At 47.0% G+C, this 71630-nt stretch overlaps 1 protein-coding gene and 1 long non-coding RNA gene across 3 annotated transcripts; both read right to left on the minus strand.

Annotated features, from left to right (window-relative positions):
- Positions 1 to 17807: 17807 nt before the first annotated feature.
- Positions 17808 to 20999, minus strand: LOC121071978. Its single transcript, XR_005820909.1, has 2 exons — positions 20831 to 20999; positions 17808 to 18594 (listed from the first exon to the last, which is right to left on the minus strand). It is a non-coding gene; the product is annotated as an uncharacterized LOC121071978 (long non-coding RNA).
- Positions 21000 to 61160: 40161 nt separating this feature from the next.
- ACKR3 (atypical chemokine receptor 3) lies at positions 61161 to 67447 on the minus strand. 2 transcript variants are annotated; one of them, XM_040560937.1, is made up of 2 exons: positions 67193 to 67447; positions 61161 to 63110 (listed from the first exon to the last, which is right to left on the minus strand). In XM_040560937.1, exons 1-2 carry the CDS (start codon positions 67430 to 67432, stop codon positions 61989 to 61991), a joined length of 1362 nt encoding a protein of 453 aa, XP_040416871.1. In that variant the 5' UTR covers positions 67433 to 67447; the 3' UTR covers positions 61161 to 61988. The 2 variants fall into 2 exon arrangements, with proteins under 2 accessions (XP_040416871.1, XP_040416872.1); XM_040560938.1 differs by lacking the exon at positions 67193 to 67447 and adding an exon at positions 65332 to 65586.
- Positions 67448 to 71630: the final 4183 nt, after the last annotated feature.

Here is a 71630-nt window from a genome sequence, read left to right on the forward strand (position 1 = left end):
CATCTCTGTTTTGCTTTAAAATCTGGCCTCAGGAATGGAGTGGCTAAGCGCCAGGGATGCAGTCACTCAGGTGTGATGTGTACAAAGCTCCTTGAAGAGAAGCTAATAATTTTAAGAAAGAAAAAGTCGGCTTGGGGTGGCCTATCTTCAGTCTGGCACATTACTAGGGACATTTGATGGTGCCTGGGGACTTGGACCACCTCTGCAGCATCCCCTTGTGCTCTTGGTGTAGGGTATGCTCTTCTGTATATTTTATGCAAGAACCGTTTCACCTTTTGGAGAGTGAAAATCCATCTTGTGCGCATGCCTTTTCATTTACAGCCAAAAAGAAAGAGTCAAAAAAAGCTGCATTTCTATTGTTCATCTCGCCATTTGATTTCTCTCCATTTTCCTTGCCTTTGTGTGTGTGGGAATGTGCATTTTGTGGGAACGCATAATGCATTTTAATGTTTTCTGCAGTTGTTTAGTGGGTCCCCCTCTGAAACCTTATGGACCACCATGGGCTGAGAAACCGGGGTGGAAGATCCAGAGAGACAGTCTCGTGCAAATCCAGTGTCATCTCTTTGAAGTCCTTGGGGCTTCCATGGCAGCCAGAAGTAATTAGTGAGAGAAAGGGATTGTGAGAGCTGTGCTGGCTCGCAGTCAGCAGTTCCCACTGACTTTGAATAAAACAGAGCCGAGCCAATACCGAGCACTGTTGGAATTACGACACCAAATGCCCAACCTATTTATCCAGCGGCTACAGGGCTCAGGGACAGCTCTCTGCAGCAGGACTTGTGCTGTAGATCAAAATTAAAGACTCTTATCTATGTCTTAATTAGGTGCATAGCCCACTGTCCTGTGCCTTTCTGGGAGCTGGGGCTGCCACGTTCCCAAAGGGGTGGTCAGATCCATATTTCTTCCACCATTTGCTTTTTCTCCCCTCTTCAGTTCCTCTTCCTCCTCCATTAGTTGTTGGCAAAGTTTCTGTTTACCATGCCAAAAAATGTTGGCATCACTGAGGTCAGAAGGTGTTGGTCAGAAGGGACCTGGGGAGGTCTTCAGCCCAACCTCTTGCTCCAAGCATGGCCAGCCTCAAAGCAGGATCCCAAGTTTGGCATGTAGAAGGCAAAGAGGTGCACAGATGTGATGGATGTGACAGCAAATTGTGTTTAGGGCAGACTGCTAAAGTTCCCAGAACAGCTTTCCAACACTAAATTCCAATTCAGCCAAAATCATTCGATTTGTGGAAGAATTTTGATTTTGACAGAGTTGGACAGCAAAACCTCAGTTTGAAACCCAAAGCTTCATCCCAGCTTTTTCAAGTTGGTTAGACTAGCCTTGCCTTTCATTCTGACACCCATGTTTAATATAACTTTTTATGGTGTTTAGACTATAACGTGAAACAGTCCATTTCAATCAGGTCGCTTCCATGTTTCCGACTCCAAATTTCAGCAGAACTTCCACTCAGTGAAAAATTTGTCATTTCTTCCTGATCTGGGACAAAAGCAAATAGCGAAATGACAGAAAGTTTCATTCCATGTGGTGGGAATTCGTCTTTCTGGATGGCTTTCACTGCTGTCAAGAAGAAGGGTGGCTGGCTGAGGCAGCTCATGAAAGCTTTGAAAGTTAATCCAAAGTCTCTAAGCTGGCAACGCATCCCCCCAGTCCTTGCATCAACTGCCAATATCATGCGGATGGGATTTTTCAGGGTCCCCTCAAAGAATTGAATATATGGCTCCCAAGACGCCTGAGGCCTCCAGTTCTGCTGGGCTCCTTTTGAAGAGTCCTAGCCTTTATTTTGTTCTGCTTTAGATAACCAGAGTGGGCCCCTCGCTCATGGGAAGCACTGTTAATGTGTCACCTCCCACCAAGAGGAGCTAAGAGTGGGAGAAAAAAGGCGCACGAAGATATTAAAACAAGGAACTGGAATGTCTACAAACCATTTGGAGAGTTCATTCTGAATTCACATATCCCCATTTACTATTGAAAATGGCTATTTAGCTATTTATGGCATTGTAAGCAATCACTCTTGGTTTCCACTTAGCCTCAGATGGAAGGTTGGCCCATATGTCTCATGCTGTACTTAAGCAGGAGGGGGAAAAAAGAGGGAGCATAGAAATGAACAGATCTTTTTGGATGGCCACATCTGGTCCCCATGTGTAAGCCCAGCTTGGGGGAAAGCCTGCTGACAGAGAAAAGTTGCATGCTGCGGTTCCAGACAAGCTTCCTCATATATATAATATTTATACATACACATTTTTTATGTGTGTGTATATATGCCCAGAGATAGATATTGAGTTGGACAGATCTGTCATTTTTTTTTCTGTTCTGAAGTGTGCAGAGCCCGCCAGATGCAGACCACTGGGCAGCCCCTATTCCTTGTGGAAAATGATGCTATTCCTTATGCTTTCAGACACGAGAGGCTGGGGAGTGGGGCACAGAGAGGAGATCTGAACACCCTCGGGTTTGCAGTAAGGGTGCAGGATAGAAAGCAGAGGGACTGACGTGAAGCTTTGCACGTGTTTGATAGGTTTAAATGAACTTCTGTGCAGTTCTCCGGGTGCTGAAGGTCACTTCTTCAGTGATTTCATACATAACAACACGTCTCAAGCTCATCCTTTCTCACCCACGTCTCTCCCAAGGGCACGGCACCTCCTTCTTGGACTCAAGGCCTCCAATTCACATATAATTTTCCCCTCCATATGTTTTCTACCTGTTACAGTTTTTCAGCCATCTCTCCCTTAATAGATGGGGAAACCCAGGCCACCAGTCCATTTTTAAAGCCACTTCATCTTGCCATCCCTTTTCTTAAGACTAGAAGCCTCTCCTCATGGCAAAGCTGGTGTCCTCTTTCCTTAGCACCCCAGAACCCTGATATCTACTGTGACAGAACAAATAGAGCTGCCGGGATGTTATGGCTAATCAGTGGGACATCTTTAACCTATTATTGATTTGGACAGCAAGCAAAGCAAACAGGAACAAAACCAACTCAGCTCCTTGCTCCAAACAGCCATCTCCCAAGGGCCCAAGTGTCCAATAAGATATAAGGAGGGAGCGAGTTATGAATGCGTGAGCACGGCGATGACCTGGTGCTTTGCTGAGTTGGAGCCTACAGACTCCTAATATTAAATCTGTGTTGGAGGAGAGGTTGCTGCTGGGTCTGAAGAATACTCTAGGAGAATGAAACGGGCACTTGAAGGAGTATTTTCGCTTGGCGAGATCCTAGATTTGCACGTTGCAAGGCCAAAAGGGAGCCACGTGTTTCTGAACACTGGAATTTATGTGGCAGTCCAGGGGGGAGCAGGATAAGGCACTCATTTACCTTCTTGCTTTCATGTTGGAGCTGGGGGTCTGGTGTCCCTGCACCTTTCTTAACCCGCTGTCCTAGTGAGACCCTCTGCATGGCCTCATCCAGTGACCCCTGCAGCAGGGAGAATTAATCTTCCCTACCGCACAAATGCACGCAGAGAAACCCAATAAGCAGCCCCTGTACTAACAATTACGTTTCGAAGAGCACATCAAGAACCGAGCAAAGTGATCTCAACTGATGGAGCAGCCTCCAGCCCCCAGGACAGCTGACTCAGGAGCTGTTTACGCTCATGCTATAAAGCAGGTTTCATCTCAGCCCCCATTCTTGATGTGCCACGGCTTGGGGAGGCTCTCAGCCAGATGTCATGGACCCCCAGCCCAGCACTAGGGGATAGCAAAAATATTAGTGTCCCCCCAGTCTCCCATTTTCCATACCCAAAATGGGATGGATGGAAGGACGTGCCAGCTCCTTGCAAACCCAGGGGACGAATTGGTGCTGCCCAAGAACCTCACGTGGGAGAAAGGATGGGCAGAGGGTAGAAGGGGGTGGTGGAGACACAGAGTTTGTCGTGAGCCTTCATGTCCTGGTCTGCCTGCAGAGCCTTTTCTCCAAACTCGGCAGCACTTTCATGCTCCTTAGCCAGTCTGCTGCGGAAACTGGGTCAGGGATTCTCATCAGTGAGGCTTATCCATCATCTGCTTTCCGGAGAACCCTGCTCACAGTACCTCTTTGTGCCGTATCGGAGGGCCCAGGACTGATAACTGCCCTGATTTTCTCTGTTGGAGGAAGGTTTTCACATTTTCCTGTGAAAAGCTGCCACTTTGAGACCCCAGTTTAAACTAGAAAGCTGAGGTCCCGTGTCTGGAAAACATAGCCCTTTTTTTTTCTTCTTTTTTAAAGGCTCTGAAGACAATCCCACAATATGGCAAACATAAATACATCACTGAGTTTTGAATATTGGCAAAACAAGGAAAAAAAATCAAAATGTGTCCAAAGCCTTTGTTTCCCCCTGTGAACACCAGAATGGTTTTCGATGTTTTGTGGCTGTTTTATAAGTCAAATCACTCTATTATGAAATGCCATATTTCTGCAGCATCCACCAATACTGAACATTCTGTTTAAATAAGCCTGTTTGTACTTATACATGAGCAACATACATTAATTGTTGCTGGCTTTTTCCAGGGATGGGAGTGCGGTTCCACAAGGGCATTAAAATAAACACTTCTTCAGTGTTTGCTCTTTTTCGTACAACAACAGCAAGAAACTGACCAAAACCCATGTTGTTGAGAAGTTATGTAAGTATTACATTTTCTTTTCTTTAGATCCCGCCACGACTCGGGGGAAATTTCTGAGGCTAGAAATGATAATGAGAAGCAGGGTTTGAATAAGGGGTGCTGGAGGGGTGTTTGCAGTAGGCTGTGGGCCCTCTGCTTGTGAGTGTGGGGCTTCTTTGCCAAGTCAATAGGAGACGGGCTTTGTTCACGTTCGGGTTGCTTTGACTTTCCAAAGAACACGTGCAACCTTTTCTGCTTTCCCCTAGCAGTGAGTTTGACTTAGCTGAAAGCAGAAGGAATTGGATTATGCAGGCCAAACCTAGGAGCTGATATGCCAGGATTCCCCCCTGCTCTATGCTATGCACAATCCTTCAAAGGAGCAGCCTGGAAGATAGAGAAAATCCTGGGGGTCATCCAAAGTAAAAGTCATTTTCCTATCGTAAGTGGCCTGAAACTAGAGCTACAAATCCAATCTTCTTAAAAAACTGAACTGTGGTTTGGATGAGATGCCCTGAAACTGGATCAGTTGACTCCTTTTTTAATGTGGGAACCCGGATCAGATGAGTTTCATAATACCACTTCAGATGTGGCTGAGAACTTAAGCAAGCAACAGATCTTCCAACGTTTTTCTGCCGCAGTCCTGGTCTGAGCCAAGAAGCACAAGTACCACTAGCAAAAGCTGTCATCGTCCAGTCTAAGACCATTTTTCAACAATGTTACAAGGCTGAGCCCAAATCCTTTCTGAAACCTAATTTCCGACCAAACTAAACCACAGCAGCTCTCTATAGATGTCTCGAGGCCAAAGTTTTGCATCCTTTTGGAAGGATGGCCCAGAGAACAGCAGTTTTGGGGGTAAGCATTTCCTTCTTTTGCTTGGCTCTCCTTCCAGTAACTGCTGTTGATGTTTCAGCCCGTTTTGCAAGCTGCAATCCCTTTTCCCTTTGCAAACTGAGCAAGTTTTAATTACTCCCATAATTTTGCCTTTAAGGGAAGAGCCAGCCATATTAATCAGATAAGAAGAGCAATTGCTCTGAGCATCATACTCCCAAACATACAAGCCAGGGTATGATGTGAAAAATAAAAAACTACTTGGATTATATCAATGTGCAGTCAAACAAAGGAAAGATTGCACCAGGGCTTTCTCTCCCTAGCTAGTCTCCAGGTTTGGGTCTTATATACCCTTATGTATGTCTGCATATAACCCCATATAACCCCATTATTTCTCTTTCCTCCATTCCCATCCCTCTCTCTGGAACAAGAACCTTTGCAAAATAGTACTTCTTCCTATTTTGGAGGGACATCAATAAGGCACACAGAGCTATAGTGCATTCAAATAAAGCTTGGAAATCATTTCCTTACAGGAAGGAGCTATCCCAGTTTGTCTTTCCCTTTTGATTATTCTGCTCAGATTAGAGGTAGTCAGGAAATTACATCGGCTTCAGAAAAAATAAAGTAAAATATAAAAGAAAGAGAAAAATATCAAGGAAAAGGAACTTTTTTCATTTCCTGCCAAAAACAATCCCACAACTTTTTTGAGGTTTCAGAGGCTCAGTTACATTTCTTTCTTCCTTTTTCCCTTTTTTAAAAAAATATTTATTTTTAAAGTTTTGCCATAACAAATACCACTTGTCAAATGCTTCTTGTTTTTAAATGAAACAAGGGTCATTATAAAAATGTGCATCCATCTTCTCCCAATACATTTTTTTTAATACTGAAGATGGAAGGATACTGATGGTTGAGCCATTCAAATCCAACATTTGCCGCAAAGAGTAGGTACCAGGCACGTTGAGAAGACAAAACTTGGCCCCATAAATTTATGACTGGGGGAAAGAATTTTTGGTTTTATAGCACGAGATTTTCCCTGGTGTTTGCTGGTGAACAACTGACCTAGTGAAGAGAACATTTGTCCACAGACAGACCTGTCACCTCACTTCTGCCCCTGACAAAACTAGGTCAAAACTTTCCAAAGGTGAGATAAAACACAGCCGAGTTAGTTACTTCCAGAACTCGATTAAACACAGTGTTGGAACAACAGGCCCAGGTGGTTAAAAATACTTCCATCAAAATGATTTATGCTTAGCTTCTGTAAGAAGATATTATATGACAGGCTATACCACGCTTAGTTTAACTCCACCTGAATGGTCTTAGCAGTGCCAATTTCCTGCAGTTTGTAGATAGAAAAATAGACATAGATGTAGATTATAGATTAGATATAGATATAGACACAGATATAGATGATATAGATACAGACAGATGACAGATTAGGTATAGGTATAGGTATAGGTATAGGTATAGGTATAGGTATAGGTATAGATATAGATATAGATAAAGATATAGATAAAGATATAGATATAGAATAGATATAGATACAGGTATAGGTACAGGTATAGATCCAGATATAGATCCAGATATAGACTAGATATAGATACCCAATTTGGCACAATACAGCTCAGCATGGCACTGTGGCCCCTCTGCCCTGTCTCCCCGTCCCATTCCCACAGCTGTGCTCTGCTCCCAGACCTGCTGCCCCAACCCACTACTCAAACAACTGCTTTCGAGAAGCTCTTGTTCATTTGTTTTAAATATCCCTCCCCAGGGAGCCCTCATTAGGCAGATGCCACGATACGAATCTTAGAGCAACAAGCAGCAAAGCCTTCATTTGGGATGAGGTGGAGAAACCCATCTCTCATCCCCAATTCAGCAAGCAGCTTCAGCAGATGAGAGGCACAAGTTTATTTTCTTTTCTTATTGGAGAAGATCAAAACACAGTTGAGAGTGTAGCAGAGGGTCCCCAGAGTCAGCAGGGGAATAAGCAGGGATTGAGGCAGCATCATTAGCAGGGCGAAGCACACACGCCAGCTCCTGCACCCCAAGGGCGGAGACCCAGCAGGAGCAGCTGGAGCACTGGCATGTACTTGCAAAACAGATTTATTTCCCACCTTACACATTTTATTTCATATTTCCCCCTCCCTTCAAGTAGCACAGGCTTTCAGTAAAATGTACGAGCTGGTCAGTAGGAATGGTTGCCTGACCTCTGCTCACCATTTCATAAACCCCATCAGGGTACCTCTTACTCTGCTCCTCACTAAATGAAACAGCCTAAATCTGCTTAACCCAGTCCTCCCCCACCTGCAGAAGCCTTTCCAAGCTCTTCATCCTTCCTGGATCTGGGGCGTTTTCCACTTTTTTTATTATTTTTTCCCTCTCACGCTGTTCCAGCCAGGCCCACACAAGCTCCCCAAACCTCCCTGCTCACTTTCGTGCTTAGCAAGGTGCTGAATGACTAAGAAATGTTTATGCTATGCCGGCCAGGCAAAATGTATTGGCAGGAGAGAGGTTGTTAAATTCTTCATCTCAACACAAGTGAGACATCAGGGAGGAAAGGCCTTGAGCTCAGCTCCTAGCCGCTCTCCTCCCGGGACAGAGCAAGGCACCCAGTGCTAGGTCTGGTCTGTGGATCTCTTGTTAACTTGCCATATTTCTGCTTAAAAACTGTAGGCCAGTCATTTCTCTCACTAGAGGAAGCAGTGAAAGAGTTAACGTTGCCTCTGGGATTGTCATTTTTTGGGTGTAGAGTTAAAGGTTGACCAAAAATCCCTGTTTCCTCCACTGCTGGGAGATCTTAACTGTGCCCATCACAGCTGAGATGGATGTGGAAGGCATCAAATCCCCTTTCCCCCTCCTCTTTTTCAATTTCTGGTGGGGAGATGGAAAATTATATGGAAGGAAAAGAAGGAAAAAAATGCTATAAATAGCAAGGCAACATCCCCAGCACGACGGGTTGGTGCTGCCAGTGGTGCTGGGCCAGGCTAGAGAGAGCTGCCACATCCCCCCAAGGAGCCACTGAACACCTGGGGTGATTTTTCCTACCTGCCACTAATACATCTCCCAGTGCGTGGGGACTTCTATGACCATAACTTTTCACGCAGATGGAGATTTTATTTTTTTCCCTTCTTTTTCAATTACATGTTTCATTAACCCATCTGCTCCTCCTGGTTTGCTGCTAACTATTTGAGGTTTTTCAGACTGAAGAAACGAAGAAGGAAATCGAGCAGTGATCTATTACCGTTTACAGCTGCCATGGGATGCTGCAAAACTGAATCAGTTGTCGGTAAAATGCTTTCGGGGGGGGGGGGGGGGGTCGGGAAGAAAGAAAAAAAGGCAGGGCAGGGCAGGGCAGAGCAGAGCAGAGCAGAGAAGTTGGAAAAAAATAGCAGTCCCTTGCTGAAGATAATTTCCAGCCTCAATTCTCCTTTAAAGAAGGAGATGGGGGGCTTTCAATGAGACGTGGGGCTGGTGGCACCTCTCCTTGGTCAGAGGTGGGTTCAGAAAGTGAGGGCTCAGCTCTGCCCATGGCAGGTGGGTTTGCTCAGCACTCCTGTTTGCCAAAGCCCTCCAAATTTTGTTTGGAAGAGCTTGCTTCTGTAAAGCAGGCTGGAGGGAGCGATGCCCATAGTGGTGTTCCCCAGTGGAGCGTAAATACCTTCATATCCAGCCCTAAATCCCTGGGTCATCACATTGGCTTCTCAGATGGGGGCTTTGAGGTCAAAACCATCACATCTACTTCTGACAAGACCAGCCCAATAAGACTGTTGACCCAAGGCCCTCCTGGCAGGACTGACAGCCCCACATCTCACTTTCTCGGGATGAAAGACCACGGGTCGGCAAATGTGGGCCTCTGAACAAGACGTCCCCTTCCAGTTCACCTCTGTCGAGCCATGTGAGGACACATGGGGAGGCTTCAGCTCCCTCATTGCTGCCGTAGCAGCTTCAGAGGAATTTGGCTGGCCCCGCACTCACAAGTTCCTCCCCGAAAATACCTCTCCTCCTCCCGGGACAGCCCACGTTAATTGCATGCAACATCTTAAGGACCACCCAGCTTGCACTGCAGAGCATTCGGCGATGGATAAAACTAACAATTGCATCGAGAGAGGCCAAGTTCCATGCCAAAAAGATTAGTAGTGGGAAAATTCCTTCTTTAGGAAGCTTTGCAGCCAAGGCCCGGCCCTTAGGGTTCATGACCAGCAGCATGCCCCACGTGCGTTTAACAGCTATTGGTAAAACCTGGGAAGAAGCGTGAGTCTGGTGACTTCCACTAAATCTTCTCTTTGTCCTCATTCATAAAAAGGAATGTGCTCAGGTCAGTCATCCCGGCAGGACCATAAGCACCCAGCACCGAGTTTCATTTATCGGCAATGTTGTAGGGGGAGCTGGTGATGGGGTGGGAAGGCTGTGCCCACTGGAGAGTCAGCTTTCTCTCCCATCCACAAGCTGTTAAAAAATCCAAACCAAACTAAAAAACAAACAAACAAACAAACAAAAAGTGAGGATGTTAGAGAAGAAGGAAGAATCACCTCATTTGTTAGCCAAATAGATTTCCACTGCACATTTCTAAGGGCAGGGATTATAGATGACCAAGCCAACGCGCCAGTGAAGACACCACTGTGTGATGAAGAGCCATGAAATGAGCAGGAGCCAAACTATCAATTCCAGAGAAAAATATTCCTCGGGGGTGAAAGATGAGCACTGGCCCCCCTCGGGCTGACTTTAGAATTGCAGAAAAGCAAGAATGAAAAAATAGGGCCTGAGATGTTGGCTAGACACAAGCGACTTAACCTGTCACTGTGCAGACAACAAGACCCTGTTGTAGTACCTAGAAAGTCTATCACGATCTTGCCCATCACCTGCAAAGGTAAATTAGAGATCTCTGCTAGTTTGGGACATTTGGAAATCTTTTAAAAATATTTTTCTCCCTTGGGTATCTCAAAGTCAAGGACTGTTGAGTGCAGTCTCTTTTGCGAAGACGTATCTGAGACAGTTGTGCTACTCTGCGTGCCTTTAACAATCCCGTTAGTACAGAAGTGACAAATGTGAATTTGTGCAACCAGCAAGAATTAACAGTGCATGAATCAGCTTGGTTACAGAAACAGTAAGTCAATAAAGCCCAAAAAGCTTGATTAACATCTTTTCCAGCCAGAATAGCCCCATTCATAAGCACTGAGTTGTCTCATCCAGGCACGCCAGGGGAATCACAAGCATGAAATGAAACATTTCATTTTGCAGAAGTGGCTTGGTGGTGTTTGTTTGTTTGTTTTTTGGGTGGGAGGGAAGGGAAGCCTTAAATTTACTTCTCAATTTGTGTGGGAAAGCTGAGATTTTTGTAAAAGATTTAGAGTGGTTAGCCATAGTCCAACATAGGAAAAATGAAATTTAAACATAAACAGGGCCTTAGGTCGTCAGTAAGTCAAATTACATGTGGCCTTGTGCCAGAGGCACACTCTGTCCATTGGAAGGATTTGGGGTGGACACAGAGAAGTTTGTCCTCTGCACATCCAGTTGCTGACTTATAAATTCCCAGTGGAGTTGAAGTGATACACACTTTCTTCAGCCTTTTCCATCCTTTTGCACACAGCTGCCCTCAAAATAATTCAGGAAAGTCTATTTTATGGTCTTACACCTATTTTTGCTAGAAAGAACACTTTAACACTTGACCACAGAGGTCTTTGGTCTTTATGCACATAATTGGATTTGGTTTATGGCCTTTCATCCTTTCAATTTAATCAGAGATACATGGAAAATTTGGAGCATTGTGGACAATCAAGAGCAGCATGGACATCATCATTATGTTATGTGCAAAAAGATAAACCACGTCAGAAAGATGGGAGGGTCTTGCAGACTGGCTAGCCCAAGATGCAGAAGCCCCTATTTAGTCTCCATGCATACATGAACTATTTTTGTCTGTTTTCTCCCCATTGTAGATAATAGGTTTCCCTTTCCCCATCTCCAGTCTGTTTCTAACCACTGTTAAGACGATGCCTTTTTATAACAGGCAGCACTGAGACAGCTTTGACTCCTAGTGAAGGAAGGGGAAATGCTGGAACAGGAGAGCAGATAACAGTAATATTTAAAAGATTAAAATCATTTATTTGAACCTCACCCTATTAGGAACCTGCCAAAAATTCTTCCAGGTGAATTAGGAATTGCACGGGATGACAACCATGTATAGATAACCATGACAAATCAAGAATGCTGAACGCCTTCCAATTTAATTAATAAGTTCCACCCATCCAAGGTCTTTTTCTGAGAGCCCCCAACACATATTTTCCTGGTTTTGATTAATTTTATTTAATCAGGGAGCTTGTTAGTCCCTAGCAAACACCCCAAAAATTAATGGGGCTGCTGTATCGAGCTTGACCTCCTTTGGATTCCACATATGGGATTTAGTGGTGGTGCCACCCAGCCAGATGTTTCCAGTGCTTTTTGAAAAGAAATGCATTTCTTCTTTTATTGGACACCATGGCAAGGGAGCCCACGTGGAATGTAAACTCTGTGTGCAGAGATATATATTTTCTCTCACTGTTTATAAACACAGAGAGCCCGGTTCTTCCCCCGCAGGGGTTATATGAACCCAGAATTTGTCAATGCTGGGGAACTCACTCCTGATTTATACCGAAGTAAGTGAGTGAATTGCTTGTAGGAGGAAAAAAATAGAACAGGCAAACAATCATCACTTTTGCATATAGATTTGAATACACACGCAGCACAATATTTAGATTAGCTGCAGTAAACAAACTTGCCTCAAAACCCACAAAAGCAAACCTCAGACCCAGAGGGAAAGTCGGGGGAAAATCGCCTCGTCTTTCCCTGTGAGAAGGGAGCTTGCTCAGACGTGAAAAATGCCCTTGGCAACACCTCTTCTTGGCATCTGCTTTGACATCCCTGGGCCAGGCCTTGGGTTTTCTTTCCTGAAGGAGCCAGGCCAGGCTGTCACGAGCCCTACAGAGGTGCTGTTGAATGCTCATCAGCTTCTTGCTCACCTGTGGGTTGGAGATCCTTTTCCTTGCTGCTTCTCCTGCCTCCCTGCCTGGCTTTGCCCTGCTCCAGCCCTCCTTTGTGCCCTGCAGCACAGTCCTGTGAGCTGGGGCAAGTCTATTTTCTCCCACCCAAATGTTGTCCCAGCCTTCAGCCCCTCCAAAATCACCCCGTGTTGCCACACTGCTTCCCAACACCTATCGGTGTTGTCAGGTGCTGGCTCTTGACTCATCTCTAGCTGTCCTGCCCTCCACATCATTGAAGAAATTATCTGTTTTTTATCAGAGAAGGAACATTTAGGCAGCTCAAAAGAGCTTATTCACAGGTAGACATGAGATACAAATGATCAATTTAGCAAAGATACAGAAGAAACATCCTCTGAGACCACCTGCACACCTGCACTGAGTTTCATGCAGGCTTTTGAAGAACTGATAATCTGATCTAGCATAACACACGTGAAGGCAAATGCACACCCCTTCAGCCTCCTTTTTATTGCATTTGAATGAGACAGATATACTAAAATAAGGAAAATATTGCAACTGGATTTTGTCCTCTCAGGGTTTCTTGCGTTAGTGATAGCATACAGCAAAACAACACTGGATCCCCATCAAGACTGATGCAAACCTTTTGGGGAATGGTATGGTTGTGTAACCCCATTTTTTTTCTGAATCTGCAATTTTGCTTTGAGCAAGGTTCCAGTAAAGAAAACAGCACTGATCTGCAGTAAATACAGTCATTAGTTATTGTTGTTGTTGTTGTTTTGTTTGTTTGTTTGTTTGTTTGTTTTCTTTGGGGCTCCTGTAAGAGGCAGTGGCTCAAACATTTACATCCTCAGTAAGAAGTAGCGTGGGTAGCCCCGTATCCTGCCCCAGCCAGGACTGGATGCCCAGGAGTACAGGAAAAACATCTGTAAAATCATTTCTCTAATCTAAGTAGGCATGTGGTTTCTGCTAATGGGCTAATAAAAGGCATGAAAATCAAAGTAGATTAATTTGATAGCTGGAGTGCATATGGATGAGATAATACGAATGGTTAGCATCAAGTGTCCTTACAAGACATTAAAGAAGCCACCAATATTCTGACATCAAAAAAAAAAAATCACGATATTTGCAAGGCTGAGCTCTGACAATAAAGCTTTTTCTGCCAACGGTCCTGCTGCTATTGCTGAAGTGACAGGAATGCACTCGTAGCAGAATAAAACATTGTATGTATACACATGCTTACACACATAAATATCTATATATTTATAGATACACACATACACATGCACGACGGGATACATAAATATCTGTAGCTCACAAATGAGCAGTTTCAGGAAACTGCAGGACATGAGGGAGGATTTTGTTTAGAAAACGCTTTCCCCCTTCCTCCCTGCACGAGGAGATCCCCACCATCTGCCGCCCGGCTCTTTCCAGCCAAGCCAAGGGGCTGGTGAGCACAGAGGGGTCATGTTTTGGGAGGGTTTAGCTTGGTTTTGGATGGATGAGGAGCATTCACTGCTGTTATCCACTGCAGCTTCTGTCTGCTGGGGCTGCAAAGGTGTGGGGGGGTGATGTTCTCTAGGGCTTTGCCACATTAACCGAAAGAGCCAAGGAGAACTCTCACAGCCAAAACAGGCCAGAGAGCATCAGTTCTCAGCACTGGATGTCTCTCCTCCATCCTCAAGCATCATTTCATGGCTGTGTTTGAGTGTAGACAGAGGCGTCTCACTCCTGTATTTTTAATACTCTGGCAGAGGAAACCTGGGAGCATCAAGCTTAATAAAACTCAACATGTTGAGAAAACAGAGGAGTGCAGAAAGAGGGCAAATAAATATACATAGAGATAGATATGTGCAGATATGTATTTAGATAAATATACATAGAGACAGATATGTATGTGTATAAATATACACACAGATAGATGTAGATATGTATTTATATAAATATGCACACATGCAGATATCTATGTATATAAATATGCATACAGATAGGTACAGATATGTATTTATATAAATATACAGATAATGCAGATATATAAGTATATAAATATCCATACAGATATTTAGATATACACAAATAAAATCCCAGAAGAGGGAGGAAGGTAAAAGATGTGTTAGAGGGAGGAAGCTCTGTTAGAACAAAACTCAGGTGCCCAAGAGTCAGGGTGCCCATGTGCCACGACAGCATTCCTCCAGGAGCAGGCAGAAGGGAAAAAACCTGCTTTAATGGTGGAATTGGACCAGACTGGGGGAACACCTTGGCATTTGGAGCATCTCAGCATCTGATGGTTTGTGGTGCCGCATGACAAGAGGAGCAGGTGGCCATCAGCCAGAGGGAGAGGGCCACCACCATTAGCAGAGATTAAATTAAATTAGCAAAGGTGGGCTCGCATTGCACCCCAAGAAGCGCAGAGCTCTTGGAGCTTGACTTCCAGCCCGACCACTCCCTTGGGAGATTAGATCCTCATGGCCATGGGAGAAGATTGATATCACACATCTTTCCCCACTCCGGGATTTTCTTTGAGGAAGGTAGTGCCAAGCCACAGGGAAGCACACCCTTCCTTTGCATCAAGCCATGCGTGACAGCCTCCAGCACGGCAACGGCTGCTCCGAAATCCCTGCTGGGGCGAAGCAGCAGTCTGAACCGTGAATCACACACGCCTAGCAAATTCCTCTTGTAAAAGTCTGGCAGCTGAGCTTATGCTGGGCTTCTGCAGAATGAGAAACGTGTGCCATTTCCATAGGAATCAAACCCAACGAGGCCCCCTTCTTTCCATTATCCCAAAGAGGGGAGTTTGGCAAAGTGTCGAGGGGGACTTGGCTTTCTCTGTCTGGCTGGAGGTGTAGGATGGGGCAAAGAGGCAGGGATAAAAACAGTATCTGTAATTATGATACTCCCCTGCAGCTTGATTGTAGCCTGACACCCATCTTCCTTTTATCCTATGGGTAAAATCGTCATGAAGGCACTGGTCTGTGCCAGACCAGAGGTGTATCAGGGTGTAGGTGGCTGCAGCGAGCCGTGCTCAGGGGCACTGCCAAACACCCCAGGGAGCTGGTGAGAGCACATTTGCCGGGAAAGCCCGCTAGAAAGGTGCTGAAGGGGGCTTCTCCACCTTAAAAAGTGTAAAATTAAAATCTCTCCCTGGGCAATATGCTTTTTGTCTAAGGCAGAAAGTAGTCTTGAAAAAAAGCAATGTCTTTCTGTTGGAAAACTTGAAGAGCCAAGCCCTGGGAAACTCACTTCCCGCAGCCATCAGGAAAAAGGTGAAGCTGAAATACTCCATCCAGGAAAAGCCCTTGGGAAAACAAAACCTACTTGTTCATTGCCTTTCTTCCTCCTCTTTCTTTGCACGCTCACCCAGAAGGGAACCGGGTCCTTTCTCCAGCCAGCCCCACCTGCCACCAGTTTACACACCAAAATGCAAAACTCTTTTGGCACTAACTCCTGAGCTGCACCCTCTTGGTCCCATTTCTGTGTCACATAAAGTCCTCTTTCCTCCAGCTCCAGGAGCTTGCATGCCCAAAAAGGCGATCTCTCCCAGTTTAATTAGCGGAGCCCTTCCCATTCAAACCCTCTGACCAACACCACAGCCAAGTTGGCAAAAGGCAGAAAAGAGAAAGAAGCTGAAAGGATGCAATTAGCTCCCTCCATACCCAAGAAAAGCCCCTGGAGGAACAGGCCCTCAGGAACAGCAGAGAATGGCTGTACCCAGCCACCAGAGACATCCACATGCATCGAGCATCAAACGCGAGATTTTGGGGGTATTTTTCCATGGGGTGAAGCAAATGTCACAACCTGTGTACGTGGTAGTTAAAAAGAAATAAATCTCTTTAATAAATCTCTTTCTGGACTCGCTGAAGGTGGGGCTGGATACATTCCTCTCCCGATCAAAGCCCAGGAGCCTCCCAGCGTGTCACCTTGAAAGGCTTCTCATTAAATCCCATTGCAAAAGGTGGAGGGGCAGGGGTTTTGCGGATGGCCAGAGGAGGCTGTGGTTGAACAGTTTAACCTTCCCTGCCTCTCAGCACTGGGGGAAAAGCCTGTGATTTGTGCGAAACCGAGCACCACACGGCTGCTGTTGACATAAATCTGCTTTTAAGCTGCACGTCATGCAGAATACCCCGAGGCTCAACATGCTGCTCCAGGTGCTTATGGCTGCGAGCCCACGGCGGACCCCTAATCCCCCAAAAACCAAGAACAGAAGAGCAGGAGTCAGGGGAGGGAGGGAGCTGAGCAAGGGAAATGGTCGGGGAGCAGCGTGGACGCAGAAGGATTTGTCCCAGCAAGGCTCCTGCAGAGCTGCAGGACGAGGATGCAGTCCCAGCACAATTTCCTCAATGACACCCGCTGTAAATTTGGGGCAGCCTTTTCGGGGCAGCCGAAGGACACGCACCACGGGTCCTGCTCGGGGCCTGCTCCCCTTTGAAGTCAGCGGGAGCTTTGCCAGCAACGTGAATAGCAACAGGCTCCAGAGATGGGCTCCTCGTCCAGACACTCGGAGCTGCTTTAGCTCACGAGCCCAGCAGAAAACTGCTCAGTGTTTTTTTTGGATCTCTTTTTTGCCAGGTCCAATGAGCACTGAAGCCAGCGCGAGATAAACAGAGGGAGTGCAGGACAAGAGCAAGATGATAAAAAAGGGAAACCTCCGCTTCTTTAAGGCAGGGAGCTGTTAGATTGCCTCCAGCTGCCTCCCGGACCCAAACCCTGGGAGCCCGGAGGGAACAGGGGAGAAGGAAACCACACAGGGCTTGATAAGAAAACTGGGTGTTAGCCACAGTATTTCTGTATATCATAGGGTACAACACAACCCCATGCAGACCACAAGCCATCCAGCAAGGACGAGGGGAATGGTCGGAGCGGCAGGAGTGAAAATGGAGAAATGTTTTGATGTTTTCCCTTGGGGGAGGTGGGAGGGCAGGTGGGCGCAGATGTCAGCCCACTGCAGGGCAGCAGGGAACAGCCAGCTCCTGCCAAAACCGCGGCTTCAGCTACTCCTCTTCCAGGCTGGGGCAGCCACACGGGTGAGAGATGAGCATAAAGTCAAGGTTTGCCATGGGGTGACCCCCATGAACAAAACCTGCTAAGGTGTATTCAGAGCTTCAGCCTGGCTGGAACAGGGGGGAAGTGAAATGAAAAGGGTTGAGACGTGGTGAAACAGCTTCAAAAATAAAGAAACACATTCTCGGATAGAAATGGAGCAGGTTCTGTCTCATCCTTGGCTCCTGCTGGTTTCACCTGGTGCCTCCAGTTACCCTCCTCACCCAGATGAGTAATTATTTTGTTTAGTGCCCTTCCTTCAAACTGAATTTCAACATGCTGGATTTATTTCCTTGGTCTCTCCTACCTTAACCCTAATTGTATTTACTCCTACTGATCAGCCACTTGAATGTGGTGATAGCACTAAGACCAAACCAAGAAAGACATTTTTTCGTGTGGATTTTAGACCATTGCAAATTCCTCCCATTTCAAAGAGTTTCCCAGTTCCTAACAGCAATAAGCCAAGCTGAGGCTCACCCTGCATGCACACACAGCCTGCACATACGTAGTCTTTTGGGCACACCACGGGCTGTGCAGTGAATGGGGTGACCCCCTCGTGTCATTGCTGTCATCACAACAAGTGGGGAAACCAAGGCACGGGAGGGCGAGTGTCACTCACTCTGCCCCAAGTCCCTGCAGGGCTGATTTGCTGGGTTCTGAAATCTCTGCAGATCTCAGGGAGGCTCAAAACTTATTTTCCACACTTAAGCCACACAAGAGATATACTCAGTTGTGATCAAGAGGAGGGGAAAAAACAGTACTTGGAGAGCTTTTTATTGCTCTTTCACACAGGGGATGTGCCGCAATGATTTCAGCAAAGCACCTGGTGACAGCTAGGGGAACACAGGCCGTGGTTTAAGGGGTGCAACCCTCTCCTCCAGGCCCCCACCAGACCCTTATTCCCTCCAGCTTTGTCTTTGCAAGGGAGACAGTGAGCTTTATGAGGCCGGGCTGCCATCTGGAGCAGGCTTAAAGACATCTCTGCAACCCAAGCAGCAGCCTCCTCGTGCCTCCTTGCCTTGGAAATGGCCCCTGTGTCGCATCCTCAGGGTTTAAGCTTTAATTCCCCAGGATGTCCTCCTGCCCAGCTCCTGGTTTGTGCAGTTCAGCTCATGTTGTAGCACTGTCAGTCCCCTCCGTAGCCTCCAGCAGGTCCCAAGGTACGACGTCAGTATAGAGATTCACAGCCCTGCAATTCCTGTTCATAAAACCACAATCAGCGCAAGCGCAAATTTGGCAGAATCAGCCAAAGGTAGGAAATTGACATCAGAATTGTTTTATTAATAAAAAAAAAAAAAAAGTGATTTTAAACCTCTCTGGTTGATGAACTTTCATAAAAAGCTTTCCATGGCTGCATTTCTGTGTGGCATGTCACTGTGGAAGACACCCGAGACGCAGCGAATTCCCCCATGTTAATTTGAATTGTACCACGAAACAGATGTGCTCTTTGTTGCACAGAGAACCTTTTTCTTTAATTTCAGGACAGCTGATGCCACATCAGATGAGCTCGTATTGCTCCGCCACATCACCTGATGTGACATAATGAGTCGTGACACCCTCCTATAGCACCAGGAGGCACGGGAGCACCTACACTGGAGATGGAAGAGCAGTTGTGCTGTATATAGGGCAGGTTTGACGGGAAGCTGGGGCTGCTGTCTTGAGAGGAGAAGGTGTTCGGGAAAGGAGAGATTCTTCTTTCTGCACAGTAAGGCCACTGCAAGGCATCAGGACCAATTAAGACCTCACAATTAAGCGGCATGCAGGAACGAAGGTGGAATTAACTGGTGAGTCGCGTGGAATGTCACCCCCTGGGCTCGGCTCCCAGCTTGTGGGAAAGGACACTGAGTTAATCAGAAGCTTTGGAAGCAGGAAGAAATCATTAGAAACACCCAGCCTGGCCCCTTGCGTTAGGGCAGGTCGTGCTTTTCACCCAGAAATTCCTACATCAAGTCCAATAACTTGGAATCCACCTCTGCATGACAGACACAAACCTGAGAGAAAGCTGAGAACAAATGCACAAAATCCTTTGGACGTCCACTCTAATAGATAAAACCCTCATCTTTAAAAAGCACCAACCCAATGGAGACATCGTGCCTTCAGCTCGACATCCCTGTAGCTGGCTGGGCTGCAGTCACAAACAGCTTTCACCCAGCCATGCTGGGCACGGATAACCACGACCACAGGACCCTTCAACACCACCTAATGTCTTTTTTTACCAGTTCTCACTTGCTAGAGCCTGCAGAGTCCCCACAAAAGCCCACGTCTATGTTTTTTGCTGTTACCCTGCCTTGAACTAACCCTAATTACACCACAGCTCATTTGCACACCCACACCCTCAGAGCGGCCATGCCTGAGTTTTCCTTTAGGTAAGCTGCTATAAGGAGAGCTCAGCCCTGAGCTGTAAGGTAAATTTTCCAGATGTGAGTCATTCTCTGCATCGCATACAAGGGGAGAAGTCCAATTTTACAGCACTTCCAGCAAGGGAATGCAGAGAATGTGTCATAAACACTCCTGCCTTCGTCAGATAGGTGGTAAATTGAGCCACGAATGTTTGAACCGCTGTGCTTTGGAGAGCTGGTGGGAATGATTTGGAGTGTTTGAGGCTCTTTCATTCAATTATTATTATTTTTTTTTTTTTTTTAAGATGTCGAGGAAATTTTTCTCTGCCTCATTACACCGTGCTGGTCACTCCTAAGAATGCTACAAGAACTGGTGGGCAGGAAAAAACTCCCAGTACCAGCAGCCTGCTCACAAGTGACAGAGAAATGAAATGCAGCCCCAGAGACCACTTATAATCCCCTAGTACCACTGGGCACCGAGGAGCTGAGAGCCCCTTCTTGCCTCTCAGATGCAGCAGGGTGTTTTTCCCACCTTCAGGAGATCTTTATCCAGAAAGAGGCAAACAAAAAAGCCAGCCTGCAACCTTTCTTCCTCTAGAGAAAATATTTTAGCTATCCCAGATAAAAGAGCCAAGCTTGACAAGGCATTACATGTGCTTTTCATGAATTTTTGCAGGAGGTGGTTTCTGGACAGACTTAAGGAATGCACTTAGCATGCTGTTTCCCCTATATAAAACACTGAATTAGCATTTCTCCCTGCAATTCTGCTATGCACAGAATAACACAGAATAAGTAAAGACCCATAAAAAGGCTCCCATAAAACCGTACAGTGCTCGGTTTTGTTTTGTTAATCCCCTGACTTCATCAATTGCTCTATCTGCTAATAGGAACAAGGATCTCCTCCACCAGGCTTTTGTGCAGGCAAAGCTTATCAAACATCTGAGCTCAGCCTCGCCTGCTGCCTCGGGGACTTTGTGCAGCCAAAGCCAGACCCACAGAAACCCCAATTCCTCATGGCTTTCCAAGAAACCAGGGGAATAGGTGACCGTGAGGGCATTTGGGATGCTGGCAGAGAGCAAAGATCAGGGATGGTACCTGCAGGCACTGACCTTGCTCGGTGCAAGCTGCCACCACGTGTGGGATTGCCAAGGGGAAGCCAGGACCCCCTTCTGACCCCATGGCAAGCAGACCAAGCAGGAACAAGACAGCATTAACAAGAAAAACATAAGCATTTTGTGCTTTTATAGGAGGCCTCAGACCGTCAGCTGGGAGCCCATCGTCAGGGCCCATCCAATTATTCCTTAAAAGCATTATAATGCGCAGCTGGCCCTGCTCCTCTGAGTACCTGGCGTCTAATTTACAGGGTAATGTTTCTGTAGGACTGGCATTAAAGTGCAGAAGTAACAGTCTTGGGTTAAGAAGGTTAGGCATTACATCCAGATCAGTATTATCAGATGACCCGAAGCAGGGGTTATATTAAAAAATGCCTTAATTAAAAAATACAGGTCAGAACCAGTTTGAGCTCCAAAACCCCCGGTTATATTCGCTAATTAGAAGGCTGGGGTGCGTGCCTCAGCGTGATGGATGAGCTCTGCCTGCCTCGTGGCATCGCACCAAGAGATGGGACGCATTTTTCCCGGCTCCCCAGGCATAGGGCTCGGGCTGGACTGCACCACTTTTCTTTATTTCAATTCACCTTCTTTTATTATTTTTTTTCTCAGAAATTAATAGACTGAAGGCCTTCGGGAATCAGAAATCAGCAGGGTGCTAACTCCGCTTGGTTTCTTAACCCTGAACTTCAACTTCTGCACTGAAACTGTGCCAGCTCTCTTCTCTAGAAGAGCAGAGTGAGCCTACAGATTATTATAAATGGACAGCCCTGACCCCAAAGCCTGGATTTGTAACTCAGGAGAAGGGGTTTCCTTCCCTTACCCAAGCTGAGGAGTACCTGGGGGAAGCCCTGTGCCTCTTCTGGGTGTTCCCAGGGTCTTCAACCCTGTGCTGCTGGAGGTGCACACCCCGAGCATGGGTTTGTTGGGGACAGACCATAAGCAGGAACAGCTGAAGGGCCCAGGCTGAGCAATCCTGAGCACGAGCCGGGTGTTAAATCCCAGTCCCAGGGGAGCCTCTGGTGATTTTCAGCAGCCAGAAGGAGGAGGCACGATATGGACCATCCGCACCCCATCCATAGCCAGGTCTACAGATGCCACCTCTGGTTTGGATGTGCATAGCAAGTCTGTAGTGGGAAAAATGTTTTATCCCTGTCACCTTGTGAGTGCCACGTGCACACAGGACCCACACCAGCATTGCCAAGGCCATTCTTGGGCCATGTATAACCCCACAAACCAAACCTGGCAGGTGACAAATGGTGGCTGCAGATGAAACCCCACGTTTCTCACCAGCACCACCAAAATTCCCCATTGGAGGAGAGAAAACCTTCCCTAGGATCCTCTCCAGAGACGTCCTGCTTGAAACATCCTCCTGGATGGACATCCTTCTGCTTGGACAGAACTGCTTTTTCACCCTGAGACAAACCCTCTCCCATTTGCAGGGCAGGATTGGAGAAGGCCATGGGGAAGTGTCAGGAGATGGGGCAAGGACCCAAGCAAACCCACCCCGGGAGGTGAGAGATCTAACACCAGAAAGGAGAGAAAACATTGCCAGCCTCTGTGCTAAGAGCTGTAGGTTTTCCTTTCCATGTTAAAAGTTCAGATGCCAGAAGCCAGACTGTTCATTCAGTAAGAAGCCTGTTAAAAAACAAAACAAAACAAAAATCTCTTTTTTTTTTTTTTTCACTACAGCTTATTTTAACCCACTGAAAATTCAAGCAATTTGCATGTTTCATTTGTTTATCTGCTCCCCTGCATAGAGATCCTGGTATATAGCTTGTAATCCCTTTGGGAAAGCAAATTGGTAATCTGATAAAGAAAACCACAAATGGGAGAAGGCCTTCCAATTTAGAGAAAAACGCATTTCCTTGAAAAAAAAAAAAAAGTTGATTACTTGGTTATTTTAGCATGCAAGCAAATTTAGGAAATGCTCGGTAGGTAATTCAGGAGAATGGGAAAGGGAACAGTCACAGCAACAAGTGGTGTGTGTGGTATTAGTTCTGCTGTGCTCCATCGGTGTGTTTCCCCTTTAAAGGACATTATTGCTGCCCTCCTGTTTCATTTAAATAATGAAAATAGATGGGCATGGCTGAGGCACATCCCTGTCCTGAACTGATGTGTCCTAGGAGGAGACAGTGAGGTGAGCTCCATCCCACCACCCTGTGATCCACCAGGGACCACCAGGAGGGTGACATCGGGTTCAGGTGACAGGCAGCACACCTTCTTTAGGGACAGCAATCACCTAACCTCATCCTGCCCACCACTTCCACCACCCTCACTCACACAACACAAGGAGAAAATGTCTCCTGCATCCCACGGCAGTGCCGGAGACATCCCGGAGCCCCCAGGGTGAGATTTGCAGCCCAGCTCCACGAGCTCCATGGGGCAAAGCACATCTCCATCGGCCGCAATTTGTACCCCCCATCTCAGGCTTGGTAGATACGGCATTTCTTTGTGGTCCCCGCTCCTTTGTGGTCCCCACACGCTCCAGCCCATGCCTGGGGAGCTCTACACGCGCATGCTCATGCGTGACGGAGGGAGAATGCCTCTTGGTGGGAGCTGCTGACAGCTGAATACGGCAGGAGACGGGCGAGCCAACGGCATCTTCCAGCCAACAGTTGCTGGCTCCAGCCTGCTGGAAAGCCGGGGAGGAGAGGAACAAAGAGGCACGTCTCTTTTCAGAGAGCGGCATCTGGGTGTTGGGTCCCGTCCCCGCTGCAGGAGTGGCAAGCAGAGCACGCATGGGGGATCAGAGCGGGCTTTCCTCCATTGGAGATTTATTGCTGGGGAACACGGCTCCTAGGAAGCCTGCGGGGTTTCTGGTTCTCATCTCCTCCTCCCTGCAGCTGCCACATCGCTCAGCTCCGCAAGCTGCATAAATCAGCAGTAAGGGCCGGGAGATGAAAGTGTAAATAGGCCGTCGGAGAAGTTATTGACACTGAAGGGCAAATTCTGCCCTGACAGGCGCTCTGCAGCCTCCCATTCATTACCGGGGATGCGGGACGGGTGTCTGCCGGGGCGAAAGTCAGCCCTCGGGATGCAGGTTTCATTTACAGCAGGTCAAACCAATGTGGGCACCTGCGGTCAGATCCCCAGCAAGGGCAGGGAAGGTGCTCCGGGGCTTTGCACCAGCTGAGGCCTGGTTTCAGCAGCTTCCCACCATTTTATCCTCAAATCCTACTGCCATCCAGTAGCTCCCAGTGCAGAACTCAAGCAGGACAGTGGTGTTTGCAGGAGGGCTGGCAAGGATGAACCACAGAAACCTCAGCCGTGCTGAGAAATCCCACGTGCTTCATCTGAGATGTATGGGGGAGAGGAGAAGGAAAAGCCCTTTAATTCAACACTCAGCTTTGAAACTTGCGCTAAGGTATTTGGAGTATCTTAAAATCTTCAGTTCTCGACTTGCAGGTGAGAAACTCGTCTTTTTCTGTGAAGATGGGGAAAAAAATCTTTCTAAGACACTTCTTTAAAAGCTGTGAACTGAAAAGAAAGGGCCCACAGGTATTCATGTTGAAAACTCCGGGATTTTAAACACTGCTCCTGACCTGAGGGCAAGGAGACCGGGAGAGTCCCCAAGGGGAAGCTACCTCCCAGGGCTTCCCAGCTTGGCATTAGCACACTTTTGAAATAAATTTAAAAAATAAAATAAAATAAAATAATAATAATAATTTTAAAAACTGATTAGGAATAATCATAAATATCCATAGCTTCTTTCTGGAGGAAAGAACAAGAACAAGCTGTCTGTAAAGCCCAAAGTTATTACTGAGCTCAGAAAAGGCTCCTTCTTTCAGAGGTATCAACCAAAGGAAAAAATTTCTAGGGGCTTCTAGCAAAGCATAAGCACTGTTTAACATAAAGTAAATGGGAAGGGTTTAATCCAGAAGACCTTTCTGCCAAATGTGATGCTGGCAACAAACAGAACTACTCTCATTCCTTTCTGCCCTCTAACCCTCAACCCCAAAGGGACCTTCCAGGAGCTTCACGGGAGCATTTGCCCTCAAATTGTGACCCCAGGGAATACCAGGACTGCCATCACCAGCAGCAGGAGTTTTGCACCAGACTTCCAGATTTTCCCAGAGCTGAACACCTCTGAGTTTCCCCTCCAGTATTCTGCTTCTTTCCACATCACACTTAAGCTTTCCTGGGGCTGTTTCTCTGCTGTAACACCAGACAACAGGAATGTGGCAAGCCAGGTTTGTTTGGATAAAGCAAGAAGGGGGGATTACGATTAGCTTTCTAATGGAAAACTGGCACCACCATTAGCTCTTAGATTGGCACCAGGTCCCGTGAATAAAACTTGTACACAGGAGAGGGAAGCCTCTGAATTCCCCAAACAGAGAGAATTACCAATGCTCCAGCAGGAGTCGTTAGGCAGGACTCCAAGCTAGAGCTAATGTTTTCCAAAAATAACTGAATCAAAAGTCCATAAATGACAGGAATTTCCAGCGCAGAAACACCAGCCCACGTGCTGTCCAACAGCCAGCTGGGAGCAATGCCATACGTGGTGCTGGGGCTCGTGGCCCTGGCTTTGGTGCTTTGGGGTCCCCAGTCCCTTTTCACCCAACTTTGCTGGTGGCAAAAAGCAAAACCTCCTCACAGAAGGGCTGAAAGGAGCTACATGCTGTGTGCTGCTGTATTCCCTGACCCCATAAACCAGACCTGTAGCGCATCAATAAGGAAACAAACCACAACAGGTTAAATCTTTACACACTAAGCCCACCGTAGAGGCACGTTGTGCTAACAACTGTTCTTGTTGCACTGGAACTACTGCTGAGCTAGTAGTTAAGGGCTGCTGAGATAGCCCCTGCACTACCCAGCAGCGATGGCAGTGGGGGAATACTCTTTATTTCCAGAGATCTCTCTCTCTCCAGCAGCACTGTCTGCTCTGCATAGCAGGGGATTTCATGCAGAACAAAGATAAAGAAATGCAACCGTGAAACTACTTTTTTAAAACTGGCAGAAACAGGCACTGAAACAGGCAGGGGGGAAAAGCGGTGGGAAACAGCTCCAGAGGTGGGGAGAAGCAAGGAGACTCCACAATTCCTCTTACAGGTGTCCACAGGATCAGTAATGAGGACTACTGCAGAGGTTTTCCCCTCTGCAGACCGTCTACCTCTGACACCCCACATCTGGTGGTGCAATACGATGGCAGCCTTTGGGGAAAATCCTGAATAATGTAAATTTTTTGCCATGCAGCCAGACCCAGCCACACCGACAGTTCAATACAAGAAGATGCGTGATATTTGAAACACCAAATTTGAATCTTGCACATTTGTTGCTCACCAAGGCTGACTTTTCTTCTGCCATCTCTTGGCTGAGATGAAATTCGGGCTGTCAAATGGCTCGAGGCTGTTGCTTGGAAATGCAGACCCATCTATGTGGAAACACTGGCAAGGCTGAATGCTTTCCCCTAAACAATCTCAGGAGGAGAGTCCAGTGACCATACAGATGGCCGATCACCATTCCTATACAAGTTGTACCCTTCCAGTGGTACCGTTTTATTTTCCAAAGCGATAAACTATAATCTCGTTAGCTTGGTTCCTTTAGCAATGCAGAATACACCCTATCTGATGGGCAAAAGGAGGCAGGGTTTCAGAAAGCAGTGAAGCACGGGCAGTGTTTTTGCAGCCTTCTCCTGTTTCAACACGACATTAGTATGTGTGATGTGTGCTCTGGAGCTAGTTTGGTCTAATCCTCTTCTTTGTTTGCCTTCCAGCACTGCAGCTTTTAAACCAGTGTGGCATTAGCCTGCTGTGGAAAATGCAAGGCTGGCTGACTCCGAGGAAGTTATAGGACCCGCATGCTTTTTTGGGTTTTGTGTGGCAGTGCTTTCAGAAGGAAGCCTGGGCATCTCCACTGAGCAAGAGCCAGCAGCAGCACACACATCAACCTGGCAAGGATCAGGAGCAGACTTACATCAGCATCAATGTCAGGGGGAAGAAGAAGGAGGATTTGATATAATGTTTGTTGGATTTCCATCAGCACTGACAACACAGTGTGTTGGTGGAGAGAACCAGAAGGAAGTAGGGATAAATAAGTCCCTTCCAAGAATCACAACCAATCTCTAACTTTCTAATTTCTAAACCAAGTTGTCAGCCTTACCCATATTTTTCACGTCTTTCAAGTATCAGCATTTCAAATGTATTTGTCCAAAAGTCTCGTTATCAATAATTTCAAATTTCTGCTGAAAAAAAAAAAAAAAAAAAAAAAAAAAGTAGTTATAATTTAGTTTAACAGAGTACTTATAAGAAACACTCTTAAATTAATGCCTATTTTGAGCCTGGGGTGGGAAACAAATGTCTAAGTTGGGAAGTCACATTTGAATCCAAATTATTCTCCTTTTCATATGTAGAAAATATTAGTGATTGACACGGGGTTTCAAACACTTGGCAAGGTCTTTTTTGAGGTGAAGTGCAGACAAGGAGAAAGAAAAGGACTGGGCTAGCAGATAAAAACGCCACCTGATAAAATAGAGGTAATGATATGCCGTTAGCAAAGCGAGTTCTGAAGGATGCAAGATATTGAGGCGGAGCTTGGAAGAAATTAAGAGAGAAAGGGCATTTATCTGGAAAATAAGGACATCTGTTATCAACAACCTGTTTATCTCTGTTTATAGCTTCTTTTGGCAAAAAGCTATGGCAGGCTCTCAGGGGATTTGCCAAGCAGGGAGGCATTTTTTGCCTTCAGAGTTCAACTTGCTTCTCACCCACCAAGCAGAGGCAAATTGTTGGCAGGAATTAAAAATCTCTCAAAGACTATCGAAGCACTGTGTCTTCAGAAAGACACCCTGCTCTGCCTACACCTCCCCGCTGTCACTGTGAGCCCATTTGAAAGGCAAACAGAGAAGAGAGGGCAAATCTGTAGTCCATGATCAATTTGGGGTTTCCCTCTTTTTCTTCAGCTTTGGGCTGCGCAGCACATCCCTCAGCTGGGATGGTGGCTCCTCAACTAGCCCGGCACAAAAACCCATTTGCCTTTAACAAAACAACAGGAAAAAAAATAAAATAACATCTATTCAGAACAGATGTCACTTGGACTGAAGGGCCAGACTACACAGCACTGGTGGAGGGGAACCGTATATGATATTAAACAGATTGCTGGGTTTTCAGACATCGTCTGCTGTGTTTTGAAAGGCAAGCCTTTACCCAGCAACATTTCTCAGGATCCCAGCAGAGTTTCACGGGAGCTACGTCCTCAGCCGACATAAATCAGAGCTCTGCTGAAGGCAGGGACATTGCACCCGCTTCCTCCAGCCACAGGATCTGGCCCCTGAACCTTGCCGCTCAGCACCCTGTGATCCTGACAGCACTCCAAGTCCAATCCAATCTGACAATCCAACTCCAAGTCCAAGTCCAATCTGACAATCTGACAGCAATCCAAGTCTTGGCAGAAACATCCTTCTGTTTGAGTGAAAGCACTCCCAGGTTGTGATTTTACATCTGTAATTACCAAGGGATTAAATCTTTCATTGGGAACAACCACAATTGCTCCCTTAAGACTTTGCATGTGCTGGTTTTCAGAGATGGGGAGACAGAAGGGCAGGGGAAAGAAGAAGAAAATGAAAAATTAAAGCAATGTTTTTTTTGTTTGTTTGTTTGTTTGTTTTTTTCAGAACTGGCTTTAGTGACATAAGAGATTGTCCAAATTCATTGTATCCCATGGCTGAAGAACAACCAGCCTGGTGGTGGAAGGTGCAAAGCTGTGTTCCCCTGTAGGCAGGACTTCTACTCACCCTTCAGCTTTTCACCAGCCACGAGCTTCATTTGGGGGCTGTGGAGCCAGAATTTCGGCTAGCACAAAGCAGCACTCTCCCACTTGAGGATCCAGCCTACCCAGCCCCAAAGGACCTTCTAAGGATGCTTCTGTTGAAGAGGGGCAGTGGGAAAGGTGACAAAAAAGATGCTCCTTGCCCTCCTCTGGCAGGAAGTCTATCTGAAGGCACAAGGGCTGAGCCTCCTGCCTGCACCCTTGCCCTGGGCAGCCGCATCCTCCAAGGAGTTTAAGCCTCTGTTTTGAATTCTGAGGCAAATCAAGGCCATGTACTGAGCGTTTTTTTCTCTTTTTTTGCTAATAGCACTGCGTATTGGAGTGTGAATTACAGCCAGCAATAATAATGAACTCACAAGATACTGCCACTGGGGAGAGAGCAAGAAAATTCAGGGCCAGAATACAGAAGCTCTCATCAGGCAGATGGAAGGATCTCTAACGAAGGATTTTGCAGCAGGGGATGGTTTGGATTCAAGCAGATTGATGCATCGAGCCCTTTACGTCTCTTACATTTTTTTTTCTGAGCTTTCTGCACACAATTCTTGCCAGATTTTTTTGGACTTTACTTGGCAGAGAAGTGTTTAATCAGTGTTCAGCCTCTTTATGGGGCTGTCTCTGAGGGAATGGATTCAGGGTAGTGATAGCAAGTGGTAATTTTGGCTGCTTAATCTAGGTTGATTCATTTTAACAGTCTGCTTAACAATAGATACCATGTGGCCATGACCAAAGAAGTTTCATGGTCTTTACTGAGATTTAAAGTAGGTGTGAAATACTCTAAAAACGCATCATTACTGCACGAGTGATAAAAGCTTCATTGCCCTAATGAGTGAAAGAATTGGCACACGCTCCAGAGCGATTATTGCTTTTCTCTTTAAGGTCACTCAGCATTGCAGGTTTCCTGAATTTCTGTTATAAAGTTGCAGAGGAAAAGACAAGAGTCTCAAAGCTCCAGATCCTGGAGTCAAGTGATCATAAGCATCAAATACATTTCCTCCTAGAGTGATGTATTCACACAGTGCAGGGAAAAAAAGATGGGATACAGTGAATCTTGGGGAGTCTAGGAACTGCAGACAACAAGCCATTAGTTGTTCATTTCCTTCCAAGCTCAATGTTTTGGGATCTACCTAGTGGGCTGCTCTGCTTGTGCTGTGCCCAGCGTCTCTGAAATTTCATTGCAAGCCAGGGTAAGCCATGCCTGTTTTTTTTTTTTTTTCCTTGAGGTGACTCCATAAGTATATGTATCTCAAAATGGACAAACTGCTCGGAGCCTGTGCAGCACAGTGGGCAATCATTACAGGTTTCTCCTATCAAAATAATTTAACTCTGAGAGTTTACTTTGCAGAATCCTGACTGCATCTGCCTTTGGGGGAGAAGGTTTCTTTAAAGGACAGTTTAAGGCTTGTAATGAAAGCTGTTGCTTGAATGTCCTTGTGGCTGTACTGGGTCAAGTGATGAACCAATACTAAAAGAATGGTAGAACTGCAAAATCAAGTGCTAAACAGTTGTGAAACATTTGAACTGGCAATAATAACTCTTGCTGCCGTGAGTGACAAAATGCTCCTTCCAGGTGCCCCTCTTCTGAACTTCTGTGCCACCTGTAAAGAAGTGCAGCCCTTTCTTTCAGCCTCGGAGCACAATCCCTGCTCAAGGTTCAACTAAAAGAATTACCAGTTTCTGTACTCCTCTTGGTCCAAAGCATGTCCTTCTTCAATACTTCAGCCAATACTCAGATGGGTAAAGTATGATGCACCTGACTTCAGGCTTGACATTATATATACGATTTCTGCATTGCTCTGGGGAGGAGGGAGAGAGAGAGCACAACCATAGCATGTCTCATCTCACATTATAAAGCATGACAGATGTGTTTCTGTAATGCATTTTGCAATTCAGAGTAACAGACAGTCAAGGATAAGGTTTTGAGATGAGATAGTAATAAAACCATTTTGCATTCCTAAATCAATGCGTGTACAGGTTTCAAATTACATTTTAAAAAGCAATATTTACTCTTTACAATAGCAAAGTGTGCCATTCCTTGAGTAACTCAAAGAGCAAGATCAGAGCTGGCTCAGGCACTGAGTTTCCAAGCCACAATAATACCAACAGTTTTGGAAAACAATGTCATCTTTAGTCCAGTTTAAATGCAGAGAGCGTGGATATTTCTAGAACTGAAATCTCACCGTAGGAGTTTGGTTTTGAGACACCAAGACACTGGTTTTTGGTTTTGCATGTGTGTTTTGTTGTTTTGTTTTGGTCTTGGTTTTGTCCAAATGATGTAGGGTCATCCCCCCAGCATTCTTGGCCACTGCTGACCTGCCGAGAGAGACAGCTACAGAGCTGGTGACTCACGTTCCTGGGAATTTCCCCGGGCTGCGGAGCTCAGCTTGTCTGGGAAGCATCTGGCATCCGGACACCACATCCTAGGGCATTAGCATGGAAGTTCGGACCTGGAAAATCCAGCACTGCCCAGTCCCAGGGCAGCCAGGAGATCCTTGCCCAAGGGCTGAGGACCCTGCGGAGCAGCAGTTCTTCAGAAACTCGCTTCCCCTTCACAGAAGTTGCAATCTACAAGATTTGATCATTACCACTGTGCCACTTAGGAGGACAAAACCTGAGACACTTTCTGGAGCATTACCAGCTTGCAATTATGGCACCATTCAGGTTTGAACTTTCCAGCCCACAGCGACATTAGCAACAAACACCAAACCTTAATGGCAGAGTTGAACTTGAAATCCCTAGTGCACATCCACCTACAGCCATTCAAGTGTTTTACACATAAAATCAGCAACACTTCAAAGGCATAAATTGGAACCAGGTCGGTCCCTACCCACTGCGGGGGGTTGTTACAGAACAGCCTCACCATTGTGCTTACGTGCACATATTTTCCATCATTTCTGAGAAAACATGGACAGATGGAGTGCACACACGTGTCAAGAGGAAAGAGGACAAAGGAAAGGAGGAAGCCCATCTCCAAGAAATCACTGATTAAAATTGCTCCCCAGTTCCTGTTCCCTCCTCATACGAAACAGCTTGCAAAAGTCCAAGTTGGGTGGATAAAATATCAGCCACGTGCCTGACTTACAGCACTGGGACTGAGGTTTGGGCAACACTTCAAGACTTTCCCCTAGGAGTCTATCCAAACCCTCTTTGCTTCTGATGTGGAATAATTTGGAAGTGTTTTTAGGCTGCCGTCTGGGATAACACAAGGGCTATTGTAAACACACATGCAGCCAGTCAGCATCGAGCCCACACAAATCTGGTCTGTACACACATAAATAACTAGCACATATTACTTTTAAAAAGAGAATTATTTGAAATGCTGAATTACAATAAAAAATAAAGACTAAACCTCAGAGCAGGTCTTCAAAAAAAAAAAAAACTGTGATTTTTTGTTATGGAAAGGGTTATGTATCATGAAATTTTAATAAATGAAATGCACTTAAATGCAGGGCACTGGATTTAAAGAGCTAAGGATAAGATGCAACCATAACCAGCTATCATCCAAGTGTGTGCAGTGAAGCAAGACCATAATTTCACGGATGCTGTTCCAAAAATACTGCTGCTAGCTGGGAAGGTTTGAAAACGTAACAGAGCGTAACCAGGGCACGGAGATCTGCGCAGACTCAAAGAAAACCTTCTTGAGACGACAGCCCAGAGCTCTCCCAGGAGCATTAACCATGTGTAGCTGTTGTTTGCCTGACTCCAGCCACAAACCCTGTGCCAGGGTGCTTGGGATGGAAATATAATTGTTCTTTCGGTGTCATGGGTTTCTAGAGTACTTTTGTTTCTCTCCACCATAGTGGTTAGGAACAAATTCATCTCACCTGTGAGACATGTCTCAGCCGGCTTGAAGGTAGAGCGGTCTTCTGGACCTGTCCCAGCTTTCAAGGCAGGCTGCCAGGATCCTAAAAGGGTGTGCCTTTATAAGTGTCCTCAAGGGAAGCCGTAGCCAGATGCTTGCACCATTCAGGCATGGACATGGTAGGAGATGGAGAGCCCCTTTCCTAGCATTACCGGGTAGCTCTTGCTGTCTACGGTGTGTCTCAAGGCATTACTTCCATATCCTTTAATATTTCTTCAAAATTCCTCAATTATTTCTGGTATTGTCCTCTACCAGTTGGCCTCAGGCAAGCAGCTGAATCACCTCACGTGGGCAGCTGAGCAAAGAAGTTAGAGGAGGGATTTGCAGCAACTCTACTTCCCTTCCTTCTGGCTGAACATTTTTCCTTTCCCACCTCCTCTCAGAGATGTGATACTACCGAGGTCGATGGACCTCACATGAAGGCTTCCATCTTCCCTGGCAACTGCTTTGCATGCAAGGAGTGGAGCCTCTCCATAGCTGGCCCCCAAAAGACTAAATATTTCCAGGCATTTCTGGAGGTGCACCAGGCATTTCTGCCCACCATGCCAAGCCTAGACTGGGAGTTAAAGCAAGCAACAGCCAACCAGTCTGCCAAATTTATAAATGTTGAGGTTTTATGTCTTGCTATTTGATAGATTTCGAGCAGAACCCTTGCACGCTTTGGTGGGGAGAGTGAACTTTGGGAGGGGGAGGACAGGAAATGAGATAGGAGAAAGATTTCTCAGCAGTAATAAATCCATCTTGATAATAATGGAGCTATGCACAGCCACACTGTGGCTGCACCACGTGTAAAAAATATTTCCCTGGGCAGGGAGTAGCTGGAAATTGAAGTAACATTTGACATGGAGAGGCATAAGCTCTTGGCTCTTCTACCACCAGTGCTACTTTGGCCAACGTTGTGCTTAAAGCAATGCTCAAAATAAACAAAGAAAAAGAATCATTCTGCCCTTACATTAGTGTTTGGTGTCTGCTATAATCACAGAGGTTATGGGTTGGATCCCACTTGGTAGGCCAAGAGGAGCAGGGAAGAGGAGAGGGACCCATTAGAGCCCTCTGAATGAGAAGCCATGGGATTCCTGCTAGCTCTGCAGCAAATAGCAGTATGTTGACTTGGTCTTCTTGGAAGAAGAATCGATCCAAAGCCTGCTGAGGCCTAAGATTATACTTCCTCCACTGCAGCAGCCTCTGGGCAAAGCAATGTCATCAGCCGCTGGTCTGTTCATGGGGTTGATCTGACGTATTTCCCAAAGCAGAAGACTGGTGCAAAGATCCCATCACTCAAAAGCCACATCAACCATTGTAGAAAGGTAGATAAAGTCAAGGACGTAAAGCGCTTCTAAGATAACACGCAGAAAAGGGTCTGAAACAATGAGAACACTCAATATAGCACTGAGAGTGTTAATCTTATATAAACTCATCATGCATGATGATTAGCTTAATTTAGTCAAGATAGCAACCAAAGCCTGATCCTCAACAGCAAAATCCTGCCTCAAATCTTTGTCCGTGACCTTGCCTGTAAGGCTTTGCTTAAGCCCTCAAGACTGTAGGTTGAGGAAAAAAAAAAAAAAGTCTAAATTCCTGTTTGTTTGGTGACCTGTCAAGGTAACACAAGGTAACTTAGGTTATGACCCAGCAGCACGGAGTCACTTTTCCGGTAGCAAAGGAAAGTGCCCAGTGGAATGAGCCCAGTTTCCAAGGTCTGACTTCTCAAGTGATTCAGCTTGGAGGTACTTTAGTTTCTGATTTCTGGAGGTTCACATACCACGGGGTGACAGGAGGGTCCTACCTGTACCAGTATGGGTTACTCAGCTGACACCACAAAAATGCCAATAAGAAATTTCTTAAAATGGAAGGAATTCACCCATCCAGCTCTTCAACAGAGAAGCTTTCCCTGTTTTGTTGTGTCCTGACGACCTCATCAGATCACTACCTTGGATACTTTCAACTATAATAAATTCACGGGTTATGTATGAAGCCATAAAGGTCTTGCTTTTAGTTCCCCAGACAACTCTAACCTGAACAGGTAACAATTTAAAATTTGAGCCTCATTTAAACTTCTGCTCCTTTCCTAAGCCAAGATGTTGGATGCAGTCTGGGTGTCTCTGGCCATATTCCCCACTCGTCATGTAAAAACAGGTGGAGAGATTAGGGGGGAAAGGAGATGAGAAGCTGAGAGGCATGGAAGTAGGGCTTGGCATCCACAGCTTACACAGGGCTTTCACTCTGAGGTTAGAAAGTGGAAGGAAAGCCAAAGATTAACAAAAAACACACAGGTGGAGGGAAGGACACATGGGAGAAACACATGGGAGAAGCAGCATGAGGCAATGATGTCTGCAGGACAGATAATCATTTGGACTTATTTTTAAACACAGAGAAACACTAAGGAGACTGTTTCCAGACTTCAGAGACTTTTTCATGTGAGAAATATTAGAATTAAATGGTTTGCAAAGTCATTATCACCATCCACTGAAAGATAAGGAATACTGATTTAATTCAAGGCTCAAGACAGTTGAATAACGTGCAAGCATCCTTAACCAAGCCAAGGATTAGAATTGGTGGGGAACATGGAGGACACACATCCTTTGAAGGGCTGATTAGCAAAACAACCTAAGAATATTCTCCAGGCTGGAATAAATTAAGATACACACTTTCTTGAGATGCCTGGGATGCTCTGTAATTTTATGGCATCCAAATGCTAAGAAAAGCAAGGTGCTGCCAAGATTGCATCACTAAGCGTGTGTTAAAGGTCAAAGAGTTGCAAAAAGGTCAGTTTTTCAGGTTATGACCATCTGTAGCAGTTATAATCAGAAAGCGTGCAATGCCTAAAGCTCTTCTCATGGCTAAGTAACAAGCAAGAACTACAGTAATCATGTAATACACTTCTCATGTAATAGACTTCTTAATGTTTTGCTTCTCTTACATTATATTACCCCTGTCATTATGGAGGTGTCACTAAAGGGGCTGCTTCCCCCCTCCTCTTCTTCCCAGCTATACAAAGCTGAACTGCAACGAGACGCCAGACAAGCAGCGAGATGGCAGCTGCCCCTCTGACAGCCAGGAGTCGGGACATAGGGGAGGAACAGCCTCTTATGGCAGCAAGATGAAACAAACACAATAACATCCAATTCTAATTTCTTTCAGAGCTGCCTGATCTTGACAGAGAACAGCAGAGATGGCAGTCAGATTCCTGCTATTCCCAGCAGCCCTCCAGTTACTCACAGACAGCTGAGAAGTCACAGACGAGACAGAAATGGATGCGGTTTCAGTCTCTTTTCCTGTTATGACCATGTTACACGATCTCACCTCCATTTTCCTCCACTTCCATTCCTGGTGGTGGAAGCACTGATGGTGAGGACAAGGAGCACATTAACTCTGCTTTGGAGAGGTCAAACTGGCTGAAGTTATTCTCAGCTGGAACAAGAAATCTGTAACACCAGGTGTGCATCCACAGACTTGTTGCCTGACCTCAGACACATCACTTAGAGCACTCATCCACTTAGCTTTAACCATCAGAGTAAGGCAGGTGCCAAGCCACATTCTGTAGTCCACAGAGAGCAGTCAGCTGTAGTGGTCACCCTTCAGCAGTCCTTATATCTCTGCAGTGAGGGAGCCTTGGGGTCTCAATAAGAACATAGGCCAGGTTTTTGCATGACAAAGTAAGGTTAGATATGTATTAAAAGGTCTTCCTTTCCTTTCCTTTCCTTTCCTTTCCTTTCCTTTCCTTTCCTTTCCTTTCCTTTCCTTTCCTTTCCTTTCTTTTCCTTTCCTTTCCTTTCCTTTCCTTTCTAAAAGCCCTGCAGTCTTTTAATGTGTTTTCAGCTGGAAAATTCATCCTGCAAAAATCACTATATATCAAAGATTGGGAAATTCCCTATCAGCTCTAATTAACATTATAGCTCCATTACGAAGGGGTGTGGTGTACGTACTTCAGTTTAGACAAAAGCAGATGTGCTTCAACATTGTACACTGCTAGGGCAGATCCTTGTCCCTCTGAAATACACAGAAATTCCCCCTGCCCTTCCTTCTCCCTCTTACTTCATAGTGCTTTGGATCATGGGCCATCAGGCCATCTGTGGATTACAAGTCCTGAGCCCACTGCCAGCTCCTTGCACAACACAAAAGAAGGGAGGAAACTCTACCAGTAGGATTTCATTTAAAAGTCTTAGCTTGGGGAGGTTAAAAAAAAAGAAAAAAAAAAAAAGAGAGAGATCTGCCTAGGGGAAAAGCATCTGGCTTGGTAGCAGGATGGAAAGCACAATGCAAATCCTTCAAACTGCCATCACATATTTTTCTCTGCAAGTCAGTGCAAAGTGAGGCAAGTATCCGAGGAAGCAAGAGGCCAGAGCCCCAGTCAGAAACATTTTAGCAAGGAATCATCAGAAATCCATATTCTCAGCATACCAGAGGCAAATTCCTTCTCACTTCAGACTAAGGCGTTGCCTGACATATAGGAAAGAGTAAACTGGATAAAGCCAGCTTGGCTTGTATATGGGCCAGGACTTCAAGTACTGGATCAGAAATAAGTAGGAGCCACATGAGAGCCCTGTAGCTGTATCCACCATTTTGAGCACATCAGCAGAGGCTCTTCAGAAACATCTACATGAAGGCATTCGACTGTTCAGCCAACCATTTTTCCCCATGTTCTGATGACAGCACAAGCTGTTCCCAATGCTGGCATACCTCCATGGTTATTAGCAGATAATAATGCAAGCATTTCTGGGCTCATCATCTGAGTATCCGAGGGTGTTCAAAAGTATTGAAGGGTTTGGTTCACTTTGGCTGTGGAGAGTCCAAGCGGGAAATCTGATGTGGCTTGAGCCCATTGAGTCCTTGCAGGGAGATGTGGATGGTGCTGGACTCTCCCAAGGGAAATCCTGACGCAGTGATCAGCACCCCTGCAGTGCCCAGAGAGAGACAAAGTCCCCAGGTGCTGGGATGATGAGCAGCAAGCACTGCAGCTGACCCTTGTGCCACTCATTGCTTTCCTTGCCCATCAGTCTTGACTTATTGCACAGTGGCCTTGTTTCAGAGGTAGAGTTGTGGCGGGGATCTTTCAGGCTGTGTAACAAAAGGGAAGTGGGCCAGGCTGCTTATTCTCTTGGGCAAGTGTTTCAACACAAGCCTTAGCAGGAGGAGAGTCAGGACATTGTGTCCTGCAGCTCCATGGCAAAGGGACAGAACCACAGCTGGATTTTCCAAGGAGGTCTCATCCCATAAGCTTATACTGGGGATGCTGACCAGCTGAGCAGAGACGTGCACGCATTTGATTTCTTTGTCCTGATCAGCCCGTCATTAGATAAACTCCAGGCTGCTAAGACCAAAGCAGAGGTAGAACCTCCAGCCACCCTAAAGACTCCAAGATCAACCAGACTGAGAAGAGGTACTCACAGCGTCAGGTGGGAGGTGGGTAGGGAGCCCTGGGAAGTTTCCAGTTTTGGACTTTAGACCCTCATTTCCTTCTCAGCCATGACTTCAGTGCTCAGCTCCCTTGATGCAGCACGTCTCAGTCTCAGCCCTGCAGACCCTGGTGAGCTACAAATTACGGATAGGTCTTTGAAAAGTAAAAAAAAGAAATGCACATTTCTTGTCAGAAGGCTTAAATTCTCTGTGTGGGAGTCTGCAAGAAAATGCCTGGTACTCTGTACATTGAAATGAGTCGAAAGCTGTTGGCTCAGCTTTAAATCTCATGTCCGCACACTGCAGGGCAGCAGCTGGTGACAAACCATGACTGGTCAATGGGAAAAGCCTGGACAGGGTGGTTCATGAGGCTGTCTCTAAAGGGGATCTGTGCTCAATCACTGTGATTTATCATGTCATTAGGAAGTACAGAAGGTGGTGTTTTCATCTGAAATTCTTGCCAGCACTGTTACAGAGTTAAATATCTCAGTGGTTACCTGCTATCCACCCCAGCTCCGTAGCATTACATCGAAGCCTTGTCTCCTTTCACCCTCCAGCTGAGCACCAAAGCCACTCATAACACTTGCCTCCACTCCAGTTTTCTTCCTAGAGCTCACACACATTTGGCAAAAGCAAAAAGCAAGAAACATACCGCACTAAATAAGATGCCTTTGACCTGAGTCACTGAGTGGGACGCAGAGGAAAAACATTCACTTGGAGACAAGGTGAAAGGCGTCATGCCAAAGAATTTTGCAATGAACAAAACAAAACAAAAACAAAAATCACACCCATCAGGAAGCTGCCTGCCTCAAGGAACCCCACAAATCAGAACTGTCCATGATAGCTCAATCTCTCAGTGTCCCCATAGCCCACAGAGCCAAGACATACAAGCATGCTGGGATCCTCCTGGAAGAAATTTCAAGGCTCAGCGGTGAAAATAAATCATGTCTTAATGCACTTACACTTACATTTCTCTGAAGTGGTTCATAGCATTAAAACACATCTCTCTCCCATTAACTTTCTAGTGGGATATGTGAGTAGTGGAGGCTTGGAAATGTAATCACAGTGCATCCTTTAATCGCCGTGAAGGTCTTCAAAAGGTAGCCATCAGCCCAGATCAGAAGGTGGCAAATAGACTTGTGATCACTTGCAAAGGTGGCATTTCTGTGAGCTGATTTCTAACCTATCACCCCAGGCTGTGTTTTGCAATAGATTATAGTCACAACTAGCAGCTACAGGCTGGTTTCTGAGCACAAAATCTGGGAGAGGGGAAAAGTCCAGCCATTATGCCCCAACTACAGAGCAGGGACACTCCACAAAGAGGAGAGGTCATCTAGCCAAAACAGGAGAAAAGCCAGGATCATATGAGGGGTGAAGGGGAGCATGTTAGCAACCGAGTGGAAGCAACAGGCATCACCTTTTTCCTTTCATAAGCACGACGCTTGCTAAGAGACAAGCAGAGGGAAGACAAAAGGAATAAAAGAGAAAAAGGTCTGATAAAGGTAAACTCATTCCAACATTTTGAAATGTGTTTTTATTTCAGGTTGAAACAGCCTCTGAGTTTCCTTCAGTTTTTATTGGGGAAAAAAGTGTCCTTTTTTGCACGATAATCTGAAAAAAACTAGTTTTACACTTCATGGCAAATGAAAGATATTGGATCAAAAGCATTTTAACATTTTCTCCCAAGAGCTCCCCAAAAGCCTTCAACAGGGTCAACTGAAATTGCTTTTTGCTTTTTGTTTCTACCTAGTGCAGCCAATTGACAAACACTTCAACTATCTGGTTCAACTTCTCTTTAATCCACATTTCTTGTTTTGCAAAGCTACATGGTTTTCAAGCAGATATCTTTACTAGCTGCTATGGGGACATAATGCCATCCTCTCAAGCTCAGCAGATTTCAAATTCTCAATATTAATAAGATTTGTCATACACTATCTGCTTTTGTTAGATATTAATCTCATCCCCAAGGGACTTTTCTCTTTCCTCTGAATCTGGCAGAAGAAGCCCTGCTGCCCATAGATTTACACGGAGATGCACCAAGTTGTCCTTCCATGAAGAACTCCAGCTCATAAGAGTGGATAATCAATTCCACATGAAGATCTGTGAAAAATCTGTTCTCTGACAGAACCCTCCACTGCAGGAGTTTAAACTGGTTCCAAGTTGCTATTAAAAAATAAAAAAAAAAATCAGAAGAAGAAAAAGAAAATAAAAGAAAAAATAATTTATGCAAATAATGAAGTGTTAACAGTTCTTGCAGTATTTGGTGCTTTTCCCAAAGCCATAGCTCACAGAGGTTAACATGAGAATTCAAGCAATTGTGTATGCTTTTGAGCCTCCTGTTTGCGGGGGGGGAGGGGGAAGCAACATTTCAGTGGTTCCCAAACCCAGAAACAGGTTAAACAAATTTCTGTGAGGAATCACACAGGTATAGCTGAGCTTGACTTGGAATGACAGGAATCTACTGGGTGGGGTCGTGGGGTCTCTGGTGCCTATTCCAGGACTACTTTCTCTGATTCTTTTTAAGCTTGTGTTTCTAAGAGCTAAAATTACACTGCTTTCAACCAAACTTTCATTTCATATGGCTCTTTATGTCTTAAGACACAAAGTGAATAACATTTGCCATTCAAACAAAGGAACCAATTCTCTTTCCTCCTCACTCTCATTTCTGCCTTCTGCCTCCGGACAAGGGTATCCTTCCCCCATGTTAATTAATAGATGGATAAAGGTTCACCTTGAGGTTGAGAGTTTTATAGAAAAATTAATTACAGAACCCAACTTTACAATTACCAGACGAGACACTCACATTATCTGCCACAAGACCCCTCGGGCCTCACCTGGCTAGAAAAAAAAAGTTTGCAGTGTGCTGTGAGATGACTTTGAAGGCTAAGCTTTGAGAGCTAAGCTCTAGAGAAAATACAAGAGCATAAGCAGGGCCACCAAAGACCCCCATTATGATGATACATAGCTGGGGGGCATCAACAGGTCAGACAAAGAAACAATAACAGGTCAGATACACCATAACGTACTTGCCAAAATTTAAGAGAACTGAGAGTAAAATCATAAGAAGGTAATGAATCTCCTGCACCCACAATTTGACATTCAGCATCCACTGCTGGTGCTGAGTAGCAGCAAATCTATTAAACAGGCTGAGAATTACAGTGGTTAGAAGATGATGCATGATCAACGCAGTGAGAAAGTTTTCCTTAGACAAGACATCTGAAAATGTGCAAACGGTGTTGCAGGTTCTCACATCAGCCTTCGGAATCAGCAGTACGGAGCGGCTTAAGAAGATCAAGACCACTTGCATACTTAGATCTCAGACCTGCAAACGCTTACATACGCACTTTGGTATTTCCTCGTGCTCCCCATTCCATAAATTCTCTTTCATTTCAGGCTCAAGTGATGGAAAATGCTCTCTGAACACACAAAGTACTTGCTGAAGTCAGAGAGTGAAGTAGGGCAGAAAGTCACCATCTGGAGAACATGAAGAACTCCTCAGTTACAAAACCAAATATAATAATAATAATAATAATAACAAACAACAACCAGGAGAAAAGTCATATTGGCATTACGTGGCAGGACTGCATTGACTGCTGTGCATGGATTTCACCCACACTCTTGAGCTCCCACTGCCAGTTGCTGCAGCCTGTGACACCCTTCAGGGTGTTACTTTTAAATAATGAACCAGATTCCTCTGGAGGAGGTTATATTCAGACACCCCTTCCCTGTGCACATGCATTTCTGGCCATGCTTCCACTCCCTTCTAGATTTCCTACAGATCATTCAGTCCCTGCAGTCTCAATCCACTTGAAACAGAGGGACATATAACAGAGGGTCAAGTCAACGGCCTGCCTGAAAGGTTCATACAGCAGGACAAACACCACAGTCCATAACCTGGTGCTAATTCCACCATGCACCCGAGGTGCTCACACCACTTAGGAACACACCTCTCAGTTTTAAGAGGAACCATCCATTAAGGATGAGACAACACACTGTAGAAAGAGCCGCATTTTGTAATATATCCAAGGCTCTGCTGGCCAATATACTAATCAACTTGCTGGAAAAATTACCTAAAAAAAAAGCAAGCAAGCATTATATCAGCAACATATCAATGTAAATTCCTCACGGCATACATTCCTGAGCCATTTCTTCAGTCCTTATTAGAGGCACTGTATTGCTGTGGATAAATCCTTTTAAATTATCTTTAAAAAAACTATGAGATCTGTGAGCAGGAAAAAAAAAATAAAAGGAAGAAAGGAAGAAAAAAAAAAGTCCCTGAGTGACTGTCACAGAGAAACAAAGCAAGAAAAGAAGAGGAAGCAATGAGTTGTGGACCACCATTGGTGGGCACTTGAATAGGAGCCCTGTGCTTGACACTACTGTGACTTTGAACAAAACCGAAGTCAAACAGCTATTTGTCAAGCAGTACTAATGCACACAAGTGGTGAGAACCTGGCCCTTCTGTAAAAATGTGTCAGGGACTTTTCTGTAGGGCTGCACCGAGCCCCCTGATGGATTGTTGTACTCTGAGCACAGCATTGTGAGCAGTAATAATAAGACATCTGGTCAGTTCTCTTTCTGAAAGAATATTTTGGCTCGGTGGGAATCACGTGAGTGGCTCCACGCACAATGCACAGCCTCGGCCGCCTCACTGCCATGGACCTGCAGCATTGGGCCCATCCTTTCCTGCTCCCAGCGGTACCTTCTGGTCACAGCTCCACCAGCCTGGCTCCAGGACATGCAGTGAGTGACCAGCGTCTCCTTCACATCTTTCTGTCTAAGCAATGCACAAGCACCAACTTCACATCATCCATTGTGGTCTCGATACCCCACTGAATGAGGAGAAAAGTCTCTCTGATAGGATGCTCAGGACACCATGGCCAAGATGACACACACAGGTTGCACAGCTCATCTCTGCTTATGCAGCACAGCCCCTACATGTTAAATCCACCATGCATAACCATATCAGGCAGGCAGAGCATATGCAGCAGGTCTCAAGACAACCAGGACAAGAAATTTGCTGTGCTGACACTAGTTTCTTTGTACACACCTAGCAGATGTCTCTGCGATCTGGGGAGGTCCAGCAGCTCCTGCTCTCATAAGCTACAAATGTCCAGGCTTCACATTCCTTGTGGATTGTGGCTTGGGAAGGGGTCCAAGGTTTCATCACTGTAGAGAAGATCAAACATAATGGTTCATAACATGAAGGACATGGAGACCCTCACCCAGCAGGGGCAGGAAAAAAAAAAAAAAGCCCAGTTTCATTTGCAGCAGTGAGGGACGTTAGTCAGAAGAGAGACTGAGGGCCCTGAGACCCTGGTAGCAAACACTAGGGAGGTAGAAAGATCCCTCAAGGTGGATATCTAAGAACAGGACAGCACAGAGTCCATTTCACTAGCTTGTTCTTCCAGCCCTGCCTTTCTGCAATCCCCCTACTATTTGTTCCTCAGAGATTTTTGACCTTAAAACCTCACATGTGCAGAGAAGATCCATGCTTCCCCCTTCCTACATGAAAGCGCTGGGGAGCAAGCAGGTATTTGTTATCACAGATTTCAGACAGGAAGCTGCGAGGTGCTAAAAATCCTTTACAAAGCTCATAGGCCAAAACAACCCCTTTGGTTAACTCTAAGCTGCTTCGCTGAGCTCAGGTCTCCAAAGGAGACCACCTACAGCTTTCTTTGGCAAGGCACGGAGCTGCTTTAATGTGGGACCACAGCATACATCATCATCTCCCCAACCAGAGTGTCATTCAGCTGGCAAGGAGGGAAGGATGAGCTGCAGGAAGATTTTAGCAAGTTGCCAGTGCAAATAGGCTCCCTGGCTGCAGGTAAACCACCAGCAGCTCCTTGGAAGCCATCCACCTTCCTTCCTATGCATGGGCAGGGCCCAAGGCAGCCAGCTCATAGCCCCAGGGAACCAGGCATAAATTATACAGCAAATTGTATAGGAACGAAGTTTCTAAAGTTTTTTAAAGTTTCTTAAAAGTTTCTAAAGAGAGTTTCATTTCAGAGTACATTTTACCCAAAACCCCTGGAAAAAGAGGGACTTAATGTAAACCCTGACAATCTTGAAACTGTAGCAGCAATTAAAATAAAAAAAAATAAATTAATAAATTGGACAAAACCAAACAAAAATAAATAAATTGGACAGGGCTGATAGCATCTCCCTGCTGTGACAACCATGAGCTCAGCAGTATGAGCACATAAACCAGCAATGGCTAACCCTTCAGAAGAACTCTTGCGATATCCTACACCCTGTGAACGATGAGGGGAGCAAGGGGAGCTATGAGCTGGCTGCAAATGGACTTGAGAAGTGAGGAAAATAAGGGAAAAAGAAGCAGAGAAAGGAATATTGAAGTGGAGGAAGAAAAAAGAAGGATGTCTCTCTGCTTCAAATATTTCATAACAGAGGCCCCACTTTCCAAATAATGTTTCACTGTGGGAAGAGGAGTGGATAGGGTGGTTTTCATTTCATCTTCACTTTGAAAACACCATTTTTATTTTTTTTCAAACATCCACCGAATTGCAAATTTTTACCAAACCAGTACAAAAAGAAAGATCGCCTCAAAGTTGAAGTTTTTCAAAGCGACATCTGTTCGCATTTATAGGGCCGTGGCTGAGGAAGGCTCCAGCAGCCCCTCATCGGAGGGTTATGGGGGGTTACAAACCCGTGTGGGCTAGCCCACACGCTCACAAATGAACACCGGTGCTGCTGCTTTTTGCTGGGGGTGCTGGGGGGCAAGCAAAAGCCAGGCGGCTTCTGCTGCAGCCAGCTCGGTGCTGAGCCGGGGAGATAAGGAGCCGCAGAGGCTCAGCCTGCAGGAGGGTGATAAAGGGCACACGTGGCCCAGCGGCCCCCATGCTTGCAGTCCCCGTGGTGGGACCGGGTGCCCCTTCCCAAAGGGTGGGCAAAGCCCATGGTACCCAGGGCCGACAGTGCCTTGGCAGAGCTGTGGCCCTGCTGGCAGGGAGAGGACAGTGCACAGGTGGGCCTAGTGGCCATCTTTAGGCCTCCAGCGTTTGACCCCTTCACCACGCCACCCACTGAGCCATGGAGGCAATTTGGACCAGGGTGATGATGTCCCAAAGCCAGTCCTGGCTTAGCACAAGCCCCAGTTTTTCCCTGGGGAGCCTCTCATTGCATGAAGAGCAACCAACAGGAAAAGTGCCTCTTGGGTTAATTAACCTCTCACTTGGGACAGGCTTTCTCTGCCACCAGTTAGGGGGAGGGCAACCTCAAGTTGTGTCAGGGGAGATTTAGACTGGATATCAGGAAGAATTTCTTCACAGAAAGGGTAATAAAGTGTTGGAATGGGCTGCCCAGGGAAATGGTGGAGTTCCTGTCTCTGGAATTATTTGAGAAACATATGGATGTGGTGCTTGGGGAAATGTCTTAGTGGTAGATTTCATAGTGTTAGGTTGATGGCCAGATTTGATGATCTTAGGGGTCTTTTCCAACCTAAATGATCCTACAATTCTCTGATTATGTCACTACCACACCAGTACATCACCATGGCCACCAAGCCCAAGAACTTCATAGAGATCTTTGCGTGAACACTCCCAGCCCCACAGCCCCTGCCTGCACACTGGCAGTGAGAAATGTAGAGAGGAGGACGTGGGACAGAGACAGGTCCCATGACAAATGACAGTAACACTCTGCCCTCCCCCTTTACGAAGGCTGTCCCAGTCTGTCCTCAATACAGACACTGATCACTGGTGTTGATGACCCTGTCACCATACTCAGATCTCCCTGTGCACAACCTATATACATTTTCACTGTTTCAAAGAAGAGATCATCCTCTCTTTCCTTTTCACAAGCACCCTTTGACCTTGACCTCCCCACTTTTCCATTGCTAGGTGCCAACAAGGACCCAGTGCAAAGCTTTCTGACACTACCTGGCCACAGCAAGCTTGTAGTGCTGGGCTGAGCAATGTAGGATTTCCCTAACCCATGCCCCTAAAACCAGATGGCAATCCAAAGTTTTTTCTGACATGCAACAGAATCAGAACTGACATGATTGGAAAAAACAAGTTCAATTCCTCTTGGCAGGATATTAATTTAGAAATCTCTGGTGTCATCGCCCCAATTCACAATGAATTTGAATCCAAGCTTTCCTAGTGCCAGATGACACAAAGATTTGACAGAGAAAGTAATTGGAGGAAATGGCTGTGTAATCTAGCTATTGTGCTGGCAAAATCCAGCTCTCCTGAAGAGCAAGGTTCACTTCCTGGCATGGCTGATTCATCGTCTTTTATTTGTCCCCCGTGCCTCTTGACTTTCCTCTGCCTGGCAGGGATGGCACAGTCCCTTCAAAACAGCATCAGAGGTCTTCTGACTATTCAGGCTTTCACGGACCTTGGTGGGCAGCAGCAATGGCATGATGAGAGCATTACTGAGAGCAGCCCTGATGAGAAGGACCTGGGGTGTTTGTTGACGAGAAGCTCGACATGAGCTGGAAATGTGTGCTTGCAGCTCAAAATGCCAACTGCATCCTGGGCTGCACCAAAAGCAGCATGGCCAGTGGGGTGAGGGAGGGGATTGTCCCCCTCTGCTCTGCTCTTGTGAGACCTCACCTGGAGCCCTGCGTTCAGCTCTGAGGCCCCCAGCACAAGAACATGGAAGTATTAGAATGAGTCCAGAAGATGCCACAAGGATGGCCAGAGGCTGGAGCACCTCTCCTACAAAGACAGCCTGAGGGAGTTGGGGTTGTTCAGCCTGGAAAAGGCTCCAGGGGGACATTATAGCAACTTTCCAATACCTAAAGGGGGCTACAGGAAAGCTGGGGAGGGATTCTGTCAGGAAGTGCAGTGATAGAACAAGGGGTAACGGCTTTAAACTAAAAAAGTGTAGATTTAGATTAGACATTAGGGAGAAATTCTTTACTATGAGGCTGGTGAGGCTCTGGCACAGACTGCCCAGAGAAGCTGTGGATGCCCCATCCCTGGAAGTGGTCAGGACCAGGTTAGATGGGGCTTTGGGCAGCCTGGTCTAGCAGAAGGCATCCCCGCCCATGGCAGAAGGGTTGGAATTAGATGATCTTTAAAGTCCCTTCCAATCCAAACCATTCTGTGATGAGCCCCACAGGGCCAAGTGTTCACAGGCAGGGTGAAGAGCAGGCTTGGGTAAGTCTCATGGGCTGCTCCCCTGGGGCAGCATGAAAGCTGACAGAGCCAAGCTCGGCTGGTGGCACAGGCTGTGCTGTGCTGGTGCAGATACAAGGACGGGGCACATTCAGGTGGGAGTGATCCCACCCAGAGAGCCTCAGGGCCTCTGTCCACTCCACATAAACTACTGCACTGAAGGACAAAAGAGTTTGCCCTGGTCTCACCAGAAAAAAAAAAAAAAAAAAAAAAAAAAAAAGGAAAAGGAAAAGGGAGAATCAGGATGGAGAAATCATAAAATGTGTTCTGTGCTGAACTTAACAGCATTTACCTAGAAACATTCATGTACACAGGTCCCGAACCATAATACAGAGCATTTTCCACTGTTCTAATAACAACCATTTTATTGACCTGTGTTTTCATGGCATTCCACTAATCACTTTGTTTTTCTAACTGCCATTATCTAGGCTGGATGGTGAGCTGCTCTGGATGAATGTCAGCTCCACTCCCAAGCTGCACCCCCGAGATCTGATAATTCGACTGCTGGAGCAATGTGAAACTCTATACCTGCTAGCTGTGCATATCCAATTGATGGCAAGTTCCCTTTGGGAACCCTGTTAAAATGTGCTCTTGCCCTTCAGAAGGCTCCTCTCTATTTAAATAAACAACTTGGAAGATGGAGCATAAGAGCAGTCTAACATACCCTGGTATCCGAATACATCTTTTTGCTCCATGATTTGATTCCCTGATTAAGCGAGCACCCGCACACTGGATGCACATGAAGCCAGTGATTTGGTGGAGGAGGAGTGGAAGAGCTCAATTATTTTTCCTCATCTGCTATCAAAAAAATATTAGGATAGTAAACAGAGCTAGCAATCATATAGAAATGCCCGGGAGAGCTCTTACCTACTGGTATGCAGATCTGTCATCTGGAATTCATTTATTCATGTTCACTATTCATACTATTAAGCTACAGAGGTGGTTGGGCAAGGACATATTCAAAACAGATCTGAAGTTATTGAAGGGGCTGCCACCAGTCTCCAATTCCAATGTCACCTCTGGATGTAACCGAAGGAACCAAAGCAGCCAATTAGTATTTCAGAAGGAGCAATGTCATTTTTCAACAGCACCAGCATTATCAAACAGATATGGCTCCCATCATCCTGAAAGGCAGAATTCTGCCTCCTTCTGTCTGCAAATTCATTGGTGTTATCAGAAACAGAAATCTCTATTGTACTGCAGGTCATGAAGGCCCAAATTCATCCTTGGGTTAAACCAAGACACGGTGTCTGGTTCTGCAGCCAGTAATTGCCTATCAGACCTGGCATTGCCACTAACCAGCCTAAATGTGATGAATGCTGGGGGTCCCTAAACTTCCTGGTGGAAAGACTGCAAAGAAAAATGGTTTATCTGCCTGGTGGGTCCTATTCTGCGTCTCATTTTGCTGCTAATTCCCCCAGAAAGCTTTCACAGTACAGAGGATCCTCTGCATCTTGCTTAATTACATTCAGTAACTGCCACAGAAAACCTGCTTTGGCTATAATCATTCAGAGCTCTAAAGAAACCCCATAGCCCAGTGGAAAACATAGATCTAATTAGTACATTGCCCTTAACTGCAGTCTTATTTCTCTTTGCAGCGATGCATAGGCAGGTATGTACAGTGGTAGCTTCCCCCAAATGTGGTTCTTCCAGGGCCTGAGAAGCAGAAGACACGCTGCCTGCCTCTGATTTTGGGGGTATAAGCAGAAAACCCAGCAGGACCCCCACACCACTTGGCACCAGGACATCCTATGGGCAGCTCGGGGCTCGGCTTACTCCCAGCAGTGCTCCACGGGGACCACACGTATGAGGGCTGAAGGAAAAAAAAAAAAAAAAAAACACATGCAAAGATCGTGGAAGTCTCAGGGCAAGTAAATTACTGTTAATTGTGAGATATTTGATTGCAAGAAGCACCAGATGGCCAGCCATATGTTTTTGATTGTAAAATTAAACAAGATTAACCCAAACAGGATTTCCTCAGCATTCTTCTCTGACTGGCTCACAAATACATCTTTAACACCTATGCTACAGATACAGCACAATCAGAAGCTCTTCCTGCCTTTCCCTAATCTACTCGAGCTAAATGCTCGGCTGAGCAATGCCCTGCACTTCAAGATTTCCAACCGCAGCGGGACTGAAAAGAAGCAGGGGACGGATTAATTAAGAGATGAGAGAAACGCGAAACGTCAGCTCAAACAGAAGTAAAGAAACACCAGCAAAACACCTTCCCTTTCACTCTGTAACAATGCGAAGGGCACAAACAGACAGGAGAGGACCTTGCTCCACAGACCACCTCCACCACTGCTCAAAAAGAGCCTTTTGCTATAGTACCACTACATGCAAAGGCATTTTCTCTGCCTTTCAACACTCCTCTAGAGCTCTGCACCACTGAAACCCCTCTCCTGCCCTTCTCCTAGGAAGGGCGGTGTTGCAGAAGCTCAGTTTTTCTTTGTGTGATGAGGGGTAACAATGCATTTTGCAGTCTTCAGCCACTCCTTGCTTCAAAATAGATGAATGCTGAGACCAAGCCCTGCAGAAATCAGCTCAGACAAACTTTGCCTAGTGAGTCAAGCTTGCACGACCTGCTGCTCCGGCAAGTTTTCATCCCTCAGCTACCAAACCTGCTCGTGGAGTCAGCTGCCTCTCACGCTCTCCCTGGAAGGTGGACCGTAGCCAAAAAGGCCCTTCCAAGCCCACCCAGCTACCATATGCACACACACGTTATCCTATTGGATCTCACAGCTGAAGCCGGGCCGAGCCCCCAGTCTCTCTGCAAGCTTTTCTCATGCAGATTATGCACGTCTTCGTTTGTTTGGAGCAAATCGGTTGTGAATCAAACATAAAGGGTGTTCCAGGGAGATCTCCCATTGCGCCATTCCCCAGTGCAAATCCCCAGGACACGGAGCGTCCCGAAGCTATCAATAACACTCTGCCCACACCCTCCTATCTTATCACACCCAGGCAGACAACCTGTTTGGAAAGTTTAATTGCCCATCAGCCAACAGACAACGGGACAGGGCTCTAGCTCATGTAAACATGATTTTTTTTTTTCATTTTAAGCTTTGAATATCTTCACTTTCAGGGTTTCTCTGGAGGGCAAAATGCCTTTGTCCTTCAGACAGCAGACCATCGTGGTCTGACTCCCACCTCGTTCATCCCTGTCCTTGCACTTGACTGATTCACAGTCATTTTACATGCAATGACACAAACGCTGCAGGATCGCTGCAGTTGGGGATGGAGTCTTTAATAAACAACAGTATTAAGCCCCATTCCATGATGCCAAGGCAAATGAACCCAAAAGGCGGGTGGCTGGCAGAGCAAACCTTCCCTCCTGCAAACACAGAAAAGCCTGGCTCGGCAGCAAGGCATTAGCAAAGGGAGCACCCGGGCACTGATACAGGAACGGTCTGCTCCTTCCCAAACCGCAAACCCCAGGCTGGAGGTGGCCCAGTGGTCCAAGCTGCCCATCACCTGCTTCACTTTGATGCTCCTTCTCCAGCAGCCACAACAGTTCTTCCCTGTTGCTGCTCTTGGCCAGAAATACACACTGCAACTCCTGCTGTCTGCATGGAAACTGCCCCATTGTCCTAGTGGGCAGCTTGGCATCCCTGGTGGTTTTAGGATGATGGACCACCCCAGGCACACCATGCTGTAAATAGACTTTTACAGGTTCTAGAAACCATGTAAATTCCTCCATTTTGTGACATGGTCTTTCTTTTTCTTTTTCTTTTTTTTTTTTTTTTTTAAACAAAAATGGTCACAAACATGATGAAAGCATGAAATGCAAACCAACCACATTTCCAGCTAGCGCACTGCTTCTTTCCATGCCACTGGAAGCCACCAAAAGGAGAGCCAGCTCCCCCCAGGAACAAGCTATCCATCTCTTTCAGACCAAAGCTCTTCAGCCTGCACACACAAAAAGGACAGTTCTGCTCTGTATCACTGGTTATGATGGAGATATTGGTAAAGCAAAACATGATCGATATACAGGTGTATTCAGGAAGTTTAGCTGAAAAGCTCTAGTAGGTCTTCTCCAAGCACTTGCAAACTCCAGGATGTTTTGGCCAGATTTGGATAGATTTTCAGAGACGACAAAAACCATGGCTCCAGTGCACAGACCCTCTCCCTCCCTCTCCTCACCACCCCTCCATCACCAAATTTCAAGGTGTCTGCTCCAAAGTATGCTGCGCCCTTTCCCGTTACCTCTTCCATGGGAGCAAGCCAGACTTGCTTTAATATGGACAAAATTATTTGATTTTCCACAGACTTATTTTTAGAAATGACTGGGTCGCTCTGAGCTGGTATTTCCCCAGAAGAACTCAGTCCAAAGCAGACACCTTAGGTGGAAATCTCCAGTCCCAACAAGCAAAGTCTGACAAAGATATATGCAACTGGAAAGAGTATCCTGTCATAAGAAGGAGCAGGGAATTACTATATAAGCACTGGTATATGACATACTTATAAAGCATAGCCTAAAAAGCCAGTTTTTAAATGAAGAGAACAGATGCTCTGAGAAAACCCCGTGCACGATGTTTCTTTTGCCAAAAACGTAAAAGGAAACCCAGTTTAGCTGAAGATCCAAATTTTAAAGGCAATCCCTAGTAAATGAGGTATAAAACTGAATTCAGAGCCTTTCCACTACTTTCTTGTCTTTCCAGCAGAGCATCCGTTGGGTTGCGCTTTCACTGGCAATCACTCCTCCACAGCCAGCTGGGGAGATGCCCCAGGAGGTGGAAGCACACACACAAAAAAAAATTACAAGCTTTTTAAACGTGATTTATCCATGCTGGGTACTTCTCTATCTAACCAGATGCTTCCAAATGTCTGGCACTAGAGAAAAACCTATAATTTTACCCCCGTCATATATTATTAGCCCGTATTAGGCTTGTACAGAAACAACTACAGCTATTGCAGCCAGGGAAAGGAATGTAAAAATATGTGGATTGCACTATAAAACAAAAGAAACATCAAATATGGTATGATCTTGGAGGAGTAATTTTTTTTTGTAAAAAGCAAAGGTTCAGTCTGTCACGTGTGGATAGGAAGAGGGTTGCATCCAACTGTGGTTCTCATGAGCTGCCTGGGCAAGGCGGTTCCAGGGATGCTCTGTACCAAGAGGCGATGTGTGTAATGTGATGGAGCATCGATGCCAGGCCCCGTCCAAGCATGGACTGCCTTCCAAGGGGCTTTCAGAGAGAGGCAAGTAAGAACTGGACTCTACCCGATCACAGGCAGCTGCCAATAAGAGGCACTGCTCCTGCAACGTCTCACTTCGATAGCGCAGGGACCACGTTGCATGTCTTTTATCAGCGGGTTATATGCGATACACAGATACGGTTGGAAAAGCTAGTGCTGACACAACTGGGAAAAACAGATACACTTTTAGCCTGAAGAATGGCTTGTCTGTGGTTTTTTTTTTGTTGTTTTTTTTTTTTCTGAAATCCATTGGCTGATCTAACAAGAGATATTGCTTCCTACAAACCTTGCCTCGCTTCTGGGAGCACTGCAGGCAGCGAGAGCATCGGTGCACAGGGGAGGGAGCTGGCTTGAAACACACGTAGCTCTTGTTCCTTCGGCAAGAGAACAACTTTTACAGAGCATAATTACTTGTGCATGTTTGTGAAAGGAACCAGAGAAGTGACCCTTGACAGGAAGCTAAGTCTGAACAGTGGGGACCAGGAATTCAGCCCTCTGTGAGGGCAACCACTGCTGAAGGTTGTAAGGTCTGTCCTCATCGAGCCTTTTTTTTTTTGCTGAAAACACAGGTAGGTTCTGCCACACTGCTTTCCCCCTTTGGTTAAGGGTCAGAGTGGTGGTGCTGGGACCGAGAGGTGAGCTGGGACCCCTGTCTGACCCAGCTCGGCACGAACCAGACTACAGGCTGAGCCCAGGAAGCACAGACTGACCCCACTACCCACCTCTCCCTGAGCAGCAAGTGGAAGAAATCCCGGTCAGGGAACATCCATGCTCCTCAGTGCTGAAGAAGAAAGGCCAGCACTCCGGGGGGTGAAGCCCTGCAAGGATAGGGGGAACTACAAGTGGAGAACTCAGTGCTCACTGCCAGCCCTCCTGGTGGGATTTCGGGCTGCTGCCCCATGCAGGGCTGTGCCTGCAGCACCAGAAATAGGACCCGGGTCAAGGCTGCCCAGGTGCAAAGATGAGATAAGGCCCCTGGGACTGACGGGAAGGCGCAGGGCAAGAATCAGCCCCGGGTTTCTAAGAGGCAGAAGAAGGTGAGGAGGGCAAGACAAGGCAGAGGGAGAGCACAGACAAATCAATCCAGCAGAACGCCTCCCATGAGTTTCATCTATCCTGATAAATCCAGAGCTGGTTATCAGCCAGCTGCCTGTCCTACTAACTAATTGTACAGAGCACTGCCACTTCAACACGGGCTCCTTGGCTCTCCTAAACCCATGCTCTCATCTTCACCCCCTGCAAATTAACAGCAAATGCAACCAAAGACAGCATGCTACTCAAAAGCTTGAATAACACCAACACAAAATCAGATCTGAATGTGCTTCTGTTAAGACAGCAACTGAGGAAGTACATCACAAGGCAGCAAGGGGCAGAAAAAATCCTTACCTGTGAACCACGGGGCCTGGAAACAGTCAAGAGCTTTGCTGTTCCTCTGCCGGTTGTCTCCAGCTTTGCTCTCCTGCAAGGCATGGGCTAGAGGGTTACCTCTATGAGTCTTGTTTTGTCTGCCTTGCTGCCTTCTTCCAACCTTAGCTGTCAATAAGGCGGGTGAGTGTTAAAATGCCCAGTGAAGATTCTCATGTAACACGGATTTGATGACTTACGGTTTGTTGAAATTTCCCTTTTCCATCATCACGTGAGCTGAAAAGGTTTTTCTTCTAAGTGCGTGGATGTAACCCAACCCCTTGTGAAGTGGAAGTGGTCGGTCACTCACCTGAAGCAAGCAGGAGGGCTTTGTGAGTGCCCACGTAGCAGTTCTGTAGGGTGCAGCATGTTTCCACCTCCTCTCTCCCCCAGGGATGACTCGATATTAGCTGAGGAGTAGAAAAAAGCTAATTTCAATAAGTGATTTTTATTGATGACCGTTTAATTCTTAGCAATGATTTCTGTCGCCATAGTGCATCGGACTGAGACCTTGTTACACCAACCACACAAGCCCCAAGAGAGCTCACTGTACCTTTGCTGGGTGTCCCAACTCTCTGAACAGCTGAAAATTACGAGAGGTTAGAGGCAACCTTTTGGATCTGGAAGCCCTGATGGCCCCAAGGGTCTGACCTTACAGGTCAGGACTAGCTGAGTGGAGACCAGCTCCCATTTATCAGTGATATCCCATTGGATTCAGCAAGGCCAAGATTTCTCACCCTGTAAATCACTGCAAGCACAGCAGTGCTGCCTGCAACTCAGAGGGGGCATCCCTTGGGGACGAATGGGGAACCAGTGATGAATGGTTATTCACAGGAGATGTCTCTGCATTGGAACAACACTCAACACGTGGGAATGGATCCGAAGATGCACAGCCGGAGAGCAGGACCCTTAAAGCCAGGGCTGCTTTCCAGCAAATGATAAATTGGCACCAAAGCTTGACTTACAGTTGCAGGCGTTTGCTTCCTTTTATATTCCATGTGATGGCCATTCATCTTTGTGGCTATACGGTCTCCAAGGGAGTCTTTGCCTTAGACTTTCCTTATGCACAATGCAGACAGCTCCAAATCGCTTCTTGACTTGAGCAGGAAAGAGCCTCCCCTTCCCCAGGCACCTCCAAGGTCCAGCGCACACCACAGCCAAAACACCGCTGGTCTCAGAGAGCAGAGGGGGCATCAAGAAAAGAAAGAAGAAATCCAGGCCACGAGGCACTTGGGACTTCCTCCATGACATTACAAGAGAAAAGAGGCTGCCATCAATCACAATGACAAGTTGCAGGGAGAAAGCTGCATCTATAGAAGCACCTGCCCAGGCAAATAAATCCCATTCCCTTATACTGAATTATCTTGAGCAGGCTTTGCAGCCACTTATAGGTGTATAGTCCACTTATGTGGACGGACACCTTGCAGTATTCACCTGGAGAGGCTCTTATCCCTTATACAAGCAGCACCCTGGGTTGGACCCAGTTTCAAGGATGGGCTTTCAGCTTTACTTGAGCAAATGTACCCCAGTGAGGCTTCTGCAAGCCGGCAGAGAGGGTGCCTACAACTGAGAGGAGTCATGGAGCTGAACCTGTCTCAGGGTCTGGTTTTTGTTCTTTATTAATCACTTTCACGGGCCTTTACTCTTTTGGATCCCAGCCTGACTGGAAGCAGCAAATGCTGGAAACCTCACAAAGCTTTTAGAGTGTGAAACCCCTCCCTGGAGAAGGTTTTAATACACTTCAGGTTCGCATCTAAATTTTCAGGGGCTGAGCCAAGCAGTCACCTCTCTCAGACGTTCAGGATGTTTGCCTGTCAGAGTTTCCAGCCCAAACTACAGGCTTTCATCCCGAAGCATTTTTTGCAAAAGCAGGACTGAGAGATGACCCAGTGCAGAGGGATAACAGCAGATCCATGGGGTGACAGGCGGAGGAAGGGATGCAGCTCACCAAAGGAAGCCATCGGGGCTGCTTTTCTCACTAAACACTCACTTCTCCTCCTTTCCCAGGGATCTGCGAGGCTCCATCACCTTCCTCCTGTAATTTGACTGGACAAACAGTGCCTGGCGTTCGCCTCCGCAGAAAGACACAACTGTCAGGCGAGGTTTAGGAAGTCTCAAGCGATGCCAAAACACAACGTGGCTGAGACATGCAGAGCAAGCCTGCCTCTTAGCCAAGAGAGCTGGAGCGTGCGTGGGGAAGAGCCTCCCTTTTTGCTATTTTATTCTCCGGACTCACAATGAGCGCCATTCTCCCCTAGAAGAAGGAATCCAAAACACCCCAGCTTTTCATCAATTCACTGCAAAGGGAAGGTAGAGATTCTTCCCATTAAAGCAACCACTCCGGGCCCATGATGAACCAGCCGAGCTGAACCAAGAGGAAGCGGTGGCGGGCGATCCTTGAGCTCCTGCAGAATCGATGTTTCCGACTGACTGCCTCCCTCGCCCCTCCGAATCCGTCAACCAAAAATGCCGCATTCACCGGGCCAGACGGGACGGGAAATGAGGAGAGAAACTTTCTTTCCATCACCACCCTTTTTATAAAAGCACCACCTCCGCCCCCCGCCAAAGCGACGGGGCAACCTTGAAATTCAAGCCAGCCATTGAAACGAGTTGGCTGGGATAGAGAAAAGAGCTCAGTGCCTCGTCCTTGAGGGCTCAGCATCCTCTGTGCAGCACAGGATTCCCGTACCTTTGATTGCATTGGCTTTGGAGGGAGGCTGCATGGAAAATCAGAACCTGGAGGGACCATGACCATGCTGCAGAGGAATTATAGGCTGCTTAGTGAAGTCGTGGCCCACATTCAGGTGCTGTTCTTGCAGATGTTTCACTAGCCCTTGATGCAGGGAGAAAAAAAAGGAATACAATGTCCTGAAGAGCAGGATCGTTCCTCTGTCATGGATAATCCTGAGCTGAGCAAATCCGCTTTGCCCTGGGCTTTACCCCAGGCAGCGAGAGGCAATGATAGCAGCAGGGGTGCAACGGGGCCACTGGCCTGCTGGTCAGGAGACCAGAAATATCCCTTCAGCATGAAACCTTCCATCTCTCACCTCCTGCTCTGCAGGAGCAAACCTGCAACGAAACAGCCTGCAGCAGCCCCAGGTGACTCAATTCTCTCTCTGCATAGCACCGAGCACAGCCCCACGCTGCAGCCGTGCCACCTGCTGCAACCGCCCCAGACATCTCATCTCCATGAGTCCAAGCTCACCTCACCCACCTCCAGCACCGCCACCGGCTGTATTTGTTTGGACAGCAAAAAGCCCAGCTCAACGGGATAATGCTCCTGGCACTACTGCAAACCAGGTGCTAAATAACAAAAACGTCCAAGTGCTTTCCCTGCTGGACAAAGGCCCAGGGTGTCGCCCTGATCGATACAGAGCTGATGGGAACAGATCCCTGCATGCTGGTGTGAAGGGAGCCGTAACCCCAAAAAACAGATAGACCCATGCTGATGCACGATGGCTGTGGCTTTGGCTTATTGTGTATCCAGATTCCCCACTGCAGAAGACATAAATGTGCCTGTAGGTGGCCCAAAAACACTGACTTATTAAAAAGAAAAAGGTGGGGGGGGGGGGGGGGAATGAATGCAACGCCTGTCACCCTTTTGCCGATTTTTTTTTTGTGTGTGTGTAGTTGGTGCTTGTTTTCCAGAGATTTACATTTTTGTGTGTGTGTCACGCACTTTTCATGCATTTTGAGACCTTAGAGTTTAGAAATTCAAAGCACTTGTCAGTCACGTCAATCCTTCTGGACAAAACATAGCTGCCACTTGGATGGGTAAAAAAAAAAAAAAAAAAGCACAGCAAAATGCACTTTTCCGTCAAGCTGTGACTTGGTCACCCTCCTCAAAGCAGCGAAGACAATGTTTAGAGAAAGCAAAAAGAAAGATCTGAGTTTTCATACTCGTCGGTGGAACTAAATTGATTAAGGTCATTTCCTAGGTAGGTTTGAAATCTTCTGCAACAATTTTTTGAAAAGAAAAAGCAAAGTGCCCCCCAAAAAAGGGAAAAGTCGCAACTGCAAAAACATTAAATCTGCTTGGATAACTCAGAATATATGTTGGCAAGGCAACATATCACAGCTTGAACAGTAAACCTGCTATGTCAGAGGCTCTGCAACATATGAAAGAGACTTGGGTTTCAATATATCATGCTGAATTTACTTCTTTTCAGCCTTTCATGGCAAAGTATTTGATGTCTATCCTTTCACTGTTGCAATCGATAGGGTGACCTTACTTGAAAGTTTCCTGACCTTTGCTGTTGTCGGTATTGTTCTGATAAAATGTAATTTAACTCTTTTTCTTTAGTCTGGAAACAGCACTGTACAGACAGCAAACATGATGGGGTTTTGTTTTTCTCTCCCTAACCTAGAGGGGAGAGATAAAAGCATCCATCATCAGCGTTGGCTTAGAACCAGTCGACATCAAGAACCGCTCAATGTACAGCAGCCCCAACGCTCTGCCGAAGCGGACCCGCTGAGTGGCACTGATCTCGTGCTTCTCATCAGTCCTAAGCCCTCTGGCATCAGCAGAGGGGCTGGCTGGTTTCCCAGCGCTTTTCTGCAAAACCATATCCAGCAAGGCCTCAGGCTGATGCTCGCCCTTGAGGGTTGAAGAGCATCCTACTCCTGTGCCGTGATACTGGCTGAGCTGTACGAGGGAGAGCATCAAAACCTGCTGTCGGTGAGCTGTCCCTCTATGGATGGATGTTGGTATCTCTGGTACTGGGAAGTCAGAGCATTTCCAGGATGGAGGCCTTTATCTAACGCCTTGCATGTATTCCCCATAATTCTTGGGGGATAAAAAAGTGGATCAAGCCCTACTAATTAAATGAGGAACAAAAAAAGTGATTTCTTTTCAAACAGCAGCTACTAAAACAGAAGGAGACTGATTTTTCTCATGACCATGGGCGTTAGAAAGGTCTCCTTGCTTTGAGGTTACAGATGGATTATCCATCACAAGATCTTTGTGAGCCTGGTTTGAATCATATTATAGCTCTGTAATAGCAGTGCTTTTGCAAAAGCAATTTCACATTGCTGTTATCTGTTTGGTTGCCATTATTACATCTTTGTGTTATTGCTGTACATGGGCATTATGTTGCATTAGCGATGCAGATGCGCACATATGCACTCACACACATACATTTGTACAGGATTATTGCTAAAAATCCTGATGCTGTTTTTAAAAAGCCCTATAAATCCTGGAGAGCTCCCTTCAAATCAGCAGCATTATTCTACTGCAAATCCAGGGTGTAAATCAGAGCAGACTGGCTCAGATGCTCTCCAGCCGCACATCACAATGCAGCAGTGAGCTCTGAAGCATGTTGCGGTCTCCATGGTGAGGCTAAACAAGTCAGTTCCCCCAAAACCCCTCCCGGTTTGTGCTTCACGCAGGGGCAAGCCCCAGTGCTCAAAGCACCTTGCACCAGTCCCATTCGCCTCATCAAGTAGCTCTCTGAAACAGATTAAGATCTGGCTTTGGCAGCGCTGCCGCGGACACGTGCTTAAATATTGCTCACAGCTGAGTTATTTCTTGCTTCTTAGTAACTTTAAATGGCTTTTATGCTCAGTGAACTCATCAAAGGCTAGTATCTAAAGTCAGCAGCATTGAAACCATGAATTAGCCAGAGGAGAAAGGGGCCAGTTAGCCTGTTAGGCGTTTCTTACAACCCATTATCTCGATGGTTGCCAGAGGATCTGATTTAAAGTCGCTGCGCTACACCTGAATGTCGTTTATGGCTCATAAAAGGAAATCTGTGTTTGAGTAACAATAAAGCAGGACTGCACTTTCTATAAAAAAATATATATCCTTTCTCACAGAGCAGATGTATTTTTATTTGCTCAGCGCCTGCCTCCGAGGCACGTGGAGCCTGACAGTGCTGGGATCCTTTTGGCCATAAAGCCCAGCAGTTAAGCAGGAGGACTTGTTCCGATGTGGATTAGGACACCTTACTCATTTTTCCAACAAGGCTTTTACACAGTGGATTTGACCTCCCGCAGAAGGGAGGACCTGAGCCTGCTGCACACCTGTAGCTGCCAGAGGAGTGAGGGAAATCCCTGGCCATGGGATCAGTCCACAAGCCCTGCACTGAACAGTGGGACAAAGCACAGACCCTTTGTCACAGCCCTGGCTCCAGGACCGGGACATTTGGGCCAAACAAGACCACAATAGCCACCACATCCATCACTGGGAGTCACAGTGGCTCCTATCTGAGGACAGGCATTTTCACTCACCTGTTACCGATGAAGAATCCTCCTTCATGTCAAACTCCAAGGGGGGCAAAACGATCTTTTCGTTCTCAACGTGAACACCAGCTGGGGTATCGTGCCACAATATCTGGAGACTGTCCAGCCCGCAGGACCTCCCCAAGGCTCAGCACTACCCAAGATCTCTAGGGCTGATGCTTTGCTGCGAGCAGCAAACTGTGAAGAAAAAGCCATGAACTTCTGCCAACTCGAGCATCACATGGAAACATCATCCAGCCTGAGCCAGGACCTGAATGGAAGAGCTCTGCTGCTGTAAGCACCTGCAGAGCAACGTGCTGCAGGCACAGCCCAAAACCAGGAGCCAGAGCACCTTTGGTGAGGGAACAGGGAGTCCAATTTTAACAATGGTGTGATGGAGCACTTTCCTTGCAGCTACAGGCTGCTCCATTTGGAGACAGACCGCTGCTTTTTAAAAGCACCAAGTGCCAGGAGGGGATAGCAGACTTCGCAGCATTGGCAAACATCTGTCTGTATAGCGTCATCTTTGGGAAGCAAGTAAAGCACCACAAAGAAACAAAATACAGTCATTATAAAATTGTTTGGCTGTTAGGATGTCAGAGGGATGGGGCATACTTTGTTCATAACGGAAATTAAAGTGTAACTTTTACAGCAAAGCAGCCATTGTTATGCTGGAATTACAAACCACACAGATCAGCAGCAGCAATCGGTGACATTGATTTCACATTAGTTACCTTGTCCTGGGACGAAGACGGCCATTTTATGAGTGTCTCACTGGCTTAAAGGTCTGCTTCATGCATCCTGCACTGGCTGAATCTCGCCCCACGCTTTCACAATATGACATTGGAAATTCAAAGCAAGCCGTAACAAAGAGAAGAGATAAAAAGGGATTTAAATCTCTCAGGACTGCCAACCCCTGAATTCCACTGCAAGCAAAAACTGCAGAGGACTGAACCCTGATGAGCCTGAATGCCGCGCCATTTGCATACTTACATATTTTTGCTCCAAATGTTTATTTCTAAGCTACAGACACAGCTTTTCATCACTGCCAACAGCTTTAACCTTATAAATCCATCAACTTTACCTTCCCGAAACGCACATTCTTCCACAGACCAGTTCCTCCCACCCCTTCCCCTCTCACCGGTGCCGCCTCACATTCCTCATTCAATGGTCTCTGCCCACCATCAACAAACATCAGAAAAACACAACCAACAACCGACCTGTTTGCTCCCACATCAAAGAAAGTCTAGAAGGCAGCTTTGCAACTTCTTCTTTGGGGCTTTTTTCTACGGAGGATGGTAGGGGACAGGGAAAACAAGTCAAACCACTAGGACTTAAAGTTTTTCCAGCTTTTTATTTTACAAAAATAACTTACAAATAGAGACAACTCTCAGAAGTAAGATCATTCATTCTGTGCATAAGGATACAGCCTTGTGAAGTACGGGCGTAGGAGTTAACAACTCTTACGATATTGTTAATTTTAACATGATGGTAACTATATTACAATACATACATTTCATGCTCCAGACACATGGGTACAACCACCACATAAAGCTGTGGTCAATAAAGCGTGCCAGCCAGCGAGGATGCAGGTACGAGATCATTTCCGTACTGCTATTTGTTGCCATCCTCTTACCTAGGATAGTTAAAACCAAATGGCATCCTAACACTCAGACTACAGCACTCCGGATACACTCATCAGCAATATACTTCAAATACATGATAAAAATATATTTAAATTTCAAATACAATTGTATAAGGTACACCAATAGCCAGAAAATAAAGTCTTGAGCTTTTAAATACAACACACTATATATATAACATATACAATGAGACGAGAGGGAATCTACACGTGGAAGGAACAAGCTTATCCTGAAAATGCATGTTATCTATAGTACACAATGGCTTTGTCTGCTAGGAAGTCATTTCCATTTGCATAGCATTGTCAAGAAGTCCAGACTGGGCTAGGAGGAGATCAAACAAAACACAGCAACAAAATGCTTCATTTTGGTACCACTTCCGTTTTGCACCAGATTCTACTTTTAAATTACAGTTTGCTATTTCTCTTCTGTAGGCTGTAATTCATGCCCCGTTCATAACAAGCATGGGGAGAGGGAAAAAAAAAGTCAGAGAGTCGAGGAGGGTTCTTTATGGAGCTGCAGTCATTTGGCATTTTGCTCCAGAGCAGAGTATTCTGCTTCCGACACTCTGGAAGCATCGATAAGCTTTGTGAGGCCAGTTTTGGCAGAGTACTTGAAAATAAAGGCTTTCATGAGCTCGTATCTGTAGTTGCGGTTAATGAAGCTATACAGGATGGGGTTGACACAGCAATGGACTAGAGAGAAACACTGGGTGATGTGAAGCGTGGCGTACAAGAAGTTCTCCATTTGACAACTGAAGGGTATGAAATGAAGGCTATAGAAGATGTCAAGAAGGACAGTCGCGTGGTAGGGTAGCCAGCAGACGAGAAACACAACTACGTAGGAGAAAATGATCTTCCCGCTGCTCTTCCTCTCCTGGTCGCTGGAGGCTGAGATGGCCTTCGCAAGGAGGAAGTAGAAGAGAGCAATGACTGGGAACGGGATAAGAAAGCCCAGCACAACAGAGATGAGCTCCATGCCAATCAACCACTCTTTGAAGCTCTCCTCTGGATAGACGGGACGGCAATACGTTTCGTTGTTGGAGGAGACTGTCTTAAGAAAATAGGTGTCTGGGAGAGATGCAGAGAAGGCAAGAAGCCACACCAGGATGCAGATGCAGCGACGGACTATCTTCTGCTTGCGATTGCTGGAATTGGTGAAGTAGGCTACTGAGAGGTAGCGGTCCACGCTCATGCATGCCAGGAAGAAGATGCTACCGTACAAGTTGATGGAAAATATAAGGTGAGTTATCTTGCACGTGATTTCTCCCATGTGCCACTGGTTATGCTGGACAAGGGAGACAACCCAGACGGGAAGGGTGATGACGACACACAGGTCGGCAACAGCCAAGTTGAAGATATAGAGGTGGGTTTCATAGCCAGTCATTTTGGCTTGCAGATTGACCCACACCACGACAGAGTTGGCCACCAGCCCTATGACAAAGATAAAAATGCAGAAGAAGGATAGGGTGTAGAGCAGGGCGCTCTTGTTTAGTGTGCCAGGGCATGTTGTTGCATCGACTGTGATGCAGTCGCTGTTGTTGCACATCCAGTTGATCTCCGTTAAGTTGGCCTTCTCCAGAAAATCAAGGATTGAAGTCAAATCAAGTGCACTCATGTTCGCTCGCTTCCGGGTTCGAGTGACCTACTGAACAAACAGGATCCGAAGAAAAGACCCAAGTTAGAGATATTTCTGCTGCCACCTTTGTACCAAAAAGCGCACACAAGACAGGCTGTTTCAGTGATGTCCTATTCTCGTAACGCACTTTCATTAAAGAGATCTGCAGAGTAAAAGAAACAGAACAGACCCATAACAAAACTCATCTAGTTGATGAAAGAGGAACAACACAAGCTTTTTGTGTGATTTTTCCTTGCAGCTCGTGTCTGACATCATCAGGTTGGCTATCATCCCCGGGTGTGAAATCCGCAGAGTACACCGTGGCCAAATAAATGTCAGGCGACTAAATCTGTCTTCCCCAGCATAAATGATGATACTATCGCTTTCAGCAGGGGAATCTTTAAGCCATTTTATCTGCACTCCCTCAAGCATAGTAGAATTGATCTGGCTGATACACGGTCCCGTAAAACATTTACCACTAGCTCTGGTAAGCATCTTGTCAAGCCCAGCTCCAGCTGCATTAAGCAGAAATGGGGAACTAAGGGGCTTTGTACCCTCATCCAATTTTAAATTTAAATCCGGCTCCATCCTCCCCCCTTCCCTTCAATTCTATTTTACAAAGCACCCCCTGTGTTTAACGATTATCACGTAGCTTGGGAGTGGAGGGGGGGAGGAATCAGAGCTGAGTAGATCTGGTGGGCTTAAGTTTTCTTTTTAGAAGAGAGCTTTGATTTACAAAATACTCCCCCATCACAGCTGGCTCCACAACAACTGCTTCCTCCCCACCCTTTCTCTTTTCTAAATCTACTTTCTTGCCTCCTCAGCTCCTTCCCCCATTGGCAGGCAGTGGACAAAGCACGGGGCTACTTGTTCAGTCCCTTGCCAGCAGAAGGAAGGGCCCCAGCAGACCCGCACGGCTCACACAAAATCCGAGCTGGGCTGCTAATTACCGTTGTGCTTTTGGGGCGGTGTAAAAGGCCTCCTGCCCCGCTGCGACCCTCCCACCCCGCAGGGCCAACACCACCACCCACAGCCTCTGTCCGCCTTGGCCCACGAGCGCCGTGCTTCAGGAGCAACAAGGCTTGTACAAAGTTTGTGCAAGGTTTGTACGAGGCTTGCTGGCTGCACGGCAGCTGAATCTCTTCTGACACAAGGCCGTGACACCAACAGGCCTTCTACTTCGCAGCCCTTCCTTTCTCCCGGCTTAATTGTAACAAGTAGCTTTCTCTTAATCTGTTGTCTGGCCACCGAAACTGTTGTTACAAGGCGGACAGCCTGAGCGAGCTGTCAAGGGATGCAGCGTGCAAGGGGTCTGTCAAGACAAGCATTCCTCACTCACTGCCCTCATTAGCTGATATTTCAGCTTGCGTTTCTCTTTTCTCTCCCACTCCTTAAGATATAAAATCCTTTGGACACTAACATCCTGAACCACGGCCAGGAACCTTGTTCTTCCCCGCTCCCCCAGCCCACAGCCCGTGCAATTAGAGGTAAACCATGTAACTCACAGCATCTTTCCGCTGTCTGCTCCCGCCCTGGGGCAAAGTTGCTTTGCACGAGCAAGGGGCTGGAACAAGCCAAGCCAAAGAAAGCACAGGGAGAAACAACTTACTCGGCCGCTTGTGTCCCTGAACGTCCTCGATCCTACAGCCTCACCTCCCCAAAGGATCTCTTGGGTGGGATGCAGGTTTTGGTGGGGCTTACGGGGCTGCCTGCATTGCTGAAACTTGTGGGGAAACCTCAGCTGCCCCCAGATGTCATGCATGAAGGAGACAGTGGAGCAAGGAAGAGTTTGGATGTGGCTCTGTGTTAAGCAGCCTCTTCTTGTCCCTGCAGGGGACAGGCTGCTGGGCCAAGGAGCTCTGTGCTCTCTGAAAAGGGACCCTTCACTCCTCTGTCTGTGTAACTGGCTCTTCCCAAAGCTCCCACCCTTCCTGCCCCACCGCAGCGCGGGCTCTGCCAGAGACACAAACTAAGGAAGAGAAGGGAGATAAGGGGGGAGATTACAGGAGAGGATTCAAGGCACTATTGTCCCAGTTGAGGGGAGGCTGGTGGCACTAACAATAAGGAGGGCCAGCAGAGATCAAATCTCTCCACAAACAGGGCCCAAATTGGCCCTGCGAGGGGACCTAGCCTATTGCTGCAAACCTATACAGCCTTCCAGCCTTTCATCTTGCTGGAGTGCTGAAAGACAAGGTTGAGATCCAAACCACATTAACCGCTTATTTTGCTAGGACCCCCCGCCCCGTACCTTGCATCAACACAAAGCAGCTCAAGCTCCCCCCCTGTCAGCACAGAGCCCCGTGCAAGGACGAGGATGACATATGTGATGCTCCCAAAGAACTGCAGCAACAGAGAGCACTGTCCCGTGGGGAGACCTGAGATCTCAGGTTATCCTCATCCCACCTTCCCAAGTGCTGTCTCCAACAAGACACACGAAGTAGCACTGGCTCCTGCAACCAAAAAAACCCACAGAAAGCTAGGGAGCAAACCCACGGCCAGCATCACCGCCGTGGGAGACCTGCATCAGGGGTTAATCCATGGGCAGAAGTAAGTGGGATTTTGCACAGTGCATGCTGCAATTCCTGCTCACCCTGGGTGGAGAAGGACGGGTCAGGGTATTGCCGAACGCAGCAGCACCCCAGCAAACTTCAGGGGCCTGTCTCTGAGCGATCACTGCCCTGCCCTACAGCCAGTGGGGAGAAAAGGGATTCTCTACATGCATCTGCTCAAGTTCAGACACCAAGGAAAAATGCCTCACTGGCTAAAGAGGGAGCTGAGACAGCAGCAGCTTTCTGACTTGGGACAGATGATCGCCCCACTCTCCGTGACCACGGGAGCTCCTGGCTGCTGCCCACCCTTCAGCTGCTCTGCTTGAAGCCCCAGCTCCAAGACAGGCGGTCCCATGAAAGTCACCCTCATATTCTCCACCACCTCCCCTCATCCCATGCACGCACACATCCCAGGCCTCCAAGCCTGGAGAGAAGCGCAACAGCACCATCCCCACATCCCTCTACCTCAGAATCCCAAAGTAAATCCCCTACCTAAAATACACCATGAAATTGTTGGCCCCGTGGCACAGGACATGGTCTCCCACTGTATTTTGTGGGCAGTGAGGAGAGCAGAGCAGGAGAGACTCCAGCCTAACCCTCTAACGCCCCACACAAGTCGCATGGGTGGGCAGGGGCACCTTCTGGGTCTAACATCACCTGCTCTAGCAAGGGGACCAGGCTCATTTCACACCTCAGGACCCCAACCCAAGCCAACCACCAGGATGGGGCTGCGACCACCCTCTGCCTTCAGCACAAGGAGAAGCTCAGAGCAGGCTGCATGTGTTGGATCACCAGTGCCAAGAGAGAAAGGCAGCCAGAGCCAGCAGTCCCCAGTGGCAGGATAGCAGGAGCAGGGTGGCAGAAAACCCTAAAACCGGGGCTCATGCCACGCTGGGGATGCTGCAAATAACGTTTAGCCCAAATCTCAGCCTGCCTGCACTCCGCGCACAGGTCCACAGCGTGCACGTGCATCCATCTGTCTGGGGCTGCCTGCATGCCTATGTGCTTTCGCATCCCCAGCGCGGTAATAAAACCCGAAACTGATCCGGCCTCCCAGGCTGGGAGCCCTGGCGGGGAGGAGCTGTCTGGATTCAGGGATTACGGCGCTACGAGGCCGTGCTGCCTGTAGTCCGGGATTAGCTGCTGTATACAACCCCAGCCCTCATTCCCACCCAGATTAGCAGGGAGGCGCGCGGGGAACGCAGCATACAGCTGAAATGAAGCCACGTCCCGTTCCTAAAAAACACTTTCAGCGCTCTCTGCGGACAGCGCGACACCCTAAAAACTTGCGAACAAAGCCACAAAGCATCCCGTGGCTCTTACCCCTCACCCCCAGCCCAGGACCTGTCAGCAGCCCAGAGGGACACCAGCATCCCGGGGCGCCCAGCATCCCAGCTCGCTTACGGCTTCCAACCAACCCCTCGCCCGTTTCTGGACGAAGCAGCACCCCCTGCCACACCCAGAGCCCCCCGTGCCCCGGCTCGCCCCTCCTCGGCCGAGCCCCGCTGCCCCGAAGGGCCGCGGGGAGGCAGGGGCAGCCCGCCGCCCGCCCGCCATTACCTCAGCAGCCCGGCGCTGGCAGCGAGTGAGCGCCGCCCGCCGCCGCCCGGGCCTTATGGCGGCGATGGGGAACCGCCTCCAGAGGGCGGCCCGGCCCGGCCCGGCCCCGCCGCCCGCCCCCGGCCCTGGGGCAGCCGGGTGGGCTGGGAGGTCTGAGGGGAGTTGCAGGGGATCGTACGTGGAAGATAAATTGTTAAATGAGTCGGGGAGCACGGCCCCATGAGGGGGTGCGAGGCGCATCCAGAGCCTCGCGGGGCAGCTACACCTGAGCCCACAACAGCACCCCCCCTTCCTGAAATACAGAAGAGATTGTAACTCTTGGGTACGATTCTGTCCGGATCACCACTAAAACTGACAGACTGGTTTGGTGTTAGAAGCAGAGAAAGCCTCAGTCACCGAGTGACCAGAGACAGGGAAGGGGGGCAGTCGGCAGGAGGAGAAGAGTGGGTTTAGTTACCCAGTTTGTGTTTTTTTTCTCCCTGCCACTGTAACACAAAAGACCAGGCAAACTAAATACTAGACGAACTACAGACAAGGCAAACTAAAGACTACAAAAACTAAAGACTAGAAAACCTAAAGACTAGGCATAACCGAACTAGGCAAAGAGCGGCAACAAATTCTCACCTTACTCCCTCACCACAGGCAAGAAAAAGTAATGCCGAGTAAAGCTGATGGGATGCAAGAAGCTTGCTAACTAAAACTGAAAATACTTTCCGTCACATTCCTCCTCTGCAAAGGAAAGCCCTGCCATGCGGGGAAGAGGAAGGGGTAGGTCTGTGTTCATCTCCAGCGGGGTCAGTCTGCCTGTCTTTCCTGGGGAAGATGTGAGATTAGACAGCAATCTACCTGCCAACAAAACAGCCTGTCCCTGGAGCAACACCACGAATTGCACAACTGCTGAAGCCTGAAAATAGTGCTGACAGCTCCAGAGGATCTGACGCACTCCTGTACCACCAGGCTGCTCCAAAAACACCAGATAATGCAGGGCAGGGGCTTGGCGTCCTGCTGCCCAAACCCCGCTGCTGGAGCGCAGACACACACACAGGACACGTATGGCTTTGAGCCCAAGACACCCAGCCATTACTGAGAAACTCATGAGCTAACACGTTTTAACTGGCACTGTTTGGAAGTTACAGGGCATTTCAGCAACCTGAGAGCTTCGACACCACCAAAAAGTACGTATTTTGTTTCCCTGGTGATGCTTAATCTTATTTTCACAGGCAATTAAAAGCTTGCCTTAAAACCTGTTGGAAAATCTGTGCTTAAAAACAGACCATGTATTTTTCCATGAAAGAAAGCACCTAGCTGAAGTTTTCAAACTTCAAGAGAGTCTGGGATGCAGCAAAATAAGGCATTTTATTCTGTGGCAGAAAGGATCCACTTAAAAAGAGTCCTAAAAGGATTCCTACTTGCCAGCAGAGCAGTCTAAGGTTTTAAAAGCAGATTGCTTTTATAACTGCGCTTCATTTCGCAGCCAATGATGCCTTATCTTGCCCTCATCAAGCAGCAGAGTCAATGGATGCATCAGATTTGCACCCCTGCAACTGAAGGCACAATTAGCTTCAGGTTTTCTGCCAGCAAAGAGAAGATTAAGCTGCGGACATTACACCTCCTGCAGCTCCAAGGACACACTGAAGCTTGCCCAGCCCTCAGACCAGCTGGCAGCGCTGGTTCCTGCCCCAGCTTTAGGCAGGCTGAGCTGGGAGTGGAGCCCAGGCTGCACAAGCTCAGCCCCATGCTTCCCATACTGCAATTTTAGGTGTCAGGGAAGGAGAAGAACAGAGGGATGAGCCTCTCACTGTCCTGCTGATGGAGCAGGTGAGATGAGATGTACCTTGTTTCCCTCCCTGACCGTCACTCTCCCCAGATGAGGATGGTTACGTCCTCCAAACTTCACAGCTGTCAATGAGCAAAGCATTTCGGCATCTGCTTAAATGCTGAGTGCTCACTGAAGTCTGTGAATGTTGGCAGAATTGAAGTATGGTGAGTTCAGACAACAACAGGCTTATGGTTAAAAATAAGCATGTACTGAAGCACTTGGCTAAATCGGGCTCTGAAAATCCTAAGCAAAAAAAGAAAAAAAAAAGTATTCTAGCAGAAGTCCAGAGTCACTTGGACAAAAAAGCAAGCAGAGTGGTTTTTCCTTACTTGGTGTGCCAGAAAATAACATCAAGTACTACAGCCTCTCCAAAAATACCATCCAGCTTCTGCAACCCCAAAGCTGCTTGGCTGCTTGCTGTCCAAGAGTTGCAGGCAACCTCCTCTCTTGCATTTGTTGAGAGCAGAGCCCTCGCTGCCCTCGCTCCACTTTCCAGGTTCCTCCCTCCAGCTATCTTTTTACAGAGAACACGTTCCACACGCAGGAGGGACGAGCCCATTCCCTTTCCGTTATGAAAGCCAGATTTTACTCAGCGTTCAGGGATGAAATGCTTGAGCAGTAAGGAAAACAACACGGTCTCAAAAAACCACACAATGTGAAACCATCCCCCTGTAACACAGCAAACAGAGCTGCAGAGAAGCTGGACACCCCGGATAAGATCAGCACAGGGTTGATGCCACCTGCTTGGTGAGATTAGTTCATATCTGCTGCTATTAGGACTGCTATTAGAGCCACTCCAATGAGGGGCCCCAGGAGATGTGATCTCCGAGACAGTCCAGCAACCAGAAACTCCTTGTACAGACACAGCTGGGCAGGCAAGATGAGTTCTTATGAGCCCAAAGTTGCCTCTCTCCTGGAATGTGGATTTACACCATGGGTACAGGGCAGCACTCTGCCAAAAAACACGTGCAGCAATCGATCTGTAGTTTGGCACCAGTGGTTCATCAGCCCAGACTGATGTGAACAAACCATAAAGGCTACTGAGTCCTGAACATCAGATGACTGCTTGACAAAGAGAGCAGCCCCAGCCTCCAGCTCCAGGGCTGTGCTTTTGGGGTTGAAAAGTGACCCATGCTACCAGGCTGCAACCCTACACACTCAGCGCAGCTTGTCACTCATTAAAAACAAGTTGTTTCCAGATGCTGAGGAAAGTGGCAAGCTCTTCACAGAGAAGTCTGTGGCAACGTGCCAGGGAGGGACCGGTCACCTTCACAGGATGCTGGATTCATCTCGCTGCACATTTCTTGGGGGTTCTCCCACCATGACCCTCTGCTACCTGGGGTCCACGGGCAGCACAGCACGGGGCATGGCATGAAGTCAAGGCTCCACTGTGCTCAGTGCCGAAGATAAACACATGTAAGGGTGGGCTCTGACCCGCGGAGATAGGTATGGCAGGAGGGGCGGACAGCAAAGACAGTGAGTGTTAGCTCTGTTAGGGAGAAGTCAAGGAAAATGCAGCTGAATAACTTGACTCAGGGTATTTGGCACAACATGGTGCTGAAAGCCAGATTACTACTGTGTTTAACTGCCTATCCAATATGCCTGTACTATAGCAGCATCTTTTTTTTTTTTTTCCCCAAAAGCACAAATTTTTAGTGCTTGCAATAAAGGGGGTGGGGGACAGGAACAAAAAATCAGGAATTTCTCACAGTCCCTGCAGCCTCTCCCTGCTGCCATTGGGAATGAGGGCTGAAAGTCTCTCCACTTTCTCTTAAGGCTTCCTTTTCCAACTGGGAGTCAGATGGAAGCTAACACCCAGCCCTGCCTACTTAAGTCAATAGATAAATTAAAAAGAAAATGCAAGTTCACAGCTTCAAGTGCTAGAAAGACTGGGGGGGGGGAGCCAATAAGGCAAAGTGCATGTGTGTGTTGGGAGGGGTAGCATTTCAATAGCACATCAAACACCAAAAAGGGACAAAGGGAAACATTTCTCCATTACGCACGAGAGGATCAGCAAGGCGGGAGCAGCATCGCTGAGCGTGTGTGCAAGAGGGTGTCCAAAGGCAGCAGCATCACGCACAGGCGGGGAACAATGTGCTGGCCAGCACCGCTACCGCCGGCCAGGAGTGCAAACACCCACGTTGAGATGACAAAGCCAGGGAGAGCCCGAATACACAGGCGCCTGCAGGAAATCAGGCTGTGATCCATGAAGTGCACAAAGGTAAAAGAGCTTCCTGCAGTCCTGGGAGTCGGTGCCAGTAGGCTGCTGGATGGAAATGCAGCGCTCATTTCCTCCCTCCTCTCAGACAGCTAGTTCTCTGTCCTCTGCCGGTCACGTTCCTCTCTATATAAATTGGATGATGGGTGGAGGAAAAGACACTGCACTGACAAAAGAAATAAATAGATGACTACATCAGGAGTCACCTCTGAAATCGTAAGGCAGAAAGGAAACAAGCAGCGAGTGCCCAGCAGGCAAGGCAATGACTGTGGTACTGCCCGGTTTCACTTCCCCTACACCAGAAAACAATCAAGCCATTTAACGCCAACCATGCCTAAAGCAGCCCTCAGCAGTCGCCAGGAAAACCACAGGTCTCCTGTCCAACTCTGACCTTTCTGGTT

The sequence above is a fragment of the Cygnus olor genome, chromosome 6 (genome assembly GCF_009769625.2).
Source record: "Cygnus olor isolate bCygOlo1 chromosome 6, bCygOlo1.pri.v2, whole genome shotgun sequence".
Classification (NCBI taxonomy): domain Eukaryota; kingdom Metazoa; phylum Chordata; class Aves; order Anseriformes; family Anatidae; genus Cygnus; species Cygnus olor.

Excerpts from the sequence above, each read along its gene's own strand:
- ACKR3 (XM_040560937.1), bottom strand. The coding sequence starts at position 67,432 with ATGCGCCTCGCACCCCCTCATGGGGCCGTGCTCCCCGACTCATTTAAC. Across the intron at positions 63,111-67,192 it reads GCCAGCGCCGGGCTGCTGAG|GTCACTCGAACCCGGAAGCG; the intron begins GTAATGGCGGGC and ends TTTGTTCAGTAG.